The sequence below is a fragment of the Hoplias malabaricus genome, chromosome 5, assembly GCF_029633855.1.
Source record: "Hoplias malabaricus isolate fHopMal1 chromosome 5, fHopMal1.hap1, whole genome shotgun sequence".
Taxonomy (NCBI): Eukaryota; Metazoa; Chordata; class Actinopteri; order Characiformes; family Erythrinidae; genus Hoplias; species Hoplias malabaricus.
This window is the reverse complement of record NC_089804.1, coordinates 7,371,205-7,443,293: the sequence shown is the minus strand read 5'-3', so window position 1 is coordinate 7,443,293 and position 72,089 is coordinate 7,371,205. Positions and strand designations below refer to the sequence as shown.

The 72,089-nt window shown below is 38.9% G+C and overlaps 2 protein-coding genes across 2 annotated transcripts in view; one reads left to right on the top strand and one right to left on the bottom strand.

Moving 5' to 3' along the window:
• Positions 1-14,830: 14,830 nt before the first annotated feature.
• plagl2 (pleiomorphic adenoma gene-like 2) lies at positions 14,831-59,624 on the top strand. Its single transcript, XM_066673136.1, has 4 exons — positions 14,831-14,961; positions 56,199-56,315; positions 56,415-56,888; positions 58,151-59,624. Exons 3-4 carry the CDS (start codon positions 56,566-56,568, stop codon positions 59,622-59,624), a joined length of 1,797 nt encoding a protein of 598 aa, XP_066529233.1. The 5' UTR covers positions 14,831-14,961; positions 56,199-56,315; positions 56,415-56,565.
• A 5,678-nt stretch (positions 59,625-65,302) lies between these two features.
• Positions 65,303-72,089, bottom strand: part of tm9sf4 (transmembrane 9 superfamily protein member 4) — a 16,110-nt gene continuing 9,323 nt past the window's right edge. The window contains exons 13-18 of the mRNA XM_066672202.1: positions 71,925-72,008; positions 71,593-71,768; positions 70,844-70,907; positions 69,953-70,072; positions 68,313-68,402; positions 65,303-67,803 (exon numbers count right to left, since the gene is read on the bottom strand). Coding sequence (XP_066528299.1) covers positions 67,654-67,803; positions 68,313-68,402; positions 69,953-70,072; positions 70,844-70,907; positions 71,593-71,768; positions 71,925-72,008 — 684 coding nt within the window. The 3' untranslated portion in view covers positions 65,303-67,653. The remainder of the gene's footprint in view (positions 67,804-68,312; positions 68,403-69,952; positions 70,073-70,843; positions 70,908-71,592; positions 71,769-71,924; positions 72,009-72,089) is intronic.

The following is a 72,089-nucleotide window of genomic DNA, read 5'->3' as shown; positions in this document are numbered from 1 at the left end:
AAGTTTGGATTATTTCTGCAGAAGTTGCATTCTGTTTTATGTTTGCTTCTAAAAGATAATCTAAAGTCATTGTGTGTTCACCATAAAACCACACCATGTTCGATTTTAGGGCATTAGTTAATTCAAGGAGTTTTGCTGTTTAGAAGTTCAGTGTATGTGCACACGTGCTTCTAAGATATCATTACTGAACAGACCTCGTCTATGAAAAGTCTGCTGATTTGTAATTTCAGCACCACCCACTGACTTCCTCAGATGAAAAATCCATATTCTGTTCTGTAATGGTAAACTGATACAGTGGAGAATATAAACGATGTTGAGAACCTTGGTGTGGATGGTTGGGAGATGGAGACATTTACGACCCAGAATTAGTCATTCAAAATCAGCACCTGATCTCCTTGTTCAAATAAAATTCATATGGCAATGACCAAAAATCTCAAAAATGTTTCCTGTAATGGGGAATAAACATATTTTTGTTTAATAAAATGTTGGATAAACATGTGTCTACAATTGTTTGGCCATGCACTATGTCATTGATTGGTGCTTTTCCATTGCTAAAATATTGAAAGAGAAATCAGAAATCTTCTACTCTCCTATGTAATAAAGATATGGTTTTCCATTAGATATATTTGTGCAATATAAAAAATAATACCAAAACTGTCATGTGAAGCTATTCCTGATATTAATAACTTAAATTCCCCGAAAAAATGTACAGGAATCTAGAATTTTTTTTTTTTTAAACCTCCACATTATGTAAAGATTCTATACACAATGACAAAGTAAAGGTCCTTGGATAGTTTTTGTTTATTTGTTTGTTTGATTTTTGGCATGAATGTACAGTTCATGAAATAATGCTTTAACTGGTGCAGAAAGTTTTACAAATGCCTTCATATTTCCATTCCAAACGTACCCATATTCTTTAATACTGGTTTGGCGTGAAATTGTTCATTCGCAGAGAGTGGTACTGGCTCCAACATATTTCTTTACACTGTTGGCAATGGGAACCAGGGATTGCGATGTTTCCAACACAATTATAACTATTCCCAATCACCACTGAACCCACGTGTTGTCAGAGAATTAATAAAGCAGGGGTAAATCTTAAACAATACATATTATTTAGGGACTATAATATTCTGAATCCTTATCTCAGAATCATCGTAAAAGTGTGTGTTCATAACCATTTTGTGAAATAACGATATGTGAGGCAGCTATAAAGGTTTATTTTCTTCAGGAATGCAATGTGGTTTTTAGTTTTCTTGACAAACAGAGGTAAATTCTTCCAACCCCCATTCAATTGCCATATCTTTCACTGTTTCCTCTCTCACTCTTGTGGTGTTCCATTCTTTCTTCTGTCTATCACCTTCCTTCTATTCCTCCCCTATGCTCTGGCCCATCCCCCACACTGAAAAAAAATGTTCATGCACACACACATGCACACAATCCCCCCACCACCACAAAACCCCCACCTCCCCACACACACACACACACACAAACACACACAGACTTTTTCATTGTTAGAGATGATGGCAGTGATAAGAATGCAAAGCAAGATATAGCTGTCTGTTTGTCTCTCTTTGCCTAAGTTTTGAGACGTAACTCGAGTGAGGAAGTGAATCAGATCTTCAAAGGCAATGAGACAAAGTTTATCACAATTGCCTTTCATTGTCTGCCTGTATGCAACTCACAGTAAACCTTCACACACACAGAGAGAGAGAGGAAGAACAAACTCTGAAAGAACAAATGTTTCCTTTAAATGTTAAACTTCTGCTGTAAACAACACTGAGGTTGCTGTGTCCTGAACATATATTATAAAACCAAAATCAAGGCCAACATTTGTTCTTAAATGAAGGATATGAGATGCTGCAACAGTGCCTGGAGAATTTGATTTTATTCGGCCACAATATTAATAAAGTAGTGATGTTGGATTATCAGTTCCTCGATTACAAACAGCACTCCCACTCATCCCAAAATATGTGCACAGATTAACAGCTGTTTCCACAATGAATACACCTTAAAGACGTCATTGACTAAGTGATATGTTTTCTCTTTAGAATTTATTGATAAGTATTTGTTCCAAAGGGCTTGCAGTGTTATGACGTCAGTTTGCAGGGCATTAACAGTTCCACCCATGTCCTTTATCAGCATCAGCCAGAACCACTGCAGCCACTGATACTGTACACCGCTTTACTGTAGCTGCATAGCTCAATTAACCCTCCTGTTCACTGGCAATGTGAAACTCTCAGGGCCTGGCAGGGCTAGGCTATTTAAAGACAGCTAGGTTCTTTAGATAACGCCTGATGATTTTTGGAAACTAAGAAAGTTATCTGTATCTTAGATGAGTTTATTGAAGTGCAGAATTATATGTAACCTTTTAGTTTTGTAGTCAAAGTTAGATTTTGGGTGGTAAAATTGCCCATAAACACCTTGAAAACCTGAAACACTGAACAGGAAACTCTTCTCTCTGATATCTAACGGCTAAATATGGTCGAATGTAGACCTTCAGGAGCTAAACAGCGAGCCTTATGTATCTCATTAAATACCAGATTTAGGGGGGGGGGGGGGGGGATAGCCAGAAGCAGCTCTGTGACAGGGTATTTATTAAACAGTCACTTTAAAAAATCAAAGTTTTTCATACTTCAAAGAAAATATATGAAATATTTTTTAAATCTAGATGTAATGTTTTTGGTTGATATTGGGGACCAATTGTCTGGTTTAGAGCATAGAACTAATATAAACAAATGTGAAAAACAGATACATTTATCTCATACACAACTGCTTGGCCTGCACTGGACAGAGTGTTACAACACCCAGAGACATAGAAACCCACCTCCACTCAGTGTCGAAGGGTAAAGGATCATGCTCTGTCTATGGTGGAGAAAAAGACACATTAGCACTTTCATCATAGGATCTCATGGAACATTGTTTAGCACGTCAGTCTTAAATGCATTTCTCTGCTCTTCTGTCTGAATCCGTGTGAGCTATTCAAAAAGAGATCAAGTTTCTGCAATCGTTTTTATTTCATTCGTGTTTTATTTTAATGTGTAAGAGGCTACAAACACAAGCCACATTTTCCTTTGTCTCATCCACCCATTTACAGGCTAAATGATCCCGTTGTCCCTTTGACCTAAGAGTGGAACAGGACTACAAGTGTTGACAGAAATAATAAACCTATTTAAACATCACAGTTTTTGACTGAGTTGTGTGTTTGAGTAATGAGTATGTCCCCAATATGGTGGCTTCACTGTACTGCAACAACACCTGCAACCCATGAATTATAATCATACACAGTGTCAGGACTGAGCGGACAGACGGAGATGGACGCACGCGCTAAAACACAGTGACTTTATTTATAACACAGGATAACATAACAGATACAGACAGACTTGGATAACGAGACAGGATACTTAAAGAGACAGACAGACAGAGACACTTGGACAGGATGAGCTGGACAGAGAGACTTTGACAGAAGGACAATACACAGAGAGCTTAACAGAAACCTAGACAGGAGGAGCTAAACAGGGGCCTAGACAAAGAAGCTAAACAGACTAAACTAGAACACAGAACTAAACAGCGTAAACTTGGACACAGACCTAAACAGAGTAAACCTAAATGGAGTAAAGACACAAACAGACAGGAGACAAGAGAGATACAAAGACTGACTTCAAGGGAATGAGTAACAGATGAGACAGACAGACTGGAGATAGCAAAACAAAGGTGGAATGTCCAACAACCACACACAGAGGCAAGGGAACTTAAATGCACACCACAAACAAGGAACACCTGGGACAGATAACTAGAGGGCAGGACTACAAAGGAGGCACAACAAGAGGGTGGAGCTAAGGCGGGACTGGGGCAGAGACAGGAACAACAACAAACAGAAACATGTGCAAGAGCACATTGCCCGGAAAAGAGACAAGACAGGACCAGGGCGTGACACACAGGATAAGATGTAAAATATCCTAGGCCAATCCATTAGAGCTTCACATAGGGCCCACCACACTCTCTTCCTACCTGCAGCCACAAATTGTTTTTTTTTTATTCCTACACTTCAACACTAAGGTTGCTGTGGTCTTTTATGATCCGATCAGCAACCAGCTATCCTTAACAACTACAGCTACTCATCGAGCCCAGCCCATGAGTACCCAAACCAGCCACTGCATCACTAGCTCTTCATATGGGTCATCAGGCAGGCACCTCCTCTCATTGGTGTTTCGCTGAAATAAGCCCACGACACCTCCAGAAGGCTCAACAGTGGACGTCCAACGTCCAAGACAGCTTTAAAGTCCTACCTTACCCTTTACCATCAACAACCGTAAATCCACACTGGCCTCCCTGGTGACTAAGGCTGTGCCTAGCCCCACTGGCACCATTAATGCATGCTCACTGCCACCAGTTCCATGTGAACTTTACATGCTACTTCACCAACAATCACAATAGCATCACTACAGTGCATTTCCCCAAGTAATCTGTGTTCTCCTTATCCACAACCACTGATTAGACCTTTCAGCTGTTTCTGATAACTCCTTCACAGCTGCCCTTAGTTTCTAGTCCCTAATGCCGAACTGCACAAGCAGGGATGTGGCAGACTTGGCTACAAATCCCCTGACACCTATCTCCACCGGTCATACATATGCTTGCCACCCGTGTTCCCTCACCTCTGCTGCTAAGTCTGCGTACTTGTTGGGTCAAAAAATATTTTTGATTAATTTGTTAAGTTTTCTGCACATTTAGGATAAAGTTCTAAATGACTATGCCCTCAAACGTCTGCAGTAAAAAACATACTCATACCATTTGTTACACAGCAGTTTTATTATAAAGTTACGTTGATTGCATGTATTCCATCTTGAGGTTTTTAATTTAGTTTTTCTATCTTAAAATTTTCATGAGAATGTTAAAATACACATGTTAACACATGTAATACACATGTGAATTTGAAGATACAAAATTAACTACTGTGAGCAAAGGCATGCGGCACGGTGGCGCAGCAGGTAGTGTCGCAGTCACACAGCTCCAGGAACCTGGAGGTTGTGGGTTCGATTCCCGCTCCGGGTGACTGTCTGTGAGGAGTTGGTGTGTTCTCCCCGTGTCCGTGTGGGTTTCCTCCGGGTGCTCCGGTTTCCTCCCACAGTCCAAAAACACACGTTGCAGGTGGATTGGCGACTCGAAAGTGTCCGTAGGTCTGAGTGAATGTGTGTGTGTCTGTGTTGCCCTGTGAAGGACTGGCGTCCCCTCCAGGGTGTATTCCTGCCTTGCGCCCGATGATTCCAGGTAGGCTCTGGACCCCCCGCGACCCTAAAATTGGATAAGCGGTTACAGATAATGGATGGATGGATGGAGCAAAGGCATCTAATTTTTGCTCAGTTATGTTAACCTTTAGATCCTGAGTATTACGTATTTAAATCCTATATGTAAAATTAGTAACAGGTTTATTACTGCTTTGTTATTGGTCGCACCACTGAATATTTTTTATGTTGACTCCTCAAAATCTAAAAACAGAAATACGCAGTTCAAACCTCAGAGAAGCCTAGTCTAACACACTAAATATTCAATGCTGATAGATGCTGGGTGTTTCAGTGCAATTTCATTTTGATAAATTTCATGATCTGAGTCTTTTGTACTTCTTCTCTAGTTGTTTAATTCTCAGTTACACTTATATTTACTTAAGAACAAAGAGACAGATCTGTGTGTGTCACTCAAGTTCTTAAAGTGCAAAAATCTTAATGTGGGCCAGCCCCTCATTTACAGTGTCACTTATAATTAGCTTCATTTGCAATAAATATTTAATAAACCTTTACTGTAACCTTTAAAAGTCACAGTGTAATGAAATGCACTGTATGCATTTTTTGCTATATCATGGAATCAGCACATGATTTCCTTAACAGTGTGTCAAATTTTCATGATAAATATGGACTCATATTTCCAGCCCAAATTACTTATATTGGTGTTCTCCCCGTGTCCACGTGGGTTTCCTCTGGGTGCTCCGGTTTCCTCCCACAGTCTAAAAACACACGCTGGTAGGTGGTTTGGCGACTCAAAAGTGTCCATAGGTGTAAGTGTGTGAGTGAATGTGCGCACCCCTCCAGGGTGTATTCCCGTCTTGCACCCAATGATTCCAGGTAGGCTCTGGACCCACCTCAACCCTGAACTGGATAAGCGCTTACAGATAATGAATGAATGAATTAATTAATTACTTATATCGCTTTTCCATAGACTTCTAATGAGTATCAACAACACAACTTTTCCAACCCTGTTAAATGGCTTTGTTGTTTCAGAACCTGTGGAGAATTAGAACATGAGGCACCCAGGAATGAAGTCCAAGGAGCACAAACTCACTTTTTACTCACTTTCACTTTGTTCTCTTTCCATGATTGGAGAGATTCCGTGCCGAGAGACTCAGAGGATGTAGTGGGACAGAGATGATATCCTGGACTTCTTTTATGGTTGCATTTGAATTATTCCACCAATATATGAAAATTGTTTATTCAAATGTAAATCTTGGACAGCAACAGCACTGGGTATGAGCTAATGTTGATTTTTTTTTCCTGCATTTATGTTCATTACATTTTTCTCCTGGGTAAAGATGGAAATGGGGCATTCTAATGCACCTGTTTCACTGAGCAAATAACAAGAGCATACTGTCATAAAGGTAAAGCACTACTTTTACTCACCCTCAAAGGCTATTTATGTATGTCTATCTTGATAATTAGAGTGCATGCATGAGTAAATTACAAACACAAGAGGTGCTTCATATTTACAGAATGTTCAGTCTTGATTGTCACGTTAGTTTGTAGTTTGTGGTGTAAATTTGCATTTGTAAAACTAAGATCCTGTAACTACAGTTATGCAACAGTTCATCAGCGTTGCCTAAAGAAAGAGGGGGATGACCACAACTGACAACTTAAACAAATGCTCCACTTCCCGCTATGGCTTTTCGCTTGGCTTGGCTTTAAATAAAAAAAAAAAAAAGAGCATACTCTTTCTGGGCACTCAGCAAACAACCGTGATGGCTCTTTCAGCGGTCAGACTGTACATCTACGTTCTTTATCGCCAGACCTGCCTCATTTAAACTTCCAATCTTTTTTTTTTTTACCTAAATGTTTTTAATAAAACACTAGCCACCCCCTAAAACCTCCCCACCCGATCTAGAAGCACTAAGAGGGGGAGAGGGACAGAGTGGATTTTGTAAGCTGCAAAAACCTCTCTAGTGAGGAAATCCACTCCAGATGTTTACAAATCAGCCTTTACTATAATTGCTATTATTGTCATTGATGGTGCTTGGCAAGGCTCTGATGACTCCAGCCCAAAGGTGGCAGCTCTGCTGTGAAAAAAACAAAAGATAAGGAGAAGGGCAGACAAAAGGAGTGGAATTAAAATGACATCAGAGACTGTCTAGGACTTGAACTAGAGCTACTGGCTACTAACTCATAAAGAGCTGCAGACCTCACCGGTTCCTCATCACTTAAACGATGTTCCATAAGACTTACTTTAAATGTTTGTGTACGACTTTCTCTTTCTATCTCAGCTGAACATCCTCGTGAGAAATTGGTCCTAGAGTTAATCAAAGCCTAATTAGGACGTGCTTGGTTTGGGAGGAAGAAGCGGTTGTGCATTGAAACTCACCCTCCCCTTGTTCTTCATAATGGCTTCTTTTTTTTTTTACAAGGCCATTTGAGGTGGAGAGTCGGAAAGAGCACTCAGGGGAGGCGGGGGCGGCGGTGGGGATATGCGGTGGACTGCCAATGTGGTGCATGGCATTTCAAACAGCACTTTAAAATCGATCTGCAACTCTTAAATGACAGACCACCTCTCAGCTGTAATCAACCTGAGTGGAGCCCAACCACCAAGTCAAAAAATATATGGTCCTTTATACAAATAAATAAACAATTGGATAATGAAAGAAGACTGAAGAAGGCTGGGAAATGATTCAGCTTTTGTGCATGGGTGTCCAGCCTCTGTTTGGGCTTGGTATAGAATCAGTGGAGAAAGTAACCGATTTGGCTAAATAATGTGGGAAAGCTGATGTCTAACAGAGGCAACAGTGTGTGTGCTTGTGTGTGTGTGTGTGTGTGAGAGAGAGAGAGAGATGAAGTGTGACATATATACACTTCAAATTGCAGTTGCCAAAACAGAACTGCCATAGAAAAAACACATACACTAATTAAAGATTTTCTTAGAAACTTGCACTGGAGTTTAAAAGCATAGGCTACTCCCTTTCATTTATATACTTTTGCTTTAAAATGGCCATTATGTACAGTTTCATTTTGTCATTTCTGAGGAATTTCAATGTAAGTTTAATTCCAAAAGGCCCAGGAAACCCCAAAGAAAAATAAGAAAAAAAAAATGCAACAGTCCTTTTTCTGTAAAATTACTGAACAAATTAAGTGTCATTTCAAGCTTTTGAGCACTCTGTACATCTCTGTAAAGGGAGAATTTACACTTCCACCAAGCGACGTCTAGATTGGGCTACAGTGGGAACAAACTGTGGAACAGTGATGAAGCTCCATCCAATACCACTGGAATGAGGTAGCGTGGAGTTTGTGATTCAGAACTCTTCATCCAACATCAGTACCTGACCTTGGTGATGCACTTGTGGCTGAATGACATCAACTCAGCTTGACCCCAGTTTTACCCCGACCCTCTGGGCCCACTGTGCCCCTCATCAGGATGAAGCTGTTATAGAAGATGAGTGATTGTATGATTGAAGTAATCATTACTGACTTTTAAAATAAATGAATGAATCCAGGATTTCTGCCTGTTCTGTGATCTATTCATGGCTTGAATGATATTATAGTTTTACAAGTTCAACTTTTCTCTCTGCAAAAACAAATCTTTTTAGTTTTAATAGTAGTTGGCATCTAGTTTTCCATTGACAAAACCACTACAAATATGTAAACACTGAAATAGATCAATTTGCGCCCAGTGATTCCAGGTAGGCTCTGGAAGCACTGTAACTCCATTATAAAGGAGTTACAGACGAATAAATGAATGAATCAACAAATGAATGAGTGAATCAATGAATGAAACAGTTGAATAATGTAAGCAAATAGTAATAAAAGACACAGTTGAGTGCTGTAATCATATGCATCACCACTATTTCATTTGCTGCTGTACCACTGTTTTCATGTAGTAAATGCTAAAGAACTAGAAGAAGAAAAGGAATGTAACAAGAAGCTCCTAATGATGTCATGGCTAACAGAAACTGTTTACCTGAATCCATCCATCCATCCATTATCCACCGCTTATCCGGATCCGGGTCGCGGGGGAAGCAGTCGGAGCAAAGAAACCCAGACCTCCCTCTCCCCAGCCACCGACGCCAGCTCCTCCGGGGGTATACCGAGGCGTTCCCAGGCCAGTCGAGACATATAGTCTCTCCAGCGTGTTCTTGGTCTGCCCCGGGGCCTCCTCCCCGTTGGACATGCCCGGAACACCTCTCCAGGAAGGCGTCCAGGAGGCATCCGAACCAGATGCCCGAACCATCTCAACTGGCTCCTCTCGACGTGGAGGAGCAGCGGCTCCACTCCGAGTCTCTCCCGGATGTCCGAGCTCCTAACCCTGTCTCTAAGGGAGAGTCCAGACATCCTGCGGAGAAAACTCATTTCAGCCGCTTGTACCCGCGATCTCGTTCTTTCGGTCACTACCCAAAGCTCGTGACCATAGGTGAGGGTTGGGACGTAGATTGACCGGTAAATCGAGAGCTTTGCTTTTCTGCTCAGCTCTTTCTTCACCACAACGGACCGGTACAGAGCCCGCATTACTGCTGACGCTGCACCGATCCGCCTGTCAATCTCCCGCTCCATCTTTCCCTCACTCATGAACAAGACACCGAAGTATTTAAACTCCTCCACTTGAGGCAGGATCTCACTTCCAACCTGGAGAGAGCACTCCACCCTTTTCCGACTGAGTACCATGGACTCGGACTTGGAGGTACTGATCCTCATCCCTACCGCTTCACACTCGGCTGCAAACTGGTCCAGCAAGAGCTGGAGGTCCCGGCTCGATGAAGCCAACAAGACCACATCATCTGCAAAAAGCAGACATGGGATCCTGAGACCACCAAACCGGACACCCTCCGCCACTTGGCTACGCCGAGAAATTCTGTCCATAAAAATTGTGAACAGAACCGGTGACAACGGGCAGCCCTGACGGAGTCCAACTCCGACTGGAAACCAGTCGGACTTACTGCCAGCCATACGAACCAGACTCCTGCTCTGTTTGTACAGGGACTGGATAGCTCGTAACAAAGAGCCCAGTACCCCATACTCCCTGAGCACCCCCCACAGAATACCCCGAGGGACACGGTCGAATGCCTTCTCCAGATCCACAAAACACATGTAGACTGGTTGAGCAAACTCCCATGCACCCTCCAGGATCCTAGCGAGGGTAAAGAGCTGGTCCTGTGTTTACCTGAATGAGGAATAAAATGGATTGTGTCTTAAAATACTTTCTTTATGTACCTGATAATGTTTAAATAATATTTGACCTTAGTGTCCAAATGGTTTGTAAATATTCTGAAATATTCAGAAGTGGTTCTTAAAAGGATATATGCTATATAATCTATTCCTGAATTATGTTTCTGCATATCGTCACATCTCAAGTTTTCAACCCAAGAAATTTCCCTCTTAAAAATAAGCAATTGCCCAAAAATAAAGGGACTCTAAGAAGAAATGTTCCTTAACATGTAAATGTTCACTTTAAAGGTTTTTTAAATGTATTATTACTTTGTGTCTGTGTGCCTTTTTTTAAACTACACAGAGTGTAAATATTCTATAGCATTTGAAGGTCTCTCTCCTAGCAAAATCCAGTCTGAATAAGCTAATGCAAAAAATGATACACCAGGTTCTTACTTTGTTTCCAAACCAGCTTGAGGAGGTGTTTGTGTGGACATACAGATGTCATATTTAAATAGAGATTATATTCAGTGATACGTAAGGTTTAAATTACCAATGACTTTTTATTAGCTACAGTAACACACCCACCATAAACCGAAAACCGAGTGTTTGGATCATCAGCATATTACTGTGCAAAACTTGGATATTACTGTGCAAAACACACTTAATTTATTTAATTTCCAGTTAGAATGACTATTATTATGTTGCTTTATTACATTAAATAAGGAGATGAGAATATTAAATGGTCCACTTGCATATAAAAGAATGTCAAAGGAAAATAAGTGAGAAGTTTCCAAAAATAATGTTTAAAATAAAGAGACATATATGGACTCCTAATAATCATTCAGTACATTGCAGACTAACCAAACTATCACCATGAGATGAACAGTACATAGACCTTAATAGAACTCAACATAACATATGAATGTGTTATGGATTAATTGGTTTGTGAGATATGAAAACTGCTGAACATTGCTGCTATGGTAAAATGTCCCTGTAGATGTCTTCAAAAACCAAAAATCCATTCTCCTGAAAAGATTGGATGCTGTATAATGGTCTGTAAAGGTGGGCAAACTAAATACTAAATAAACTGAATGATATTTTAATATTGTGGATAGGATGATAATAACCCTTAAAATTATCTTTTAACAATCATAATGTTTTAAAGGAGGAACCATCTCATTCACGTTTTCTATCACTAATACGCCTGATCCACCTGAATAAGTCATGTTGATTTTATTTTTAATTAATTTAAGTGAGGCAAATTTACATTTTTAATATTTACTTGGTTGGTGCAGCCTTGTTGAGTAGAATTAAATTAATCATTCCTTTTGGCTCCTGGTTTCATTCATTTGCATGTTATTTTATTTGAATTTCTCACACTCTCCTAATACTATATTTCACTGATTCTTTTCATATCAGGATATTTTACAAATTTTTTGGTAAATTAAATATATGCCTATTTAACGGTACCTTGCCCTTCACTTGATAAATTCACATTTATTTACATTTTCTTTTGTTTTTTTCATTGGAAAATATCTTTTAAGATACAAAAGTCACATTACATCCAGGTGAGCTGTGAAAATTTTTTCATTAATAAATCTGATAAAATAAGAAATAAATGTTTCCTGTTGTACTCAGAATACTGTATTTATATTAAAATTCCATATGAAACAGAGCAACATATTTTCTGATTTTCCCCATATTTTGAACTTGCTGACACATCTCATAATGGACTTTATTTGCTAATATATCTTCACTCATGCTAAACTCACAGGGAAGTCATTTATTTACAATCATTAAAATAAAAAATATATTTTATATATTTATTTTGCAAATAATATTTTAACTCCAAATGCCACTGTAAAACATGTTGCATTTTGGACGGGTGAACACAGGTTATTACAACGTAATAAAAGCATGGCGTATATTCACTTTTAAATAAATTTATATTTTTATTCCTCCAGGCAGACTGCCAGAGGTTCTTCAGATTGATCAAACCACATGTGGCTGCAGAGCAATGTGTATTTTTGGCAACACGTTTTGAAGCTTATCAGAAAGGAACATCATGTGTTAATTTGATTAAATACTTAAAATATTACGAAAAAGAAAATAGAGGAATTAGGTAGGAGTTAAATGATTTTAGATGTTATTTATCTTTGTATATATTCTATTTAATTAATCTACCTGATCTACACAATAGTTAAATAAATATGTAAGAAACAAAAACACATCTGAACATTATCTATCACTGATTTTTAAACAAACAATGAAGCTATTTAAACTAAAGTAGTGTGACCATTTCCCAAAAGACTAAGCTGGCCTCAATTTTCACTAATTTCAGAACTAGTAACTTACTTGTTGTAATTAGTTTCAGTGGCTTTATCAACAAAAACGTTTCACAATTCTGGAAGAACAGTAAACAGATAATGGAATGGTCAAGTTTCTTTAATGATGATAGTAAACAAGGGAGAGCACACCTATAAAGTAAGGTATTTAAATTGTATAATTTTCTTTGTATGTACCATAAATTTAGCCAGTCATTTATTACTATTTGTGGCACTTTGAGATATGTAAATAGTGAGTGGTAATATATTTTAAAGAAAATGTAAACAAATTTTAAGGAGACTTTAATTATGCCCAATATATAGGCACTTCCTTGTGGTTTTGTGAATGTAATTATCATGTTTTTGCATGAGGTAATTTATTACTGAATACGTATTTGTTGTTTACCGTTTCTTATCACTTCATTTAGGTTTTCAAAAGAAAAGTCGCTCATTAAATACTGCAGTAAACAACGCAAAAAAAAAAAAAAAAAACAAAAGAACGAAAAACAATAAATCTTTGTAAAATATACAGTCTGAGAAAATGAACTGGTAAAGAGCACGTACTCCACTGAAAACCTGACAGTTCCACCGTGCAGACCTCAACATTAAGTATTTCCTCAAATGAAAAACAAAAACGGCTGCATTGTTTAAAGAAGCCGATAATATCAGCTCCGGCGTCTGAGCATTTTTCACGAGTCTCCTGAATGTTTCTATGAAAGTTCTCATATTTCTTCAAAAAAAATAAAATAAAAAAATCCTCCAAACCAACCAACAAACAAGAAACAGAAGTAAAGAAAGGGGTAAACGGTTGTTTCCACCGCCGCAGTGTCATGTGGGCAGCATGGCTCCCTCCAGGGAAGCAACATTGCTTTGAACGTAAAAGCTTTGGAAACGTGTTTTCTCCTGAACATGGAGCTGAAAGCTTTAGTGAAGACCCCCAACCCCCTACTCAACTCTCACTCATTCTCTCTCTCTCTCTCTCTGTCACACAAACACATCAATCCAGCAGCAGGGTGGGGAGGGTTGTGGTGAGGGGGGGTCGGGGTACTGAGGAAATGGGCTCGGATGCCCTGGAAGTAATTCTCCCCCCCAAAAAAAAACACAAGGTAAAATAGTGAGTGAGTAAATGTTTGCGTGTCTGCGCGCGTGCGCGTGCGTGTGTGTGTGTGTGAGAGAGAGTTGTGCAGGATGAACACGTGGGAGCATCCATCCCCTCCTTCAACTCCTAACAGCAGCATCTCCACCTCTAGGACATTCATGAAGTGTGCACAGAACACAGTGCTGTATTTAGGTATCATTTATTTTTTAGAAGACATTTCTTGCCAAAATCCCTTAAAGTCAGCACAGATTAGTGCATTTAAATCATGGGGTCGTTCGATAACTGTTTCAAACCATATTGTAAGCTGATATCACTGTTACATTTGAAAAGTGCTTCCTTTTACTGAATCATCCAGTCTGTTATGATATGAGAGCAGGACCCTATCAAAAATGTATGTATGAAATAATGTTTTTAGGGGGAACTTTAAGACAAACATGAAGTCTTAGTCCTGACAGTGGGAATATTGTAGGTGTCCCGTTCTTTGATAATATACTAATTAATGACTCCAATCTCTTTCATTTACAGTTAAATTACAACAAATAAATGGCTTGTTTACTTCTTTCCATCTAGTGTGCAGACAGCCTGCTAAAATGACTTCAAATGTGTTCTACGTGATTTCAGTATAATAGATCCTTGGTTATTTTACTTATTTGTGAAGTTATAATGATTTTCCCCACGTGGATGTAATATAAATATGTGAACCCGGTGAATTCACAGTTTTCAGTGTGGGGAATGTTTATTTATTTATTTATTTAACTCTCAAAGCGTTTTTATTAAGTATATTTACACAAATAGTACAGAAGCATATATAACTGTCGTTCGCCTAAAAGCACCGATGAAATAGTTATCGTTATTCCTCGTTAACAGTGGGCTATGAACAAAAAACACACTGTAAAAAAGTTGCAGTTTACCAGCGCCTGTGAAAAAGTTTGAGTGCTCCTGACGTCACACTCCCACAATGCTCGCGCCCCATAACTGTGTGTGTGTATGTATGTGTGTGTGCTCGAGGAGAGCGAGCCGTTCAGGCCCCGCAAAAAACACAGGCAGAAATTTACAGAAAAAACAGGGGAAAAAAAAGTGAAGAAAACGCAAGGGTCGTGGGCAGAGAGCGCGCAGAGCGGGGACGGCGGCGTGGGCTCTTCACCCACCGGTAAGTTCTCGCTTCTCCCGCTGATGGAATGTTACCGGAGCTTTTCCTCGCCGAATTGACTAATGCGGCACTGCTGGAAAGTTTTGTTGGTGGTAAGTGAGCCGCTCGCTCGCTCCGTTCTGCAGCTCGTGCTGCACGCTCTGCTGTGTGCACGCCCCGAGCCTGAACTTTATTAAAACCTGTAAAATAACCGTTAGTGATCATTACCGCCAACGAAGTCGTCGGTGATCGACGCGCCGAATGGGTTTTTTTTTTTTTAATCGCGTGCCCCACTGTTATTCAATTCGCTTCGACGTCATGTCTTTCCGCCGAGCGATATTCGGCCGAAACCGTTGCGGATAATTAATCGCGGAACGGACCGAAAGCCTCCTCGATGGAAATGTTGTTGAAAGTGAGTTCGGCGGCTCGGCCGGACGCCTCTCGGTCCGCCGCGGGGTCCGACTGATGTTCGACGCGCCACCGAGCTCGGGCCAAGGATTTCTGTGTATTTTTTCGCTCCGTTTTTCTGAAAAAAGTTGCTCGAGGAGAGGAGCACGAGCTGCCGCGCGGAATGTCTCTCTCTTGGCTCTATTTGTTTGTTTGTTTGGGCTTTTCTCCGTTTGTTCGCCTTCATTCAGGCCGTTAATCTCTCTGTCACTCTATGAATAGTTCAAGGCTTGATAGAGGCTCTAAATATAAGACTGTTTTCGCCGTTTCGCTCGACCCGTGTTGTGTGTGTGTGTGTGTGTGTGTCCTGGAAGACTTTCTTGTACCGCTGCTCTGACTTCTGTCTCTTGTTCTCAGGGTTGTTTGGCGTTTCGTGGGTAGATTTCGAGTCTTCGGTGCTGTTTCTCTTGTTGTGTTGTTTGGAAAAGTGTATTTGCTCTTCTCTGTATGTTAACGTCAGGAATTGAATTGAAAGGGTGGGATGTGTGTGTGTGTGTGTGTGTGTGTGTGGAGGGGGGCTTTACCTCACATGGAGATGACCTCATTTCATATTCACTTGCTTTTGTTTACTTGTACACATGGGCTACTGGCTGTTTTTTGACTTGGATCAACCTCAGTTATTCCCTCAGACAGAACAGTCAGAACACATCTTGAAGAATGATGAATCGCAAAAGTGTTTGTTGGAATTATTTAAAAAAAGACTGTCTCCTCTTAAATCGGTTTATTTTTGGTGTGTGCCGATCATGGCACATAACTAAGTTAAGAAATCTCTCACTGATGCCAGTTTTCTGCTAATGGAATGTTTCATTGCATTTTTGAAGACAGCTGTGTGCTGATATATCTGTTTCTTACTGTTGTAAATAGATATTATTTTGGTGTTATTGAAACTTTATTCCCACTTGCATGACATGACACCTGTAGCTTGGCTTCTGTGGGTTTTGGGAGACTTCATGAACACATGAGGACATGGCACATGTAACTGTTAAATGGGGCATGTTTATTTAGCATGAGGCTGATCTGAGAAAAAGGTGAAGTAGGATTGCTCTTGTGTTGTGTTCTCCTGGTGGCTGTAAGAAAGCTTCGGGTTTGGAAAGCAAGCAGCGTTGAGCTGCAAGCGTTGGAGTGCGAGTTTGTGGCTCTTTCAGAAGCATGCTCCATCAAAGCCCCCACTTCCACTGCCTCGAGCTACATAATAAGGAAATGGAAGTGAGATCGTCACGAGACGCTGCTTTTGTTATTGACATGGCTCTGTCTTTGCAAGTTGAAACGCATATTTTGGTGTGTGTGTGTGTGTCTTTACAATGTGCAACATGGGTGGCAGCCTTTTTTAGCTTGACTCTAAACTTGTTGGAGTTTTGTGGCACTGGTTATAAAAAGTAAAAAAAATGTACAAAAAAATCCCTCATAAAACATATTTCATTGTCCTAGATGCCTGAGAGTATATGGTTTTCACTGAAAAGTATAACTGTCAAGTTCATTTATGGAGTATTCCTTAAGGCTGCTTTATTGTCCGTCACAATGCAGCTGCCTAATCAAATACACAGCACAAAGATTTCCTCTTCCATTTTCCTCATGTTCCAATACATGCTCAGATTTGTGAGATATATATATATATATATATATAAAACAGCTTCAGTCTTTTGGTAAAACCAGTTCATTTGTGGTAATATATCTCATACACTACATTGACAGTGTTGTATGCTATGAGTAAAGCAGTAGAACTTTACCCACTGCTTTTGGTTCCCTAAAGACATTTGTTGTTAATGGTTCTTTTATATGTCTGTTTGGGAAAATTGAGATGTGCAAGTGAAGGACATTTTAAAAGTTTAAAAACATATTTAAAGTATGAATTAAAGTTAGAGCTAAGAGCTCATATCTGAGGGAAAAGGCCTTATTTTTATGAGTAGATGCGGGCTGTTATTCTCTCCAACAAAAACCTCCCAGAACTTTTCATACTACATCTGTCCATGTGCTCTCTGAAAAGACAGCACATTACATGCCTGCTTCAGAGTGTATGTGTGAGAGTGAGCGAGCGAGAGAGGGAGAGAAAATGAGAGAGAGAGAGAGAGAGAGAGAGAGAGAGCATGTGCATCGAGGGGGGTTCACTCTTCTCAAAGCGTCGCACAATCCTGTGGCTCCTCGGTGGGAAGTAGGCTGATTATCATAAGAAAAGAGCATCAGAGGGGTTAATGGATAGAACAGGCTTCAGAGAACGCAAGTGCCGGTTAATAACCGAACACAGAATAGGGAAAAATCTTCATCAGAGTCGTCATGTCCTTAATTTACAGCTGGACAGTGAAAGGACAGAGTAGATGCTGATATTAATCCTTTGTGAGCACAGAAATGGGAAGAGGTTTGTAAAGTTGCCTGAACCTATACAAAATTACACTGTGACATAGAGTAAAGTATTTAACTAACTCAAATAGAGGTACAGATGTATCCACTCAAAAACTTAAAGATACCTCCACCATCTATCAGTAGAGGAACTGAAGTCTCTTGGGCTCTAAAATGGGATCAGTCTAAAGTAGCACAGATAGGTAAAGTAAACATATGAAAACAAATCAGTAACTACACTATAAATGAGTGATGTCTAGATTCCTCACTAAAATTGTGCTCATTGGAGGCTCTTATGTTTAAAATGCTCAAGTAGCAGCAACAGTTAAAGAAGAATATGAATGAAGTAAATGTAATAAGTTCGTAACTAACACCTCACCATGGTAATACCTTCTTAATGATTTGGTTTGGAACGAACACAAATGGCACAAATGGTTTTGATTCTGCTTCAGAAAATAAAGTAGTTTCAATACAGAAGTAAAGAAAGTTTGTAGCTCTCTCTTTTTATGTAAAAAAAACATATAAATGGTCCCATTTTATGTAATGAATTTATTTATTATTTTTTAAAACTTTCAATAAAGCTGTGAAATTACAGCAGGGATTTTAGCATTTACTTTTACTAAAAAAAAGGACATTACAATGTGGAAGAGCATCCCTACTTTTAGGTGAAGAGTTTGGTAGTCTGAAAAAGTCGCAGGCTCTTGTTTTTTTTATCTCTGGTTTCATGTGCTTATGTGTATGTATAATATATATGTGTGTGTGTTTGTGTACGTATTTCTGTACATATTAGAAGAAGGCAGCGTGCAGTGTTTATTTGGCTTAGTCCAGTGTTGCAGAGTTTCATGAACAGTAGCACTGAAATCTGCTGAACCCTGAGGGTGCACTGGTCAGCCAGTCACCCCATAAAATAGAGGGGGAAAGCAGAGGGAGGAGAGAAAGAGAGATAAAATCGGGCCAAGTTCACAAGGCCAATATAACTCTTCTCAGTGCCAGCATTTTCACATTTGTCCACGTTAGAGAAATGAAAATGCTTATTAATGCTTTGGGGCATTAAGGACAGAATGTTGTAATAGGGTCTGCTCAAATATTTTACAGCAGCAGTATGTCATGCACAAAATGACTTTATCAAATACTTAAATCTTTGCACAAGGCTGGATAGAAATTCAGCTGCAAAAAAACAATTTGTGAAATTGTGAAACTGGTGGCATTAAACTTCACTGAACATCCAATCATGAGTTAACAAGATAACAATCATCTTTCATTCTTTCGATTCACTTTTTGAATAACAACAGCAACAACAACAAAAATATTTTAGGCAAAAGTCTAAGTCAGTTTTGGTGGAAAGAAATATTATAATATACAAAACAATAATGTTTTGGGGAGTAATATTCATTTTGCCTGCATTGGTTAAGGTTAATTCTCTTTTGCTTTGAAGATATAAGATAAAGTAATGCTTAAAAAGATTGTTAAAAAAGAAAATGAGAGAATCAAGATGAAAAGAAGCTAAGAAATGAGTTTGTGCTAATGAATTATTATTATTATTGAAGCATTAAGCAAAAGCAAGCAGACTGTGGTAAATATTGTTGATAATATAGGATCCTATAGGATAATTTGTGAGTTTATATCCAGGTTCAAAAACATGCTTATTTTTAAATGCTAAAAGTTAACCAGGTCGTCGCTGTCCAAAGAAAAACATGTATCAGGAAAATTGTTACTTTATAGGAGAAAGATAAAAACCATCTTAACTTCCAATGGAAGTATTTCGAAGCATTTCTATTGGTTCATTCATCATCAATTTTTTACATCGTGTGAAGGACAGCTGCAGTTTTTAAATGAAGTAGTAAACTAAACATCAACAAAAATGGAAATACATGTTTTTCTTTGGGCGGCGAGTATATTCAGCTGAACTATATCATAACTCTCCTGTTCATTTGTAGAACCACAGGAGATTAACACCTCAGAAAAAAAAACAACCCAGCCAAAACTGATATTTTTCTTCCTTGTCTGCCATTAGCATTTGTTATGCCTTTTAACTTTCTTATTAAACTATAAAAAAAAATTCTGAGAGCCACAACGGAAACGATGTGGAGTTTTATGAGGGCAAGTGGACCGTCAACTTCAGAGAGGTGTATAAACACTAATGGCTGCAATGGCAAACCCGAACCTAGTGAACCTTCCTATTGAGAAGAGAGGCATCCTGAAGCAGCACGAGCGGATCTTGGCAGCTCTTCTCTCTGAGCCGCCAGACAAGATTAGAGAAACAGAGCTCGCTCTTAAAGGGGGAATAAGTCATTCTGACCATCAAAAAGAGTAAAAAAATGAAAGTGCTTATTTCTAATGCTCACCACATGCACATCCCTAAGATTTAAAGGTTCTATACGCGTACAGATTATCAAAAAGCTTTTTCAATTGCTGCCATGTTGATCATTAGCCAAATAAATGGTTAATTAATATCAATAATCAATGTAAAATCCTAGTGATTTGAGGCTGGGAACGTGCATAACATAAGCTCTGCTCACTTTTCTCTGATTTGTTGCACTCAGATGCCTAGCTTTGATCAGTGATTTTAGTTTCCACACATATATCAATAGCTATAACAGAGATGTGAATTTTGATGTGAATTTTCAATATGTATTCAAATTGTAACACAGTTTTTCCTAATAACCACCTGTTTACCAAAGAAACAGCTTTCCTAAGTGACATGCGAATTTTTGGAAATTAGACAGCATGCATACGTTTGTGCCCTGAAGTCGTTTAACAAGCAAACTTTTACACACTTAGATCACACGATGCACATGGCATGCATTCTAACTGCACTTGCAGTATGCAGGTTCTGAGGTAGTAGGAAGATGCTACATGCTTTAAAGCACATGCTGCTACTGTTTTTGAGTTGTAGACCAAGCTTTAGAAAATAGACGGGCAGTCACGGCTATTCAGAGGCTTGTTCCTTCCATCATACAGAGCCTACTGAGTAAACTGTGAAAAGCTGAACCCCTCAGCCTCTCTCCTCAGTCTTTCACAACATCTACTCTATCCCTCCATCCCTCCTCTCTGTGCTTCACAGACTTTGCCTAATGACAGTGCAAAGCTTGGATGTAGCTCCATTGTAAAACTGACAACATTGCATCAGGCATCAGTGTAGGGTATTAACAGACCTCAAACTTTTAAAATAATGTGTGTTGAGCTGTGTGTAAAGTGATTTAGGGATAATATTTAATTGCAGGTGTTTTGATCGGTCCTGAAACTGAATTAGTTCATATTAATATATGTAATTAGCAAGGAATTTATTTGACTCTGGTATGGCTTTAATTAACCACTCTTAAAAATGATGGTTCTGCAAGGGTTCAGAACCCTGAACACTTGGAGAACCTTTTGGATGATCACAAATGGGTTCTTCTCATTGATGGAGAATGTGCTATAGATGGTTATACACAGGACATATAAAATATAAATGCTTTTGCTCATTTTTCATGATCTAAGATCTAAGACTTTTTCTATGTACAAAAAACGCATTTTTTCTCTTAAATATTGTTCACAAATTTGTCTAAATCTCTGTTAGTGAGCACTTCTCCATCCACATTACAGGTGTGGCATATCAAGATGCTGATTAGACAGCATGATTATTGCACAGGTGTGCCTTAGGATGGCCACTCTAAAATGTGCAGTTTACTTTTACTGTATTGGGGGAAGATCAGAAAATCAATCAGTATCTGTTGTGACCACCATTTGCCTCACGCAGTGCAATACATCTCCTTCACATAGAGTTGATCAGGTTGTTGATTGTGGCCTGTGGAATGTTGGTCCACTCCTCTTCAATGGCTGTGCGAAGATCATGCTGCAACATGAGGTGATGTTCATGGATGAATGGCACAAAAATTGGCCTCAGGATCTCGTTATATGCATTCAAAATGCCATCAATAAAATGCAGCTGTGTTTGTTGTCCATAACATAAGCCTGCCCATACTTTAACACCACCGCCACGACATGGGTCACTCGATTCACAATGTTGGCATCAGCAAACCGCTCATCCACATGATGCCATACATGCAGTCTGCCATCTGGCCTGTGCAGTAAAAACTGGGATTTATCCGTGAAGAAAACACCTCTCCAACGTGCCATACACAATTTGCCCACTCAAGTCGGTTAAGACAACGACCTGCAGTCAGGTGGAGACCCAGATGAGAATGGCAAGCATGCAGATGAGCTTCCCTGAGACGGTTTCTCACAGTTTGTGCAGAAATTCTTTGGTTATGCAAATCGATTGTTGCAGCAGCTGTCTGAGTGGCTGGTCTCAGACGATCTTGGAGGTGAAGATGCTGGATGTGGAGGTGTGGTTACACGTGGTCTGCTGTTGTGAGGCCGGTTGGATGTACTGCCAAATTCTCTGAAACGCCTTTGGAGACCGCTCAAAACATGCAACATCTGTGTAATAATCATGCTGTCTAACCAGCATCTTGATATGCCACACCTGTGAGGTGGATGGAATATCTTGGCAAAGGAGAAGTGCTCACTAACACAGATTTAAACAAATTAGTGAACAATATTTGCGAGAAAAAAGCCTTTTGTGTACATAGAAAAAGTCTTAGATATTTGAGGTCAGCTCATGAAAAATTGGAGCTAAAACAGAAGTGTTGCATTTAGATTTTTATTCAGTATGTATAGCACCTTTAGTAAAGGGTTCTATATGGAACCAAAAATGGTTCCTCTATTGTTATGATGTCAATCTTGTTACAGTAGAAGAACCCGTGTTAGTGGCAGACAGAACCCTTTTATAAAATGTGCTATATAGAACCACCTATAACACATCTTCCATCAATATAAAGAACCTTTCACGATCATGCAAAAGGTTCTTCAGATGTTCAGGGATCTATATAGAACCATTATCTTAACTAAACACCCTTGTGGAAGCGTCATTTTTAAGTGTGATATTTTATTGTGCATAATACGACATTCTTGTTGAGATGGTTGTCTTTGCCGACATTGGAATGTGTGGATGTACATTAGCATTGCTCACTTGATTCTGTCAATATTGAATGTCAGCTGAATTACATTGTAATTCCTGTGGCAAATATAAGGATTCATGTTCACATTCATTCATTCATTCATTTTCTTTTCCGCTTCTCCATTTCAGGGTTGCGGTGTCATGTTCACATTAATACATTTAATAGTACACAGAAAATTCAGCAGTGTTAAATCAACACCATTAGTGTAAAAATGTAAACTTGTCAAAACTCAAAGTGTTGATTTAGCTCTGGTGAATTTGCTGTGTACGCCTGGACAACAATTCAATATCAATATATATCACAATATAAAGTCATTCAATAACAATGATATGATTTTTAAACACATTTTCAATATTTTAATATACATTAGTCCCATTATCTGTCAATGGCGTTCATTACAGGGCACTGTCATCAGTTCAATATTTTGTAAACTAACTTTAAAATTAATATTGACAAAGCAAAGAGGTATATGTTTGACAATGATGTCATGTTACTTGTTTTTTCTTGACAGTTCTGTGGCTTTTATATTGATCATAACGATAGCGGCATTATATCGTATCGACAGAAATTAAGAAATTTATCGTGATAAAAATTTTGACCATATCGTCCAACCCTAATATTAACACAATTCAGCTGCTAGCCTATATTTGTACTTACAAACAAAGCAACTCACAGCTCCTGAGATACTGACTAAAGACTGAACTCCATATTCTAGAATACAGTGGTCTTGAAACCTTTCTCTTTCTTTCAATGCAGGTAGCGTCTCACATGAGCCGAGTTCTGAATCATTTCAGCATCTGTTTATCATTCCATGTGGAAAAAAAGCTGTAGAACGAGCTGAAATAGGAGAAGAGAGAAACGGGGTAATTTTCAAACAAAACCGCTCAAAATGAGTGGCTGGATAGTTACAGGAAAACAGTCATGTGCTGAGAATGCAAGCGGACCTCTATTGCCACTTTATGAGTCAGTAGATGAGGAGAAAGTGACAGTGGGACAGAGGATGCAGATCCACAGTGGTTACTACAGCCACAGAATAACATGTGAGTCATTGAAATAGAAAAGAAGCAATGATTTCTGTTGACAAATTTTCTTCAAGTTTCTTCAGAAATAATTTGTTTCACAGTAGCCCAGCCTCTCCGCACAGGTCCAAATCACTCCACACAGCAAGAAAAAAAAAAGATGGAAAAAGCTGAAGAAAAGTGTTAAGGTCTAGGTTTCACAAGAACGTTTTAGCCCCTTCTTGCACAGGATGCTTTTAAATAGACCTAATTGAAGGTGTGCCTCCATAAATGGTTTTTGGATACAATTCCCGGCTTATAGGAGTTAACTGAGGAGGAAATTATTTGTAGAAGAGAATGTCTTTTAGTGAGAATACAGTGGATCTCATTCATTCATTGCGTGTGTTCATGGATCATAAATCGTATGTATGAAAGATAAAAAAAAAGTATTTATTGCTGTACATCTGTGCTTTCTTACTTTGGATTTGTCCTTTGCAGAAAGTTCTTGTCAAATTCTGAAGTGTTACAAAAAATTTTTACATGTTAGTGTTTACATAAAGCTGGGTTTGTAATTAATGAGTTTAATTTTATATTTAGGGATTTGTATGTGTGTGTATACGTGTGTGTGTATAAAACATGTTTTTTATGAGTTAAAAAATGTCTTAATTTTACTACCAATGCTACATTTATATGCATTTATTTTCTATAAATGTCAGAGAACATCCTTCATATAACTTCCTCTCAAAACGTCTTTTTTGCATGAAGTTTCATTATTGTTCAGGAAATATTGATGAAGGAATTCAATCGAACACAATCCACTTCAGCAAGGAAGTGTGCAATTTAAGGAAAGTGGAAGAAAAACAGGTGGGAATGGAGAAGAAAACAGAATAGTTGATTGGGAGTCTGAAAGGAGTATGTGTAGTCATTAAGAAGTCATTACTGAGAATAAGAAATATTATATTTTTTTTTCTAAAAAAGTACAACACATGATTTAAAGGCATAGTTCACAATTGTAACTAAAAAACACTTTTTATCTTTATCTTACACCGTTTGTCTCTGTATACTAGGCTTCCTCTCTCTCTCTCTCTCTCTCTGCTCATGGTATCTGGAGTATTTTTAGACAATGGAGAGAACGGCAAACGTTGAAAATCATCCTCACCAAGCTGAGGATATTGCTCAGTACATGCTCAATAAGTGGGTAATAATGACTTACGTTTGATGTTTTGGATCACTTAAGGTGGAAATGTCTCCAAACTCAGGAGACAGCTAGCTGCATTACTGAAAGAGCTACAAAACACTCATGTTACAAATAAAACTTACAGACAAGTTACATTTCATCCACCTAAACATCTGTTGTTTTCCCCCTCAAACACACTGTTCCACCTTTTAAAAAATGCAGAGCCTAGAAGACTTTCCCCACGATCATAGACATTCCCTTTAACATAATGAAAGGGTTAAACCAACACATTCACACAGAATATCACTACTTACTATAATAATGGTATCTGTTTTTTATTTTAATAGAAGAGTTAGACTGTAGGAGTAAGTTTATCAGAGAGAATAATTGGGTAATTGCTTATTATGTCTGTTAATCAAAAAGCCTTAAAACATTTTAACAGATATATTTATGAAAGGAAGTACTCTGAGTCATCAGGCGGTTTTAGTTGGGATGAATCAGGCATCAGGCAGCTTGTATTTAGGGGATTACCATGTTGTGCTTAGGAAGTGAATAAGAGAGTAACAGATTGAGAGAATGTATAAAGTGGAAAGATATGAGGATTGTCTCGTATTGTTAAACCGCTTTCAGAGTGAATACTGAGTTGTCATACACACACACACAAAGTGAGGCCTGTGCACATTTTAAAAAGCTGTTAAAGAGTTGTTAATGGTGCTGTGGTGTTCTTAATGATGTTTTTATTTCGTTTGGCTCTTAATCCCAACGATTCATTGGCCTTCATAGATGTAAACACTGAACTGATGAAAACGCTTTCTTCTATTTTTACGGCTTATCGACCACGTGATGGAAATCTCTGGATCTTTTCCTAATTTGAGATTTCCAGCCAACCATTTAAAGTTACCCCCATGGTGTTTAAAGGGCTGTGATTTAGGGACACAGGTGTTTTTCTTGGGCTTTGTGTTATGTTGCATCGGTTGGAATGTTTCTAGTTTTGTGAGAGATTCATTTTCCGTGCTAATTAGAACAAGAGAGAATGAAATGACTCCAGTTTTACAATGAAAGCTGTCCAAAATGTTTGTTATCTCAGTAATGAGAACTTTACATGAGAAGTTAATGGAAAAATATTTTAATTTCCTTTTTTTGATCATATTTATTGGTCAGTCCTACAAAGTAAAAAGCAGCTTGTGTTTCAGAGATGTAGAAAATAAAAATGAGAAAATTATGTTTTTATTATATAATTTGGAGTCTCATTGTAGCTCATAGAAACAAGCAAATGCTTTCTGACAATAGTGTGGATGATCAAATTAATATCAAGCTATTTTAAGCCGAAGGAAATATCTTGTTGTCTGAAAAAAAACCCCACACATTTTCACACAGTGTAAAAGCAGCTGATATGTCCCAATAAAATATAGGGGGAAAATCAGTTTTTTCTTAGGATATTTAGCCTTGGTTTGATATTTAATAAAAATATTGTGGCAAAGTCTTGTTTTGAAGGAGTTAAAATATATGAATGTAAAATACCGTTGACCTGTTTCAGAATGTAAAGTATATGTAAATGAACCCAGCTGCTTAACACTGTAATTTAATGTGTAGTTAAGTAATTGCACTTAGAATAGAACAACAAAAAGAAACGCATAACTGTTGACCTCTAATGGTTTAGAGGCACCCTGAGATACTGAAACATCCTGAGATACTTCCACATTTGCCATTACCCAAATCCAAAGTAGACTTTTTAGATTTTTTTTTATAATTACATGTAATTAAATGTAAGGAGCAGTATAATCTAAGCCTTGTGTGTCACAATGATACTTGGTTCCAGAAGACACGAAATGTAGGTTTGAGTGCAATGGAAACACTGCTTAGTTTTACTACAGCCTATATAACCATGTAGCAAAGACGTTTCAAAGGAACAAAACATTAAAAAAAAGAAAGAGAATTTTAATATTCCCTTTCCTCTGTATGTCAGTTCAACTCAGTGAAAGAGATCCATTGTGCGCCATTGTATTTATGGCAAATGCTTGATCTCTCAGGCATTACCAGCTCTGTGATTGTGTTACGACCAAATAGTTTTGCACTAGGGAGCCATTAACCAAATTCAGATGAACTGAAACCCCGTTTACAAACACGCCTAAATATTTGAATTCTTATGACTGGTTAACATCCCCCAAGAAAGGGTCTGGGTGTACAGCAGACGTATTGCATTCTTCCAAATTTGTTATGTTTTAATTAAGAAAAGAGGTTAAATACATAGATAGAAAACGGAAGAAACACAGTTCTTCTGCCAGTTTAATATTAAAATGTAATTAACTCAAATTTTTAAAGTCAATATTTTATATAGTCACGGAGTTTATTATCTTGAAGAGCCCAGTTTGAAACTATAGACATGCATTAAACAACATGCTGCCTTCTCTTGTGATCCTAATGTTTCAAATATGAATAATTATAACATTTTTATCCAGTATAAAATTAATTAATTCATTCATTGTCTATAAGCACTTATCCAGTTCAGGGTCATGGTGGGTCCGGAGCCTACCTGGAATCACTGGGCGCAAGGTGGGAACACACCCTGGAGTGGGCTCAATATAAAATACATTTTTAAAAATGCAATAGTCCAAAAAAAATAAAGCTAGTGATATTTTTAGCAGTTTTTAATGTGGTTTAGTAAAAATCCTATTAATATATTTATTTTATATATTAATATATTTAGTGAAAAAACGTAATCACATATATGTTTAAAGTTTAAGTGTACTTACTTAATACATAATACCCCAAATTTAATCATGAAAACTGTGTTTATATATATATATATGAGAACCCACCTTAAGCTTGTTAACATGGCTACAGGTCAATACGGTCAATTTACGTTTGATACTCGTGCCATGTGTCCTGTATCTCTTTCTGTTGTCTGTGTCTCATCTTACTCTCCTCACTTTCCCTTCTGTCTTTCTCTCTCTCTCTACCCCCCCCCATCTCTCTCTCTCTCTCTCTCTCTCTTTACCCACTCTGTTGCATTTTCCCTTTACCCACTCTTTACCCACTCTGTTGCATTTATCTCACCCTCTGTCACGCTCTCTCTCACTCATTGCCCCTTCCTTCTCTCTAACCCTCACTCTAACCCCCCCCCCCCTCCCAACCACCCACCCACCCAAATCTCCCCTGCATCCATACACTTTCTCAGATTAACCACAGCTCACCCAAGTGGCAGCAGTGAGGAATCGTAGAACAGAAGGCATATATGCCCCCCCCCCCTCGATCACCCCGCACCCAAAGAGAGAAAAGAAGGGACAAATAATGAAGGGAGCAGAGGGAAGGGGAGAGAATAAGAAGAGAGAAAAGGACAAGCCCCTGTGTTAACAAATGGGCTCTCTTTCTTTCTTCTTCTCCCTCTCCCTTTCTCTCTCTCTTTGTCCCTTTCTTTTTCTTCACAAAGTCCGGAACAGCAACAACAGGAGAGGGGTGGGGGGATTGGTGGTGGTGATGGAACGGAGGGCAGGGGAAAGGAGGGGAGTGGGGGACAGAAAGAGAAGGGGAGAGAGAGGGAGATAGATAGAGAGAGAGAGAGAGAGAGAGAGAGAGAGAGAGAGAGAGAGAGAGAGAGAGAGAGAGAAATGAAAGTGGAGAGAGGACTGTGGCTCTCTTTCTGTGTGCCCTCCAGTGCCAGTGTGAAGTTTTCAGTTTGATTGAAGGGCCCTTTTCTCTGCTGTGTGGTGTGAAAGCTGTCCTAATTGAATGATAAAGTGGCCCGAGATGGAGTCCACTGAATAGGCAACAATGCCCAGCCTGTGTGTGGTAGAGGGCTTTTTTTTGGTTCTTGTCCAGGCTTTTCTGTCTCTCTCTCTCTCTCTCTCTCCCTCTCTCTCTCTCTCTCTCTCTCTCTCTCCCTTCACTGCAAGAGGGGAGGCCCATTATCAAACTCTCTGCTGGATTTTGGTCACGTGACACCCCCACCCCACAAAAAAAAAATAAAAAAATCTGGACAGACCAATCAGAAGCCCCCTAGTGCCAGTTCTCACCAACCATGTGGTTGAATGGCCTCATTTAGCAAGTGGCTGACTCTCAGCACATGTCTCTCTCTCTCACTCTCTCTCTCTCTCTCTCTCCACTTTCTCTTTCTCTCTCTCTCTCTGTTTCCCTCTCTCTTTTGCTCTGGTGACAGAGAAAAATCCCTGTGCATGCACTTTCAACACGCCCACATACAACACAGTGCAGTGGGGGACTGTAGATGGATTATGATGTGTAAAAGAGGATGGCTCTATCTGTTGCATGTTTGTGAAGTCCTCTCGAAGTGTTGAATGATTTATTAAAAGTTTAGTGCTTTCCCTATTCTACAGCATGGTAAATAATTCTGAACTTCTGTACATCTGATTGTCTTAACATTATTATTCTGGCTGTAATTTGTGCTTAAGCAAAACCACTCCTTGTGTGAAATACCACATCGCCGTAAAGAAATCAGAACTTAAATTGTCCCATAAAATTTGTGATTGGTGCACCACTACATTAAAATAATGGGACGTAATTATGCTTTTTCCAGAATGACTTGCAGTTCTGATTGTGTTACACAGTAATGCAAAGTGTGTAAGGTGTAGTGTAAGGCTTTTTTTAGCACAGTGTGATGCGATTACCCAAGCAGGAAAGCAAACCCTAGTTTTATGTGTAGAAAGCAGCTGCATTTACTGACTTTACTACACCACTGTAAAGAGATTAATTTGGAATAGATCCAAACCTGTTTGAATGCAATATGGATTTCACCATCACTGATATTGCAGTAGTGACCAGTGTTCAAGTCAAAATAGCTGAAATCTAAATTCTGACACCTCTGTCAAATATTCATCTTCATTTTCCAGTACTCTGTCCAGTGCTAATATGAATATTCAGTGTTTAATTTTGAGAATACTGATAAGCAACACTGATGTACAACAAGTATTTTCATAATCTGTGCTAATGCTAATGCTAAATTGTCTCCAGTATATACACATAAATTGGCTTGAATTTCATGATGCGGTTAAGGTTGGTCATTATAAGGGTAATATGGTGATAATGTATGGTGAAAATGTTGCATGTATTGGATAATATTTTTTTTAAATATTAAAATCATAATTGAAAAACTTTATGTTCCATATCTACATTATACAGACAACATTATTGGTACACACCTAGTCATTGAATTCCGGTATTTAATTCAATTACATTACCATAGGTGTTTACACTCAGGCACCTAACCCTGCAATCTGCCTTTAGAAATATTTGCAAAAGAAGCGGTCGTACTAAAGAGCTCACTGAATTCCGGCAAGGTACTGTAATAGGATGTCACATGTGCAACAGGTCTGTTTGGGATATTTCTCCCCTTATATTCCACAATAAACTTTGAGTGTTAGTATTGAAAAGTGGATGTCTTTAGGAACCACAGCAACTCAGCCATGAAGTGGTAGACTTCTGTAAAACTACAGAGCTGGGTTGCTGAGATGCACAGGCCATAAAAGTCGCCAACGTTCTGCTGACTCAATAACTGCAGAGTTGGAAGTCTCCTCTGGCTTTAACATCATCAAAAAAACTATGTACTCTGAGCTTAATGTCATTAATTTTCATGGCTACATAGCTGCATGTAAGCCTTACATCATCAAGCACAATTACAATCATTGGATGGAGTGTTGTAAAGTGACATACCACACTTCGTTATCAGGCAGTCTAATGTATGAGTCTTTTGAAGGATGTCAGGAGAACCTTGCCTGCCTTACTACATTGTGAAAGCTGTAAAGCTAAGTGGGTTGGGGTATAATGCTATGTTGTTTTCAGGAACCTGGGCTCATTAGTTCCAGTGAGGGGAAATGTTATCGCTTCAGCATACCAAGACATTTTGCCTAGTTGCATGCCTCCAAATTTGTGGGAACATTTTGAGGAAGGTCCTTTTCTGTTCCAGCATGACTGTGCCCCAGTGCACAAAGCAAGGTCCATAAAGGCATGGTTGGGTTGCTTTGGAGTGTAAGAATCTTTCTGGCCCGCAGCGCGTCCTGACTTGAACCCCGTAGAACAACTTTGGGATGAACTAGAACAGAGATTCTGAGCCAGGGTCTCATGCTCTACATCAGTGTCTAACCCCTCAAATATTCTACTAGAGGAACAGGTAAAACAGACACACTCCAAAATCTTGTAGGAAGCAGAGTGTAAGTCATTATACCTGTAAATTGCATTGGGACCAACTTCATATGAATTTGAATTTGATGTCATACAATCCCCATATGTATAACGTGTAGGTGTACCAATACATCCATCCACTGTATAGAGTAAACTGCAATAAGGGGCATTTCTGTAATACACCAACAGATATACACCCTCCCTTCCATTCGCTCACATTAAGACAGGAATGCCCTGTTTTATGTGGTTTACAATAACACCCACAGCACAAATATTCTCTCTCTCTCTCTCTCTCTCTTTGATTAAAATTGGCTTGGATTGATCTGCATGCTGCACCACGTTGATTAAAACATTTTTAGCTGCTCTGTGGGTTACTCACAATTTGTGAGTTTTATGACTGCACTATTTTGTCAGTTTGTTTTGACTCTGCACATAAGGCAAGAAAAAAAAAACAATCTGTGATTTTTTTTGTCTTTTTCTTTTCTAAAGTTACTAAAGTGAACATGGGAGACCTGGTCAGGTCTTGTCAAGGAGAGGAGTAATAAAATTTCAGGTCTATATTGAGTGCAGTTGTCCAGAAACTCAGAATCATTCGGTGATTAGTTAAAGCACTCTTTTGAAATTGCAAGAGCTGTGAATTGTGAAATTTAAGAAGACGAAAAAACACATTTATTGTATCTTTGTATGTATCTTTACACTTATATAGCGCCTTTCTAGACACCCAAGGACGCTTTACAATCCACACTGCTCAGAACGCTCAATCCACACACACTGGTGAGAAGCGGCAGCCAAACGCGCACAGCGTACTCTCGACCAGGAACGACCGTCCACCTGGAGGACTGCATCGGGCACTAGGGTTTAACCCAGGATAGAGCGCCAATCCATATCTGGGCTCACACATACAGACATTCATTCACACACCAGGACAGTTATTAGAGAAGCCAATTCACCTACCCTCCATGTTTTTGGACTGTGGGAGGAAACCGAAAACCCCGGAGGGAACCCACGCAGACACGGGGAGAACATGGAAACTCCATGGATCCCCTTAGGGAAATCACTTCTCTGCATTTGACCCTTCCATGGCAGTAAACAGACACAACAGGAGCAGGGGGCTGCCAACCAGCTCAGCGCCTGGGGAGCAGTTTGGGGGTTAAGTTAGGTGCCTTGCTCAAGGGCACTTCAGCCATAAATGAATGTTCTCTTGCCGGTCCAGGGGAATGGAACTGGCAACCCTCTGGCTTCAAGCTTGTTTCTCTAAGCTCAAGACCACGGCTGCCCTGTATAATGTCTATATTCTATTTTGTCATTATCTGTAGTATTAAGTAGATAGTTTATTATCAGTGAGTCAGTGAACTGTATTTAGATAAGTTTAATATAATTAACCAAAGCCACAGAACCACAGGCTTCTGTATGTAAAATCCTCTCTCTGTTCTGGCTGGAGTGCCTCACCATTTAAAGTCTCATGGCTCCTCACACCTGTCACACCTGTCTGTAAGGAGCCTGTAGGGAGGAGCCTGTCCATGGAGTTGGCCTATTACAGCTGCTCAGCCCCTGACTGCCACAATTAATGTGTAATTATATGTTTGTATGGTTCACAATTTAACTGAAAAATCATATCATATTTAATCTTATTGCCAGCCAAAATTAAAGGAAGTAATTAACTAGTCTGGCCCCAAAAAATGCAGCACATTCAAGTATTCTACACAGGGTGTCCATTGTGGAACACTTCATAGTTCTACAGTTTGAGTTTATTGTTCCTCCTGTTGCATTGCATAAAAAAATCCAGGAGCACTGGATATATGGATCTCGATATGCCTAAAATAAACGGCGATATACAATACAATATTATGAAAACCATAACAAAATATAAAGTATTAGTGTTCATTTTTAACACCAAAAAGAACATGATGTTTTATCTAACTGTAATTACCAACTGTATGTCTATGAAATAGTGATGTCCAAATCAAGTCTTTAAATATTGAGTATCTGCTGATACCGAGTCCCGATCTGATACTTAGATAGTCCTAGATAGTACTGTTACAGTGCACACTTCAAGTAAACTCAGCCCTGTGTATCTGCTTGACACTGCCTACATCCAAGTTGCTGCTTAATTTTTTATAACAAAGTAAACAAATAGTGTCTTCACAAAGAGTTCATATAAATAATTTTATATCATTTTTAATATTAAGATTTTTATGTATAAAGAATTACTTCGACTCTAAAAGTCAGTCAGTTTTATTGTCATCACAGGGAAAAATTAAATATATTTTCTTTGAGACACGTTGCAAAAATAACGGATCTGTTTCTCTCAACGGCGCCACAAAACCAGCCAACCCCTTTAGGCGGGACTGTGACGCCATTGGCTGCAGCACTAAATGATGGACGGCTGAGTCTGGCTGCTGATTGGCTTAATAAAATTGATGACCAATGAGAAACGCATTCTCTGGGAGCCGTGGCGTATCTGCCCCTCCCTCTGGCTGAGAGAGAGCAACGTGTCTCAAACAAATAATTGTTTTAACAGCGCTCGGTTTTGAAATTAATGCTTCGCCACTGGCTTCATTTTTGACCATTGTTGACTTACTGACAGTTATAAGAGAGGTAGACCTGAGTGCGCACGATAAATGTGCTGAGAACTGCTCCAGCGGCATACACGAACAATCGCAGGACAGCGTGATTGTGTGTGCGAGAGAAAAACAGCTTAACGGGACATTTGTGTTTTAAACGTACTCAGATGGAAATCTGCATATCCTCGGCATACACGATATAACAAATATTTTCAAAATTGTGTAAAAAATACTATGGAATATATGGATATTTGCGATATATCCCTCAGCTCTAGCTTGAGCTTAAGTCATGTTCATGCGCCTGTGTTAGAAGCTCGCGCTTACGTCACAATATCGCGATACGGCAAATGTCTTATCGAATTAAAAAACATACCGGTATTATCCTGAAAGATATTATATCACCCACCCCAGGCAACAGCCAGACTACAGTCTGTAATTGTAGGACCACTAAATTCATATATTTTGTACCCAAAGGTGATAAATGGACAAACGAGAGAAGACTGAGTGTGTGTGTTATTTCTTTTGGCCAGGCAGTGAATAACAAGATCCAGAGACTTGTTGAAGGAAGGGAAATCGGAAATGGACTCAATTAAAATAGTTTCCAAACCTGGAGTTGTGTTAAAAGTAATGGAGAAATGGGAAACCGAAGTGCTTTAATACATTAGTAACGTTAGAGCTTTAGCTTTTCTGGAGCACAATAAATTTATCATCAAATATCATCTGAAATATTCGTCAAACCATTTTTAATTCCCAGTGAGGCTTTTGTGTCTTAGAATGGGAGAGCACGAATGTTCGAGTGAATGCAGTGTTCTCTTCCAAGTGTGTTGAGCCACGCAGTGATGTTGTGATGGGGGCAGTTTGAAAAGAAGCAGTGACATATCTCAGCAGACTGTAGTGGTAGCCTCCACTCTCACAGCCTGGCAGCACTGTATGATTGGGAGTGTCCCAGAAAGTAGTAGCAGTGATGAACCTGGGGAAAAAAGCCTGGTTGAAAAAAAATCTGTTCATTCATGAGACATTTTAAGCAGTCATCATTATATTCCGATAAAATCCTAGTGCCATTGTGTATCTTCAATAAAAACGTCAAAGGAATAACTGTCACTGATGGTGTGCGTGACACAGTTAAATGTTGTTATTGGCAAAAGTCTGATTTCAACATGTGAAATTTGGCTTCCTTTATATGTTCATTTTTCTCAACTATATCAGCTAGATGGCAGTGCTCAGCCCAGTCAGGATTTAATGAATGGTGTGTGTGTGTGTGTGTGTGTGTGAGAGAGAGAGAGAGTAAAGAATATGTTTTTATAGGTGTTTAGTCCATTTATGCAAGATTGTCAGTGTGTGTGTGTGTGTGGGGCGGGGTGGGTGTGTCGTAAAGTGAATGAAGTTTGTCTGGCAGGATTTTTCTCATACTGAAGCAGGCAATCTGTTAACTATTTCACCCTTCATCTGAAATCTAAACCCTTTCAGTGGGCACTGTGCACAGCTTCAGACATCTGCCCTCATGTACCACACACACACACACATACACACACTCATTTTAAAACATATTCTCACTCTGTTTAGGGACAGACATTACCAGTATTCCACTGACCCTGGCCACAATATCTACCCCTGCTCTGATGCTTTCTCTCTACCTTTTATCTCTTTCTCACACTCGTCTCTCACATTCCCTTCAAACACACACACACACACACTTCTCTCTTTTAAACACACTCTTTCACACTTTCTTTAATACTCCATTGTAGTCTCACTGTGCATATCTACAGTCACACCATTCATGTGTTTGTCTTGGCTCTACATCTGTCTATTGCACGCACACACACACACACACACACTGTTGATTAGAGAGTGTGAGTGTGAGTCTAAGGGCTGAGAGACCACCCTGAGTTGTTCAGGGCATTGAGCAGGCCGAGTGTGTTTTTATCTCTGGGGACTGAGAGAATGGAGGAGGAGAGAGCTGTGCTCCAAAGCGTTAATGAATAACTACACTGCTGCAGGGGCTTTCTCCTCACAGTCCTCAGGGAACCACACACACACACACACATACGCACACACACAAATTCATGCATCCACACATGCTCAGCCACGCATACATTGCTTTGTGCACCCTCATTACTTTGTTTTGGGTATATACACGAATGTGTGTGTGTGTGTGTGTTTTCATGCTTTTTAAGGACAAAATCTGGATACCTTACAAACTAAACTTGGGTGTGTATATTTGATTCAAAAACTTATATTAAAGGCATTTTTTTCTTTAAAATGATGAGTATTGGTCAGTTATGAAACATAATGAAAAACACCAATTTAAATCTTGTTTTCTATAAAGTATGAAAAATGCAGTTAGAAGCATGTACTGGGTGGTCACTGTCTGGTCATCCACAAGGTGAGCTTTGGAAGTGGTGTGTTTGTGTGTTTATAAGTTTTTCTCTGTAATCTTACTGTATCCTTCAGTATTTTTCAGTGCAACACTCCTGCTTCTCTTTATACTGGGTGAAATTTTACATTGGACAGACCACAAGAGATGCTCCAAAATGAGACAGAATAAAATGTATTTCCATTTACTAGCATTAGGTTTTTAAAAAGTTTTTTATTTATTTATTTTTGCCATTCTCCTGTTTTATATGAGACATTAGTGTAAAGACACATCCTGGCATATTATTAGATATAGAGAAAACATATAACAGGTTGGCGCAGTGGGTGCACAGCAGTCATGCAGCTCCAGGGACCTGGAAGTTGTGGGTTCAAGTCCCGCTCTGGGTGACTGTCTGTGAGGAGTTTGGTGTGTTCTCCCATGTCCATGTGGGTTTCCTCCGGGTGCTCCGGTTTACTCCCACAGTCCAAAAAACACATGTTGGTATGTGGATTGGTGACTCAAGTGTCCATAGGTGTGTGTGTGTTGCCCTGTGAAGGACTGGCGCCCCCTCCAGGGTGTATTCCTGCCTTGCGCCCAATGATTCCAGGTAGGCTCCGGACCCCCCGCGACCCTGAACTGGATAAGGGTTACAGATAATGAATGAATGAATAAATATAACAGGTAACATATAATACTAATTTAAAATATGAATATTCTGATGTTCTTTTGTCTTTAGTGTTAAAATTCAATTCAATTTAAAAGGAAAACCCTACTAATTATTAATTGTTAATAGACTAATTTTCTGTTTCTGACAGCAAACTCACCTTCTTTAAATCAAAGAATTAAACCAAAATTCACACATACTTCTGGATACAATATTGTCACTACAATACAAGAACAAACTGATGAAAATGCTTTCTGCAGCACTTTTTTCTTTAAGGAATTCAACACTATTTTCAAACTGCTTAGGTTTTTTTTTTTTTTTTTTTTGAAGAATGGATGGATGACAATTGTCATTTTTAATACTACGCAACATTAACCATATAATGACAAAAAAGAGTGGGAGACTTTTATTTCATGCAAATATGCTTTAAAACATGGTATTTGTACACTTAATATAAAACCAAGTGTGTGTTTGTGTATGCCCCTTGTTTGCATGTGTGAGCTGGGAAGGGTGGGATGCGGAGCAGTAGTGTGTAGCTGATCTCTATCTGACATTAGAGATGCATGCGGTAGCAAGGCTATTCCTTTTGGGAGAGGCACCATAACACTACACCACCAGGAGTCAGGGGCTAGCCCTCACTGGACACCGGACCATAGCGGTGCTCTCCTCTGTCCAGTAACTCAATATCTGCTCAAATAGCTCTAATACAAAGACCCATTTATGGCAGTTCATGGCCGACGCAGCCTGGAGACCATACTGGACTTATTTACTCTTTGTTGACCATGTCTGTGCTCTTTACTGGTGTACTTACTCAGGCACATGGGACACACACACGGAGTCAGCTTCTCTATCCACACACACAACTACACACACATAAAAGCACACAAACACAAACACCTGAACAAGCACGCACACATGCTCACACACCCACTGCATATGTGCAGACTCATACAAACCCTGTCCTTGTGCCTCTGTTTGATTTAATTATTGTTATTTAGCAAATTATTCCTATTAATCATGACATCTAAAATTTCACTTTCAGTTACATTTGATTGATTTGTTATGATACATTTATTTTTGATCACATTGTGTGTCTGTGATAATCTTAAAAAACAACTCAAACAACCAAAAACAATGCTAATTCAAATAGAGGTTATTTTGTGTTTTACTGAGTTAGTAAACTCAATCTTCAAAATAAAAGTTCCACTCATTTTAGAATACTATAAAATCTCTTTTTCAGGTCAATTTTTTACAACTGTGATTTACATTGCTATTATGTTCTATGAATTATAGTCTAAGAGTTGTAGTGATGATGTCACGTGGCTTTGGTTGCTTCTGATTGGTCAAACACATCTGTGGGTAGTTCATGAGCTGCCTTTTATTGGTTTAAATTTCCCAACTCAAAACTTAGGGTACCATAGGTAAAGATACTATTAAAAATGACAGCTGTTAGGATTTGCAAACAGAACATATGTACATTACTATAGTCTGTTAAAACACTCTGAAACCTGTAAACACCCCTCCTCCAGACACACCAAAACATCACAGCATGCCATTCGCTGGAGCAGATCTTTGAATGGTACAATATCTCCGACTGTATGAGGAGAGTGACTGAGCTGCAGAACAAACAGAAGCGAAACAGCAGCGTTTTCCCTGCTTCTTTATGCAGGAATGCTATTTTTACAAGTTGTGTTCTTGTTCCCCTCCCTTTCTCTCTTTCTCTCCACCCCTCCTTCCATACACTTCCTTCAGGAACATGGATGAAGATAGGGGGAGGAGGAATGGGGCGGTCACTGTCTGACAGTTTACACCTAAAAAACTGACAGGAAACCAACCGCTGATGGACAGCCAGGGCCTAGAGAGCATGAGATGGTGAAAAATGTCATAGGTTTTCCTGTAAACAAAAGGCCAGACTCCACAATGTGTGTTGTTTTAGTACAGCGCTGACCAGGCTGAACTTGGAGATTGTTTGTTGCTGACCGCGTGCAAATGAGAGAGAGAGAGAGTGAGAGATCATGAGAAAAAGAATAGCTTTTTGTTTTGAATAGATATATAAAAAAAATCTAAGAAACTACATTTTGATGGAGTACTTCTTAAAAAGCCTGTAGGTCATTTCACCAAAGTTCACACAATATGGAACGTGACCTTCACAGCATGTTGAAGAAAATAATCCTACCTGCTGAAGGGCGACAGACTCCTGCTAATCCACACTTCTTCTAAAATGAAGGAAATTTTGAAATAGTTTGAGAATTTGATGGCCACGTAAACATTAGTAAGGTGAAGTAATCATGTTTTATAATAAGTTCTGGACCACAGCTTGTGCCAAAACTCCACTGCTTCTCCACAGCCACGAAGCCTAGCATGGTGACCTTGGCTTGTGTGCGGCCATTTCGAAACACTGCGTTTCGTTTCATTCTTTTCTGAAGAGATTTTACAAGCTGTGTGCACAATTGAACACTGAGTCTAGAGTGAGTTCTCAGTAAAGAAGCTAAAAGTATTGCTTCTAAAGGATGTTGGTGTATTTGTAAGCAGTATAATGTTTCCTGTTGTCTGCACTATTGACTCTGTATGCAACACTGTATACTAATAATACTGGCTTATAAAAATACTACAATGTTCTCTGGTAAAAGACCGTAGGTCATTTCCTCAAGATGTGTGTGTGTGTGTGTGTAAAGGTCCTGGACTGTATCAGTGTGTTAAGTGAGAAAACTTGCAGCTTTAAAGAACAACGGAGGGGATGAATGAGCAAAGGTGATGAAAAGGAGGTTTATAAATAGAAGAGGGAGAGGAGAAAAAGCGAGAGAGAGCGAGAGAGCTGGCAGATTGCCGCTTGGCATGGTGCCCACAGCTCCAGCGCGTCGTAGCCAGGACTCCCTGCCAGAAAAGGGGTTTCCCCAACTCACCTCTACAAACACACTCATACTCACATGCAGCGTGACACAAAAATAAACATGCGGTTTCAAAATCACACCCAACCAAACACACTCGTGTATTTGCACGCATACATATAGTTTTTCTGAAGGGGAAATGCATATTTTCTCCTACAGAGAACTAATGTAAATTAGGCATTTTATTTTTGTACATCTCGGCACAATGTTTTTTTTTTTTTTTTTTAACAGAAATTCTTTCTACAACCGCGGTAACATAATCCATATTTGAACGTATGTAAACACAGGTGTCCTCATATAGAGTTTCTTCACTCTTACAAATATGTGTGTGAAATGTAACAAGTAAACAAATATGTCCTGAAATCTTTGGTGCTGCACAGATGCATAGTCGAGTTTCTCAAGCTTCTGAACATAACATCTTCTTTACAGTTGTGTTTTTAGTCGTAAATCCCAGAAGGGGAATGCCCAGGGAAATCAATAGAGCATCTGGCAACACACACACACACACACACAGTCTTTCCTGTTGTGTGGAGTGAGTAATGGTGCTTTTAGTGAGTACTACTGAGAGACCCCCACCTTTGCTCAACTAAACCAAGCTTGTTTTCCTCTGCTATTGTTTTGCCACAAATTGTTGTAGGGAGGGAACCTCCTCTAATTGACCTTTGTGTGTGGAGCCTGTTAATTTTCTAATTAGTCTCTTTTCCCCCTCCCCTCCGTCTTTCTTTTTCGCTGCAGTAAAGCCGAGGCCGTGTGTCAGCCAGATGTCTGTCTTGCTGCCCTAAAATTGTACAAAATGTTGGGCAAACCCAGTCACATGGTGTATTTTGTTGATGTTCTAAGTGAAAATGATGCCACATTTACAACAAAGGACACACTTCTGGGTATATTCAAGTGCCGCAAATTACTGTTTAAATGCTTAATTTAAAATATTGGGGAAATAAATAACAAAATTTAGCTACTGGGTACCTTGGTCAGTATAGAGGATAACCTGCTGATGTCTGCATAGCAGACTGGGGTGTAATACCCAACTCGGGCAACTACACCGCTCTAGGAAAGATTCCTAACACTTTATTTGCCCACAACTTAAATATAATTACTTTTACATTTGCCCTGAATCACCAGAGCATCTGCCAAATACTCCAGATGTTATTGCACATTTTATAGTCCAAATTATATTTAATGATAAATTATTTTTTCCAATAGGCAATCTCAGGAAATGAATTAAAACTGTGCCCTTAATTTTTCCAGACATGGCCATATTCAAATGTTTTCCTTAAAAATCATGTTAATTCATTTTGACTGAAAAAAAATATTGATAATAATAATAATAATAATTAGATGGGAACCACAATATACAGGACTCTAGACTGTAAAACACATAATGCATATCATTTTCTTGAAATATTTACAACAATTCCACATAAATAACACCAACACAATTATTTCTAAAAGAAAAGAGGAAAAAATGTCTCCAGTGCAAAGTAAAAAAAAAAAAGAAAATTAGAAGTGAAAAAAGGAAAGAAAAACAATTCTAGAAAGTTGTTCAGGTCCCTGTGGCGACAGTCAATTTGTAAGTGACCGAGGCTTTGAAAAGAATGATCTGGTGAATGCTTGTACACTCTTTACCCTGCAGGATGACATTGTAAAAGTTCCAGTTAATATTTTCAAGGTCCACTTGTAAGTTACACATTACTTGTCACGAGTGTTCATACTATAACCTTACTGCCTGACCGGTTTAGAGATGAAAGTGTTTAAATTAGTCTCAGCTGTTCAAGTCATGTGATTTCTGACTTTGAAATTGAACTTGGTCCCAATTTGACTGATTTTGGGATCCACATGTGTGCTGTGTTATAAAAAAAATAAAGCCCCGACATAAATTGAATTATGAATTTTTAAGGAGACAATTTTAATTTTAAATTAATTTCAGTTTAACCTGTTTCTAAAAATGCAGTTTCTTTAAGTCAGGGACAGTCCGTTTATTTCTGTCAGTATATGACTCAAAACTAGGCATGCATTTTATAACCAAGGAATAACTCAAATCTCCTCAAATGTAGAAGATATTAATTAATGTGAGTTATAAGAAGGAAAAGTTAATGAGCAGCAAATAAGAGTTTCCAAACTGAATTCCAAAAATATCTTAAAGATTTTTATGAGTTGTGGACCAAGCCTGAAGTAGGTCCAGCAAAGAAGGGAAACTCAGATGGACTTGGGCTTGAGTTCTGGGCGGCCCCTTGAATCAAACTGAATCATTGTTGGGAAGAGAGTAGTTGGGGTGGTGGTGAGGTGCGAATTTAGAATTTGGGAGTGGTTTTATATGGTGTAGAATGATAGATAGGGTCCTCCCCCCAAACATTAGTTAATGCATAACTCCATTTATAGAGTTAGGACTCAACAAACAAAAAATCTGGTAGACCACCACTGTCACCATTAGATAAATAGTACATTAGTCTTTCATTTTAAAGTGAAAAAAGAATATCAAGCTCTGTTCTTGCTTCAGATCAGATCTGATAGGTTCTGTTCATGTTTCCATTGAGAGAAGTCTGTCTGGTTCCATTCCAAAAAGAAATACTGTAACATAAATAAAACATTAAAGTGTGTTTCTTTTTGTTGCTTTTCTGTAGTATTGCTAGCCTTTGCTGCCTGAGCGCATCAAGACAATTTGGAGGGCAACCACCTTGTCAGCTGTGCACATTGTGGTCCTTCTTTCGACCACTGTTGGTAGGATCTAAACACTGCATACAGGGGAAGACCGACAAGACCTGCCTTCACTGACCCACTTCTCAAGCCACCACAACTTGATCTTGTAAGGGTCGCTCAGACCCTTATGTCCTATCTCTCCGCTTGAAGAACTGACTGTTCACTTGCTGCCTAATATATCCCACACCTGGCAGGTGCCTTTATGATGAGAAAAATTAATGTTATTCATTTATAATTGATTTTATTTGGGTGTGTTTTCTGCTTTGTGCGTTTCTTGAAATTGATAAATAAGTTGGACTCAGTGGCCATTTGGACTGGGACTCAAATAGTTGAAAACGTTGAAAACATATTTGCACAGTACTTCATATAATAGAAATCATTTGTATTTCTCTAATAGTGGACGTGTTGATCATAATATAGCACCTCCCTAATATGGGAAACATTGTGTATTACAGGGATCTATAAATTGTATTTGAAAACAACTCTATTAATGCAGGCCCTGATTAAAAAAATCTTAAATGTTTGTGTGTGCATTTGTAGAATTTTAGGGAAACAATTTTAGCCAGTAATTCCTGTATTTGTCTTCTTAGATATATTACAGGGCGGCACGGTGGCGCAGCAGGTAGTGTTGCAGTCACACAGCTCCAGGGGCCTGGAGGTTGTGGGTTTGATTCCAGCTCCGGGTGACTGTCTGTGAGGAGTTGGTGTGTTCTCCCCGTGTCCGCGTGGGTTTCCTCCGGGTGCTCCGGTTTCCTCCCACAGTCCAAAAACACACGTTGCAGGTGGATTGGCGACTCGAAAGTGTCCGAATGTGTGTGTGTCTGTGTTGCCCTGTGAAGGACTGGCGTCCCCTCCAGGGTGTATTCCCGCCTTGCGCCCGATGATTCCAGGTAGGCTCTGGACCCCCTGCGACCCTAAATTGGATAAGCGGTTACAGATAATGGATAGATGGATGGATATATTACATTCATTTATTCATTATCTGAAACCGCTTATCCAATTCAGGGTTGCGGTGGGTCCGGAGCCTACCCGGAATCACTGGGCGCAAGTCGGGAACACACACTGGAGGGGGCGCCAGTCCTTCAAAGGGCGACAAACACTCACATATTCACACTTTTGAGTTGTCAATCCACCAACATGTGTTTTTTGGACTGTGGGAGGAAAACAGTGCACCCAGAAGAAACCCACGCGGACACAGGGAGAACACACCAAACTCCTCACAGACTAGGAGCAGGACTCAAGCCCACAGCCTCCAGGTCCCTGGAGCTGTAACTGTGACACTACCTGCTGTGTCACCATGCCGCCCAGATACATTACATTTTAATATATTTAAAGAATAAATATAAACATTATAGGAAATGTAGAAACTTAAGGCTTTACTTCAGTTTGGTTGGATGATGTTTCTAGATGATTCTACCGCATCATTTTCAATTTACAAAAGGGTAAAAACCTCGTTAAAGGTATGTTACAGTATTGGGCGGCACGGTGGCGCAGCAGGTAGTGTCGCAGTCACACAGCTCCAGGGGCCTGGAGGTTGTGGGTTCGATTCCCGCTCTGGGTGACTGTCTGTGAGGAGTTGGTGTGTTCTCCCCGTGTCCGCGTGGGTTTCCTCCGGGTGCTCCGGTTTCCTCCCACAGTCCAAAAACACGTTGCAGGTGGATTGGCGACTCGAAAGTGTCCGTGAATGTGTATGTGTCTGTGTTGCCCTGTGAAGGACTGGCGTCCCCTCCAGGGTATATTCCTGCCTTGCGCCCGATGATTCCAGGTAGGCTCTGGACCCCCCGCGACCCTAAATTGGATAAGCGGTTACAGATAATGGATGTTCCAGTATTGGTAAAATTTTCACAGTGTTAAGAGCAACTGATGTGCATTATGTTGCAGACAACTGGAACTCTTGCTGGAAATATATTAAACATGAAGAACAAAGAAGTCACTTGATGTGTAGATGTTTCATTAAACGCATCCGACTGTGATTTTCCTCCAGTTTGCCAGTAGGCGGAGTGCTGGAGCATGATGTGTGTACTTTAATCTAGGCTGTTTATTTTCCCAACAAGCCCTCAGATGTGCCCGCATTAACCACGGGAAGACGAGATGAACAGAGAGCAAGAGAGAAAGGGAAAGGAATGCTTGTAAAGACGGCACTGATTTTCTGTGTGTTTTGATTGGCCTGATGATTCTGGGGGTTGCTTTTGGCGTCTCGAGGTCCTCACACGCTTCATTATTTAATCATAACCAAACAGGCCCTTGCCATCTTGAGACGGAGTGCTTTTCCATGCCATATGCTTGGGTGTGGCTATGATTTAGAGTTGCATTAATAACTGCTGATCATCATTGGTGTGAGTGAGTGATAGTGATCAGTAAGAAAGCAACAAACCATGATTTCCTGTGTAGTAAAACACACTGACGGAACCTATAACTTACAAGAGTCACAGGACATGCTTTTTGCATCAGATCTGTGTGCGTGTGTTTTCCATATGCAGCATACTGAAATCACACAAGCCACTTTCATCATTTCACACTGCATAATAACAAACTCATAATTACCCCTCCAAGGTTTCCAAGGCTTTATCACTTTGAAACACAAAGTCCCATTTTTTTTTTCACTTAAACCTGAGAAAATAACAACTTTAATCTTTTAACTTTCAGAGAGACACTGCACACTTGCTTCAGGGAAAAAAATAAATAAATTCTGCATGCATTTCAGTATGTCCTTCCACTGTGAGATGACTAACCACACCGGGTCTGAAAAGTTGTGTGGCTGTCAAGAAGCAGAATATAGAATTATAAAAACTAAAAGTAATGTCAAATCAGTTATTAATTCTGACAGTAAGTTGTAGTATTTGGCTGACGTAAAGCAAACACTACACATTTCACCATTAAATTTTCATCCAGTGACAGGTTTCCTACTCTTTTATAAAGTCAATGGGTAAACCCAGAACAAAGTAACACTACAGTGTTATATATACAGCATTTTCAAAATTATTATTTCACAAAGTGTAAAGCAGTCTCCCTTTTCAGGAGGACTGTGGATCAAAATACTGAGTTTATTTAGATTTTTTACATAAATGTAGTCATAGATAAAGCTCAGTGAGAACATGTGATACAGATAAACGCCTTGTTCTGAAGTTTGTAGATGTCTGTTCATTCAGTGGTTTTTTTCAGAAATCAGGGATATTTATTGGGAGTTTCTCCCTCTTTGTTGCAGTAGCAGCCTCTTCTCGTCTGGGAAGTCTGTACACTTGGAAAGAGTGGTGAGGGGAGATCAGGCACTGATGTTGGTTGGTTAGGTCTGGATCACAAACACCCCATATATAACTGATGGTGGTCCAGAATCATGGCCCACTGCTTCACAGGCCAGTGTTGTGGGGTTTTATACCCTCTAGTCAGCACCTGGAATTGGGCATGGCTAAGAATTGCTCATGCATGGTGTCTCTGCAGTGTCTTTTCCACTATTGAATTGTATTGAATTGAACATTACTAAAGGACTGTATGAATTATGGAACACATATGGATATGTATTTTTAGGACCCACCACAATTCTGAGCAGGGTGAAGTAGTTACAGAAGACGAATTTAAATATATGCTTAAACAATAATAATGAACAATACCCACCTATATCTTCCTGTAAGTTTCATCTTGTGAAGAACACCCGCCACACACTGTTTTCTGTGTTTTGTTTTCTTTCTTTTTTTTTGTGTATGAGGTAATAATATAAAATATAAGCTGGTCCCTAGCGGGTCTTAAAATTTAGCCAAAATATAAAAGCCATGAGTTTAAAACATGGATCAGTATATCTTGTAGCTGTATATTTTCTGTATGACTTTCTGTTGCAATTTTGGTCCACTGTTCTTTACAATGTTGCTTCAGTTCATTGAGCTTTGTTGGCATTCATTCATCCCCAGATCTTTAATGGTCCTGCCACAGCATTTCACCTGGGTACAGGTCTGGTCTTTGACTGAGCCATTGCAATTCATTGGTTCTGTCCTTTTTCAGCCATTCTGTTGTAAATTTTCTGGTGTGCTTGGAATCATTGTCCTGTCGTACAACCCAATTTCAAGCAAGTTTTAGCCGTCAGATAAATGCCCCCATGTTTAACTCTGGAATACTTTGGTATACAGACGGATTGATCAAAGACCAAATTAGCAGCTACGCAGTGGAGCACATAACCTGGGTTTGTTTGGCGTTTACTTTGGAGTTCCTGAATTCTCCTAAAAAGTAACCTAACTCTGGGTTAGCTGCTGCTGCTGCTCAAGTAAACACAACGTCTAGTCAATTAGTTTCATATTTAATGTTAAACAAGATTGCACTCTAACCTGAATTGCTGCCCCATTCCACCTTACATAGTGCAGCAGGTTACATTTTGACACCCTGTGCTGTAATTGATGTATAATTGAGTGCTTTTTCCCCCACATTAAACTGAGGTTCTGAGACTCGTTCCACCTTAAACAAAGCTTGACAACGGTTTTCTGCTCCTTCTGCTGTTCCACCTTAAATGGTTTAGATTCAAACACACTTTTTGTTGTGTTCTAGAAGCTTTGTTTATCTGAAGATAAAACGTAATCCAACAATCACTGTTTCAATTTCACATGATGCATTTACATCTTTACATAAGACAGAATTTTCATTTATGTTTCTTTAACACTTAATTTTTCTTTAACACTTATTTAAAGGATAAATTATTTTATTTAAAATTAATTAAAATATTAACAGTTAGATATGACAATTGATAATGTCTTCATTTCAGTGTTTGCCACAGAGACTGGAATTGCAACGTTAAACACTAAAAACCACTTCTTGTAAAGTATCTAAGATGCTACAGGTTAGGGCTGCAACTAATGATTATTTTGTTAATCGATTAATCTGTCGATTATTTTTTCGATTAATCGATTATTAATCAGATAAAATGGAAGACAAGCCAAATTTGGTTTCCTGTCTGTTACTAGCATATTCAGGATACAATCAGTGAAAACAGCTGCTTGCTGTGGTGTGGAGATCTTCTTCAAAACATAGTCAGCAATGCTGGGCTGTTTTTATCTGAGGTGAGAGAGAAAGTGTAGATATGGACATACACCTTTTTTTAAGTTAATAACTACTGATCTAAAATGCAGGCAAATTGAAATTACATAAATGGATATTGGGTGATGATGCCATGTGCTGAGAATAAAAGGGAAATTTCATCTAACACATGATCAGATATCGTTAAGATATTTAAGATTTTAGAGAACTAATGTTGTAATTGTATAAGGAACACACAACCTACCATTATTAAAAATTAGCGTTTACATGAAGAATTAACCCAACCATTACATTAATTTTATATTTATCAATATTTAACACAGTGTATGTAATGTAATATACACTTCTAATGTAATATACACTTGGCTGTGATACTCAAACACTAACACGCAATGCCAGTCAGAAAAGACCTTGAAAAGGGCTTTAAATGTATTATTTTAAAACATTTTTGAATTGATATTTTTTTTAACTCTGAATGTAACTGCCGCCACATTTAAGGTGGAACGGAAAACTCGCTAAATACAAGAGTGATATAAAATAACTAAAAATGAGACATCTTGTTGAACTACTCTAGCAGACTCTAGTGACACTGAGTGAGAGAAAAACTAACATCGCTAAAATTAAAACGTCGCTTGACTAAAACTACAGTTTGTTTTGGAACTGCTGGTCGAGCTGACACATTTAAGGTGGAAGAGAAAACTCGGGGGGAAGCTAAGGCTTGTTCGCTAAACGCGAGTGTAATATCAAGAAAACAAATGTTGTTTAACTACTCTAGCAGGCTCTAGTAACATTGAGTGAGAGAAAAAGTAGAATTAACTTACTATACTTCATCTCTTTCTCACATAGCTCCAACAGGATTCATTTTCAGATGCTCATGCAGTGATGTTGTGCTGCCGTGCCATGCGAGATCAGCTGTGCACATTTTGCACCTAACGCTGTTCCTTGAAGGCGTTAATGTAAAGTGTTCCAATACTTTTCATGACTTGGGTCGTACATTTTTCTCTCTGCTTGTGCTAACATTATCCTCTGCTGTGACCGCCTCCGCCATTTTCAAACCCTTCTTCCAGAGTTCGTCACGTGTAGCAACTGTACCTATGTGTATAATAACTTAGACCCAACTAATCGATTATTACATTAGTTGCCAACTATTTTAACAATCGATTTTAATCGATTAGTTGTTGCAGCCCTACTACAGGTGTTCTGGAACTGAAGGAGATTGGTGTGGAGTTGTGATGTTATTCACACACATTCTGCAGAAAACCCAGCCTCAAGTTTACCACATACTTTCTGCTTAAATACATGGATTTAAAAGTTAAAATGACCATTTCTAATTTCTCTATAAATCATCCATATGCACAAAAGAGTAGCAAGTGGGGACATTAATGTAAGAGCAGACTTGACGAAAGGAAAATATATTTCATTTATTTAATTTTGCCTTTAATTTTTTGGCTTGGCAAAAATAGATTTTTTTTCTTCTTCATGTTGTGTATCTACTATTATATTTTATTTATATTTATTATTAAAATAAATATTTTAATATTTATTAAAAACATTTATTATTTAATGTTATTACGTTCATTTTTAAATGTATTATAAATGTATTTATTACTAAAAGGATTGAAATGCTGCAATAAATTATTCTATAAATATTCTGTCTTTATATATATTTTCAAATAAACCAAATAATCTATTTAAATTGTAACTGACAGAGGAGCTGATTATTCCTTGTTATATAATTGTTGCAGCCCTAATGAGTGCTCAGGTCATGTGGAAATAAACAAGCAAACATTATCAACCATCCACCATGTGTATGAGGTCTTTGATATGATGTTGACAAGCTGTCTTTGGTTTATGTTGATACACTGTGTTTGGTTTTCACCAAATGTGGCACTGTGCATTATGGCATTATACTTTGGTCTCATCTGTTTTCTCTTGGCCATCCTTCCAGACAAGCCATACTTGTTAAGTATTTTTCTAAATGTTTTGTAACGAATAAGATCATTTAGCATGCTAACTGGGCTCTTTAATATCTGAGAAGTAGCTCTTGGTCCTTGGTCTGATATTGGGGTGAATTTGCTGGAAAGACCACTTGTGGGAAGGGTAACAACTGTTTTTAATGTTTTCCACTTGTGAATAATCTTTCTCACTTTAGAACAATGGACTTCACGCTGTTTGGAAACGGCCTTATGACGCTTGCCACATTGATGTGCAGTAACAGTTGCTTCTCCAAAGTCATTAGTTTTGTCTTTCCTTTGTCCTTGTCATTGTGTCAACACACACCTGAATGTTCCAGACCAGCAAACTGTCAAACATTCTGCTTTTATAGAGGTGCGGTGATGAGTAAATTAGGGGAATGTGATCAGAAGAACCTGGCTGCGACTTTACACTCAATTCCTGTGTTGGTCTAGTTTTTGTTAAGACAATAATGACATTGTGTAATTTGTCACATGCTGTTTTTCATCTAAGTTTGTATTTATATAACTTTACATTTAAGACCTTCTAAGGGTCAAATATATTTTATACATGACTCTAATTTTACAAGGACGGGATAAACAAAAAGCAGGAGCTAATTTGTTCCAAAGGAAAAAAAAAAACAGCCATGTGCGCTCGCTAAGCAGCCAAAGACAGCTCACTAATCAGTCATCCGACTGCGCACATCCTAAACAATACGACAAACAAGGACATTTTGAGCCGACTCGTCCCACTCGTAACGGTCAACCACAGTGTGCTAAGTTTGGCTCTTTCTCTTTGTTTAGGCTCAACCAGTGTGTGTGTGTGTGTGTGTGTGTGTGTGTGTGAATTAGGGTTAAAGGCAGCGTGGCCACATCCCGTGTTGGTAGCCAGGCCTAACTGCCAGGGATGTGTGGATTTGGCAAAACAAGCTAGCTCTCTCTCTCTCTCTCTCTCTCTCTCTCTCTCTCTCTCTCTCTCTCTCTCTCTGTGTGTGTGTGTGCAGGGAGGGGGATGCCACTACTCACTGAGCACCAAACAGACATGAACAGGGGAACTGAAACCTGTCCATTACTGCCAGCAACATGAGAACATACTAGAACACTGAAGAGATTGCAAGAGGTTCTCAGTAGTTGGCAGGGATCATATAAAGCTTGTTTGTTTTTAGCTTTTTATGTACTCCTCTCCTAATGACACAGAGTTTGTAAAAGTCTCCATAGAAAAGCATTAAAATGAGACACTCATTACTTATTGCAGCAAAAGGGAGAAAACATTCCCTGATTCAGGAAAAATGGTGAATGAGTAGCTTTCTACAAAACCTTGAGAATGTACTATTTCTTTCATATTTTCTATTTGTGTAATTGGGTTTATTGATTAATCATGACAGGCCACACACACACACACACACTCACACGGGGGGTGGGGGGAGAGAGAGAGAGACCCTAACCCTAGCGTTAATATTTGCCATCACCTGTTGCACCTGTCTACCTCTTTCTATGTCTGTCAGTCATGGGCTGGACTTCTAACATCCCCTCTATAGAGTTTTTGACTTAATATCACTGACCCTTGACTGCTGCCATCCCCCTCACCCCCACCACACACACACACACACCACCGAAAGTATTCTTTCTCTTGTTACTTTCTCTTTTTTAATCTCTACTTTAGTTTTGTTCACCTTTTACTACAGTCTCATTATTGCACTTTCACCTCTCTCTCTCTCTCTCTCTCTCTCTCTCTCTCTCTCTCAAGGCTGTTGTCACCTTAGCTGAGTATGACGAACTCAGTGGCTATTTTTGGACTGCTCAACGTTTCTCTCTTTTTTTTTTTTTTTTTTCTTGTTCTTTCTTTTTTCCGGAACACATTGTGAGTGGTGTGGTCTGCTCTTCCTGAGTCCTCTTCAGTCAGAGACCCCTCAGTCCTGAGGTGTGATATTCACTCAGAAACAGTCACATGATAATGTTGCTGCATTTTTTACAACTCTTAATAAACAAGTGAGGATGAATACATCACATGTACGAGTGTATCTGAAAAGTTTGAACACAGCTGGCCAAATGTTTTCACTTCTAAATCTTTAAGATCAAACCATTTTTGTTTGATTTTATTTAGAAAAACCTTTGGCACAAAAAAGCAACATTATGGCATTATAAGGCATAGACCTAGCTGCACACAAGCACTTACACAACATATGATAACATTTTACATGTGTTCTTATTATGATTTAAGTCTCTAAATAGTGTATTATAATGTATAATGCATATTGAAACCTGATTTTATGAAATGGAAAATTGTGTAATTTATGAAGTGGCAAGCAATTTATTAGAACAAATTTTAAGTAGCTATAAAACAAATATAAAATATTTATAAATACTTTATTTATCTTCTATTAAGATTCATAGAATGTGTTTGCATTATTTTCTTGCATATTAAGTTTATTAAATAAATAAATTAAAAAAACAACAAAGACAAACTTTTGCAATTTGATCAAGAGACGACTTAGCAGGTGAAATCCTCTTAAATCTAGTTATATATCTAATGTAAATGGGATTCTTGGAAGTATATACGATTATTGAAACTATTGCTAAAAATGTGTGGCTTGCTTTAAGCCGTTTTGTTGAGTATTTGGAGAATCATTTGACTTTTTTCAAAAATTAATGTGGGAAAAATGTTCAGTCATGTTCTTTAGATTAAATCCCTAAAGAAATAAGATGAATAACCTTAGGTTGTCCTTACACCATCTTCTAATGAGAAAGATCAGATATATTGTCTGGATTTAAGCTGTTTTTGTGTAATAATGCAGCTCAATGCCTATAAAAAGAATTGCACTGGGATTTTCAGTCTTTCTTTTCATTGGTGTCTCATGCTGATGTGCACAAGCCCCCTCTACAGTGTCAGTTCAAACTATTTCTGTCCACAAGTCCCTCCTACCTGTGGAAGGTGCAACATAAATGTACTCACTGACCTTAGAGGGAGACTCTGATTGGAAGACACTTGAGTCCTCATTTGCATACACAAAATTTCTGCCCTCTGATTGGTAGGTTAGTGAGTCAAGTAGCTCTAGGAGGGCGTCTGCTTCAGCCTTACTGTGTTCAGCACTGATCCATAACACAGCAGATTATTCTAGCTATAGTGAAAGAGGTTTTAGTTTTATTTTCAATGTGTGGATTTTCAGGCACCAAACAATAAATTTAAAAAATTGTCCAGTATTGTAAAGTATTTGCAATTATTTTTTAAATTCACTATAATCCAGTGCGTTTAGGACAAATGAGGAAGGCATGCATTTAAAGCTCTACCTTTTTTTATTTAAAATTTGAAGCTTCAAATCTGAGGGTTTAAAAATTAACCAGACCATAAAACCCAGTTTACATTTTACCTGGTTTACTCCAAGCCAACTGGTTAACTCAGGGACAATAAAGCAGTTCATTCTTGAGTTTATGTCTCATGTGAGCTGTAGTTTATGGGAGGAATAAAATAAAAAATAATGAACAATTACTTTTATTATTCTCATTTGCTGCTGTTTGCTGATTTACTACTCCTTTAAGTACTAAAATATACATTTTATTCCTGCAATTTGGTGTCTTTCTCAGTGGTGTCACTGTACAACATGTGGTAGCGGTATAGAATTTAAAGTATTTTTTTAAGAATGGTGTCAGAATATTTTTTTTTTTAAGTTTACAGAGTTTCTCTTGAGACCAGCTCTCAACTACGGGTGCCTCTCTGTTTTTCTTGGTACAGAGAGGGTTAAACGTGAACACAGGAGACTGACCTCTGACCTTCGGGCCAAAGGAATGTGAAAACCCTTTAATCTCAAAACAAAACGTCAGATGCACTTGTGGAGCCTATATGCACTTCCAGATCCACACTCTGGGTCAGACTTGTCTCCATAGAGACTCCCCAACACTTTCACACAAACTACAGTGCTGAAATGTATTCTTATGAGTAAAAATTAAATGTACAAACAAAAAATAGATGTCAGGAAAGGTAGATTTTTCCTCTCTGGGCAAGAAAAATAAAAAAAAAGGAAATATCAAAGTTGTATTAAGTTAGGTTAAAGGAAAATACAGAACACACACAAGGGGGGTGGCATAATGGTTATAGAATTAGAATATCTCAACAGACTGGGGCAAAAAGTACTGTTTACTGAGTTTACTTATTATGCTACTTATTAAGTCGAATAACTAATATAGTAAGACCATCCCCTCTCTGAAGATGATTGCATGCAATTTTAAACGTGAAAATAGGGATTAATGCCCAGTGTGAGAAACACAGTCCATGTGTTCTACAATTTAATGAAATAAATTTTACAAAATGTTTGTAGAACTCTACGCAAAAGAATGGAAAACAGGTCAGATAAATGTAAACATCAGGGTTCTGCTTTAAACTGTGCTAAGTAGTGAACTATTTGCTTTGTGGCTGTTTAAAATGCTAATGTGCTGAGAGTGTAATAAAACGCTGTGTCTGTTTGAAGCTGTATTAGATGTTTATTATGGGGAGCCTGCACTCTGAGGTTTATCACAGAACTGCACCATCTGTTGCAGGGCAAATTAAATAAGCCGCCATTATACTGACACACAGTGGCCTGGATGTATCAGAGATTCTGTACTCAATATGGCCACCCCCCACATGAAGAACACACTCTGATTAACATATATTACAAAGAAATGCAACATGAACTGCGTTCAAAAATTTCACATAATTTTATTATTTTATTTATTTAGGTAATTATTGTTTGGCATTTTGGTGCTAAAAAGTATTGCTTTGTAACAAATTAAAAATAATTAACAATTGTTTTACAGTATTTGCTGTTTGACAGTGGGATATGTGTAATCTAGATTGGTTTAGCTGGGGGTCTTTGTGGGTGAAGTGTTACAATGTACATGTACCTTTTTGTGTGAGAAAGAGAGGTGGTAGAAGTTAGTAAACATCTATCTGCCTATCTGCAGCATGACGGATGGGATATGTGTTGGTGTGTGTGTGTGTGTGTGTGTATGATGATGAGCCATAACAATGGGGTAGAGCCCCCTGGTGGGGCTGAAAGAGATGAGTGTCACCCCTCTGTACCTCCCCTCCGCAGAGTTCTGCACCACAGCTGTCAGGTCCTTAATTCCATACAGATATAATCACACACAGACACATGCATACAGACACACACACACACACACATACATACACACACACACACACACACAGGATTTCTACTGCTATTTGAGTGCTGCTTCATATAATATGCTAAGTTTTCTATTAGGATTAGGCAGTAAACATGAATATTCGGACTAAAAATAACCGCTTAAACGTTACAGTTTATGAGATTTTAAGATCAGAATATCAGATGCTAAGGGCACAGTTCTGATATATAGGCTTCCAGTACGGCCTGGAAAGCTGATCAAAACTAAAGTTTTCCTGGTTGCTCCATGGTGGCAAAAACATAACACCAGAAATCTTATGTTTAAAATGGATGTACATAGGCTTCATCTTGGGTCTGCATTTGTGAGTTTCTGAATAGTAAATTAGAATTTTTCATAGGTTCTGTAACACCATATGCTCTCATTTTTAAGAAATTTGAGATGCAAGAACGTTGGTTTGATTCCCACAACCGGCAGGAACATTGGGGATGGTGGGAGTGAAGGAACAGCACTGTCTACCTCCCTCAATCCATGGTTGAGGTGCATTTGAGCAAGGCACCGGACTCACAGCTGCCCCATGGGCACTGGGGGATGGCTGGCCATCACTCTGGGTGTATGTTCACAACCTCTAGTGCACTAGTGTGTGTGTGTGTGTTCACTGCCAAAGAGGGGGTAAATTCGGAAGACATATTTCATTGTATGTTGTACAGTGACAAATAATTGCACATTTCACATTTCATTTCATTTTAGATCTCCACCTGAGGGCAGTGTAGAACCTATTTTTGGTGAAAAGTTACAAACTAGCCTTGTTGCACTTGCAGCCTCAAACCCTTTGCTTGCATATGATCTCTCTCCCAAGTATCATACCACACTTTTTTGAAGACTATTATCCAGAATCCACTGTGTTCTTGTGATGTTTCACACATAACCCAATTATAAAGGTGTCCAAAATATCTCAATCCCAAACTGTTTGGTGATGTAAGTTAGTCACAGACACATTTGGGATGTGTAAAACAGTTTGTGTTTGTTTACGTTGTGCTAAGCGGGCTTAAAAAATACTGCTACATGGAGTAGGGCTGTGCCAAATCGTATCGTTCGCAATGATATCATCGTAATTTTTAAAACAATATAAAAAATCAATATCGTGATAATCGTGATATTCTGACTTGTTTACATAGTGATTCGGCACAGCAACTATTCTGTGTTTTGTTTTGTTATTTACTGTGACGTTTTAAGGTTAATTTTTGTATAATTGTTTACCTTTGCTGTTTATATGCACACAATTTTCTGCACTTTGTTTGTGTGGTAGATTTCTATGCTACATTATTGTTTTCTACAAAATCAGAATCTTGTTAAGTTAGTTTATGCAAATTTTTTTTTAATGTTTGTTACATTTGTAGTAAACTAAAACAGTTTAATAAATATATCCATGTAATACTATTGATATATATTAAATATATTTTATTTGCTGTAATTAATATTAGTATAACATTGATTTTGTTTCATTAGTGTGTTCGCCAAGAATATCGTTATTGGCAAAAAAAATCTGAAATATCATGATATTATTTTAAGGCCATATCGCCCACCCCTAACATGGAGCTTAAACAGTCTGACTGCTGTAGCTGAAGGCTGTTTATGTTCCTGTGTTGTCTTTAAGATTACAGAAGCCCTGATCCTGTTTTATAACACTGGCATACATGTACACACAGGCATGACAGAACATGTGTGTACACAGTCACACAATATTGAATTTTTCAAGGCCTCACTTGTTGCACTGAAACATTAACAGTGACTGAATAATTGCTGTGTAATAATAGTAAAACTTATTCATGTGTACATTAAAGGTCAAGATACTCTGTCCTTGTTTTGCCCATGGATTATAAATTAACGCTAACATTTCCATGTTGTGTTTTAGAGCAAACAAAATGAGCAGCACTAGCACCTACTCTGCCCCACCCACAGCTGTTGGGACTGGGTGAGAGAGACAGAGAAGCCCTATTTCTTTGGAAAGAAGTTGTAAATGAATAAAAGTGTAAGTAATGCACTTTCATTTTTTATCATTTAGACATTCTTTCTTCAGTGAACACGGTTTAAGCAAAGCTTCACATGTCTCTAACGTTGTCCATTGCAGATTCAAGAAGTGACAATCTAGAGTGTCTGAACTGCACACCACAACACACACGTGCCCCGTTACACCTCAACCCCAGGCAGAATCCAAGCAGGGCCTGAACGGCAGGGCAGCCACGGCCGAGTTTCAATGGCAACGGCACCCTAGGGCTGCCATGGCAGCAGCTGCCACCGATGCCCGCCTTCACATTACCGCACTGACACCGGAGGACGAGGATCGACGAGCCGCCGCCGGCAAACTGTTTGGAGGTCCAGCTCAAGTGAGGACGGAGAGAGAGAGAGAGCACGAGATAGAGAGGGCGAGGGAGACGGAGAAGCAGGAGAGAGTGAGCAGGAACGAGTGTTTGGTTTGTGGCACCCTCTTCAGTTCGCAGGACAAGTTGCGGCTCCACGCCTTCTGTCACACGGGAGAGAAACCTTTCCACTGTTCCCAGCCCCACTGCCCCAAGGCCTTCAGCTCCAAATATAAGCTCTATAGGTAAGGTCACTGCTTAAACCCTGCCAGTATCTGCCTGTATCTTTACAAGCAACAGCAAAGTGTAGGTCAAAAAATGTAGAGGCATCAGGGATAGATGTATAAAATCCTGGAAAAGATTTGTAGTGGGTAAAACCACAGCTCTTCATCTGGGGTTTAAGTCAATGGCTGGCAAACACACAATGCTATACAAATAGGGGCCCGTTCAGACAGAGTGATTTTTAACATAACCTTCACACCATGTCAGATGCAGGAAGAAATTGAAGCAGGAGCATTTCTAATAACTGCTGTAAACCCTAAGTTTACCCAATTCTACAGAAAAGTCAACAACACGGGGAGTTCCATTACCTTATTCAGGATCTAAAGCTGTTCCAAAGGTATTTTCGTAGGTCAGTGGAGGAGCTTGAGGCTCTGATTTTGCGTGTTGTTGCTCTCATTAAAACGATTTATATAATTTTTTAACCTCTAAACTTTTATAGTCAGAATGGTGCTTATACTACGAGCTTTTGTGTTCTGCTACAAACAAGACACAGTGTTCTGCCACCACCTTGATGCTCATTTTTGAGGTCTGCAACCATGACAACTGAGCTCTGATTGGTCAGCCTGAATATAACGCATAAATAGAACAGGTTCTAATTGAAAAATAGATGCAGTGTCGCAGTCCATCAGATTCAGACTCTATGTGAAAGACACCATTAATATATCTTCGCTGTCCAGTAGGGCTGTGCCGTACCGTATCGTTCGCAATGATATCATCATAATTTTTAAAATGGTTTTTAAAAGAGTCAATATCACAAAATCGTGATATTCTAACGTTTACCTAATGACATACGTTCTTTACATGAGTCGTTTAGGCACAGTGAGGTACTACTGTCCAGTGAAAAGCATGCATCTCCAAACATGGTAACTTTACAGAAGGAAAAACCTTTTCGCATGACACGATTCCAGTGTTACTAAATTCTGAGGTGCCCCCGATGAGACAAACAAATGCTATAAATGTAAAAGTAACCCGCAGCATGATTTTATATCAACTGAGTCTATATCATAAAGCTGTAAACATTCAAAGGCAGGAGAAAGACGCCTGGGGATGTAGTACCATACTCTAAATCTAAACATAACTCCAGGCAATTAAGCACTGCACATGCACAAGACCACTACTTTAGTATGATATTTAGTGTTTGCAAAAATGGTACCTAATAGCCCAAGGTTAGAATTGGTCAATTTTTTTAAACTTCCTAAAATCTTATTTCTACTTCCCACTGCAGGCATATGGCCACACACTCCCCGCAGAAGACCCATCAGTGCTCATTCTGTGAAAAGATGTTCCATCGCAAAGATCATTTGAAAAACCATCTACAGACCCATGACCCCAACAAAGAAGCCTTCAAGTGTGAAGAATGTGGCAAGCACTATAACACAAAGCTAGGCTACAAGCGCCACATAGCCATGCACTCTGCCACAGCAGGTGACCTGACCTGCAAGGTGTGTCTGCAGAGCTACGAGAGCACCCCTGCCCTTTTGGAACACCTCAAGAGCCACTCGGGCAAATCCTCGGGTGGCACAAAGGAGAAGAAACACCCGTGCGACCACTGTGACCGGCGCTTCTACACCCGCAAGGACGTTCGGCGGCACATGGTGGTCCACACGGGCCGCAAAGATTTTTTGTGCCAGTACTGTGCCCAGCGCTTCGGAAGGAAGGACCACCTCACCCGACACGTTAAAAAGAGCCACTCCCAGGAGCTGCTGAAGATCAAGACAGAACCACCAGATATGCTGGGTTTGCTCAGTTCTGGTTCTCCACCTTGTGCCGTGAAGGAAGAGCTAAGTCCTATGATGTGTAGCATGGGCCCCAACAAAGACCCCATGATGGCAAAGTCCTTCCGCAGCGGCACGCCTTTCCCCATGGGCATGTACAACCCTCACCACCTCCCGGCCATGTCCAATCCAGGAATGGGCCACCATCACTCCCTGGTTCCCGGACCGTTGTCTGCTGCTATGGGTATGGGTTGCCCCATGGAGCCTCCTTCAACCCTCCACCACCACCATTCTCATCATCACCATCATCACCATCCACACCATCACCACCCTTCCCCACCCCCACCACCCCAACACCAGCAACAGCCCCCTCTGCAACCCCAGCCCCCACAGCAACAGCACCCCCAACCGCCGCCCAAGTACCAGCTCGGATCTACCTCATACTTGCTGGAGAAGCCCCTGAAGGTGGAGATGGAGAGTTTCCTGATGGATTTACAGAGTGGCTTACCAGTTCCTCCGCCACCAGCGGACCCCCATACAGCTGCCTCACCGAACAAAGACGGTCTGGACCCTGCAGCCGGTCTTACAGATGACCTGTGCGGGGATCCTCTCCTGTCTAAGAGCCCTGCAGTCATTGCTGAATCCCTGTGTGCTGCTAACATGGACTTCTCTCACCTGCTGGGCTTCTTTCCGCTCAACTTGCCTCCTTACAGTGCCCCCATGAGTTCCGGAGGCCTGGTGATGGGCTACTCCACCTCCTCCACTGCCTCCTCTTCTTCCTCGTCATCGTTGGCTTCGGCGCCTTCGCACGCCGCCGAGCCTCACGCTGCCACAGCCGCAGTGCCTCTTACCTCTTTGCAACCTCAACCTCAGGAGCAGCCAGGCTCCGGCGGGGGTCTTGGACCCCTGCACCCACTTCCGCCAGTGTTCAGCTCCAGCCTCAGCACGACCACCCTGCCTCGCTTCCACCAAGCCTTTCAATGAGGCTCCCCACCCCACCCTGGCCTCGATCACCAGAGGCAGCTCAGGGCAGAGGAGCTTCAGGGCTCCCCCTAGGGGTGGGGCAATAAAAAAAGTAGACAAAAACACGAACACATAGAAGCCTTAATTTAAGCGCACAAAAGCTTTTGAATGAGCCTGGAGGAAATCCTTAATTTCTGAAAAGGAAGAAAAGCATAGGAAATGAGAATACCTTGGAGCTTTTATTTAGGCTTTCTGTCATGTACTTTGGTAAACCTCTCCCCTTCTTCCTATTTCTCACCATTTTCTAGTTAGGAGGCAGCATCAGCAGGCCTGAAGGCGTGGTACTGCATACTTTAAAAAGTAATAAGTAGGAAAAAAAAGGCAAAAAATTTGTAGAAAAGTAAAATGTCTTCTAAGACTAGAAAGAATAGTTTGAAGTGAGTAAGATTTTTTTTTTGCTCTTCCAAATGTGAGACCTAACTCGCTATATTGTCTTTATTCTATTAAGCATAAAAAAAAAAGTCAGGTAACATTCATTTGCCCTTAAACTAAAACCGTCTTTGCAGCCAGGAGTGGGAAAGAAAATTAGTGAAGGAATGAAGATTAATCTTTTATTTTATTTCTCAGCAGACACAGCCAAACAGGGTTTACATACATTTATATCCTACAAATATCAGTTCCTATAATGTCAAAGGCACAGTTATTTACACAATTTAAGTTGTGACACACTTAAGCATCAGCAGTTTGCCCATTTAATAGACTGATCCTATGTAAGTTTGTCCTGAAATGCATGGATAGTCCAGGTGTAAGTGGAAAGTAAAAGAAAAGAAAAACAGAAAGTCAGAAAAGAGGCAAATTAACTGCACACGCCTGCTTTTAAACACTGTGACCATTATCCAACCCCAAGGATAGTGAAAAACAAAAAAAATATAAAAACATCACAGGTTTACAGTATGACTCAAAAGAAGCACTTTGTTTACACCTGAAGGCACTTGAACTCTTCAGGTTTATGATGGTGACCCCCTGGCCCTCCCCTCTATCCCAGTAGGTGCTTCCCTCTAGCCAAGCTTCTTAAAGAAAATGGATTTTAAAAACAAGTACATGCCAACCACTCTTCAGTACTTCAGTTATACGAGCCCCCTACAGGATAGATTCCTCCTTCCTTCCAGCACTAATTTTAATATCTCCATGGCAACACTTTCTTACCTCCAGTTCCTGCCCACCTCATTCTAATATATTTTATTACATTCAAATATAATATTTTAGGCAGGAGTACTTGTATTTTTTTTTCTTTCTATTTTTTTGAACATTGAGAAATACATGGTAATAATCACCCTGACATATGTGAATAGAAAATGAGAAATGACAAGATAGAAAAAAAGGAAAAAAAAGAGTATTTTTGCAGTGTACGAAATACCACATCAGAAATATATATTATAATTGCTTTTATTTTAGTAAAGTGTAATTTTAGATAGATATATTAAAAATTGCTGATTTTTTTTTTAAAAAAGAAAATGTCTGCCAGGTTTACATATATGTGTAAACTTGATTTAAAAAATGGATGAAGTAATTGCTTTTCCCTATAGCTTTCCCTGTTCTTATTTGTTTTATACATTTTCTCGTACGTGAGTCAAAAGGACAGCATCTTGGCCCATGTACTATAGGCTATTAGTAGAATAATCAAAAACAAACGTACCCTATTTTAATCTTTAGTTTGTTGTGTAGAGGCCCAGAATGTGACCCAAGTTGATTTGATATTCTTTCACCTGTAGTATTGGAATAGACCTGACTGATGTACTTGGCCATGGTATTACTGTTTGCAAACAAAAAACTTGGTTCCCGATAACATCACGTTAATGAAATATGGTAAAATCCCAAGCACTGTGTTACAAGAGGTAACATGGTTATTTGTGCAAGCAGAATAAAAACAATGGCAAAGACACCATTTTAGAAAGAAAATTCTATACAACCAGGATCCCACCTCTGTAATGGTGCTTAGTTGCCACATTGGTTCCATATAAACAAAATGTCTGCACCAAATTACAATCCAACCACACAAAAAGATCTGCAGTACATGGCTTAAGGTTTGTACACAGCTGCCCACTCGATGTTGGAACATCTCTATGAGGGTTTGATGGCATTCAGCCACAAAAACAAGAAAAAAAAACCCCCCAAAAACAATTAATGGTGATTATTTCTGGATCACAAATCTCACTGCAGCTCATCACAGAGGCATTGGACAGTGGAGAGGATTTATACCCCTGGCTTATGCTTGGTTTTGGGCATGGTGTCTACAAACACTTGGACGTGTATTTTTTCAGATTCAGTGTCCCAAACCCTTCAGGTTCATTTTCTTATGTAATGTCTTTGTCAGATTTTTTGGTCCACGTACATTTATGTGCTATTCACATAAATAGAATTTAAAAAGTAGTAAAATATTAGCCTTAAACGAGCCAAACTGGAGAAATAGAAGGAAAAAAACTGATCACTCAAAAGAGAGACCACCACAATGAAATTTATTATTATTTTTTTTAATAAATAAAGGAAAGTTACTATGCTGCTTTAGTGCTATGGTTGGCAACAGTCATAGGTCACTTTCTAGAAATACTTCTGCAAAGACGTTTCAGCTGAAAACATGCACAGTAGTTACACATGAACTGTTTGTCCATTTCTGTCTAGTTCTCCTTTCACAGCTGCTTCTTCCATTCAGATGAACTTGTTTTCTTTCCTTCTTTCTTTTTTTAATTTTTTTTTTAATGAAAGGGTCTGAAAAGAGACAAACAATATCCAGAACAAATAAGTCACCAGCCTGGTCTTTGACATTCAAAGTATGGGACAATTGATTGGGATATTGCCTGGTCGTTTGTTGTCATATAATATTATTTTCTGTTTGTTGAAACAGGACCTCAAAACAACACAACGCATCACCTCATTTATTTTTAATTTTGACTTTATTTTCATACCAAAAACCTGGGGAGAAGAAACATCTTTTTGCACAATTGCTAATTAAAATGCTCTTGATAAAACAGCCTTTACATATACTGTAAAAACAGATTTCCGTTGGCTAGGTTTTGGACTGAAGACAAGAAAGGAGCTAAATATGTTGCTTCTGAAGTGTTCGAAGTCAAATTAGGATTGAGCTGGGATTCAAATGTAAAGATACACACATATAAAAATATAAATATACTTTATTTTTAGTGTTTGTTCCCCTTTCTCATCCTAATTTACTTGTCAAAAGAAGAAAAGAAACATTTCACGAGGCACTTTGAAATTCAAGCATTTCTTCCTTTAAAAAAAAAAAAAAAAAAAAATTCAAACATATCTACCTTACTTGGAGTAAACTGCGTAAGTATTTCAGCTTTGTTTCCAGGCAAAGCCATTTTTCACAGGGGAAAAATCTCAAGGTTAATTTCTCTCTTCACTGAAACGTGAGGAAACATTTTAAAAACAACAAAAGCTATTGGCAACTTCTGAGTTTGTCCTCCCTGGGTTTTCTGAGCTGATCTGAATTCTAGCACTTTTAAACCTTTTGAAAAGAGTATTTTTTTTTCTTTTAAAATTTCAGCCTTACATGTTTGTATGTTGTTGTTGTTCTTTTTTTTATTTTGTATATGATCTTGTACATGTGCCATTAGTTTGATGTGTAGAATTGATTAATCTATATGTATTTTTCCCTCCTCTTCCAAAAGAGTAACAGTATTTTTTTCAGTAGGTTTTTCACTAATTTTTTTTTTCAGCTTCGCCCTCTGCCCCAGCTCTTTCGCTTCAACTTTGTTTTTTCATAATTAGAAGAATAGAATATATTAGAGTAAAATATGTCCAAGCATAGCTTATCTAAAGAAACCTTTGTGGAAAACGTTGGTCCAACAAAATCTGAAGCTGGAGAAGAAATACAAACAGACTGGAAGCCTTCAATCTTTGGCAAACAAAATGAGAAAGCGGTGGCACAAAAGGAAGATTTTGTTCTTAAACTTGACAGGTTCGATCAATTTAGTGGAAAGAGCCCACCTTTCTCCCCAGACCTTTTTCTAAATAAGTTTTGGTTTAAAATAAAATGTTCTACAACAACTGCCAGGACAAGAGAAGCGGAGAATCTGGTGTGTTTGCAGAGATGGATGATGGGTAGTTGAGTTTTTCAGGCCGTCAGGGTTTAGTTGTGGCAACTGAACTCGTATCTCATTTCACGTTCAGGACATTGTTCTGTGGACTGAGAGGAGACTTCAAAAGGTGAAGGCTTTTTCAGCCAGATATCAGTCTTGCTCCGATGCCCTTGTAAAGGAGAGCCTCCCACCCATTGAGAACCTTCAGTTGACATCAAAGTGAACTCCTTCAAAATCTGGAGGGCTCCCCTTCAAGTCACCTGTGTCTAAGGTCGAGTGGAAGGAGGAGGAAAAATGCACTGAAGGGAAATTTAGGGTTTGATCTCAAATTCAACACTGTCTCCAATATCTGCCCTCCAACTTCATCCAGCTGAATTGCAGTTGTGCAAAGCTACCTACTAGGGATGCACTTATCTTTTATTTATCCCACTATGAGTAGGCGCCTAACTAAACTATTAAGGGAAATTATTCAACAAAATTGGTTCAAGGTTAAAACAAAAATAATATATATTTTTTTAAAAAGCCCACAACAGTCTGAATTTTTAAGAATGAAAAAGTCAAATAAAAGGCTTTCCCTCACTTGCAGTCCCTCTGAAAAGACATCTGCTCGTAGTATCGTTTATTTTAGTTTAACGTAAGTCTTGCATTCCAAGCTCTTTATGTACTCTTTGTTTAGCAACATAGTCCTCTTTATTTTTAGTACTTGCTTATTACTGCCACCTCTGGCAAAAAAGGTGAAAACAAAATATGGAATATTTTTCATTCAGCCTTACACTATTTTATATAGCATGGAATTTATCATCTACAGGGAGTGTTGTTTAAAAAAAGTGACGGAAATGGTCCCCTTTTTCTTACAAGACTTGCCTACAATCAGTTGCTGCAATGTAAAGTGACAGATGTGTATATTGGTTGATCCAAAGAGATGACATTACAACAAACCTATTTACTTATTGTACAGTACATTGTACCTTTTGACTTGTAATGTATGATGTTAAAATCATTAAAAAAAATACAAACCCACGGTTTTATATCTGCATCCCCCACTCTGCTCTTTGTCTCCCCACCAGGGTGATTTCCTGCTGGCTGTGGTGGGAGATGGGTGCTAGAATAAGCAGCCCTAGGATATGGCTGAAAACTGCCATTCGCATACCATACAGCCAAGGCAGGAAACCACACCACTGCACAAACGAAACCATGAAGAAGGGGAAAAAAAAATAAAGGCAAGTTTCCAAGTGATAAAAAAGCAGCGCTTGGTTTCAAGCAGACCTAATTATACCGCCATACCTCAAACCTATACTTACAGGTCCCGAGGAGCTGTTTTAGTCCAGCTTTTCTCCCAAATGCACTAACTGGAATACACGTTTAAAAATAAATAAATAAATAAAAATTGAATTTGGAGGAATCTGAGGTTTTACAGTCTTTTCTCTGTACACCAGCAACAGCTTCAAGCTCCAACCTCAACCATCGCTGGGGGAAAAAAAGAATTACTGAAGGAAAACAGCCAACAACCAAAGGCATAGAGTTCTCAAAGTTATCCTGCACATCCTCAAAACATAAGCAAGGAACGGCCTTGAGACTCACAGCATTTCAAATCTCATCTTTGTCGGCACTTTTATTCATATCATACATTGTAGAACTTGACATTCTTTTAAGGAAGGAGGGTCATAAAGATTTGTTAAAAAATAAAAAACATGCGTTTGACTAAAAACAAGGACATGATCGGTACATACAGAGCTCCACAAAAAAAGCCAGAATGCAACGATACTACGCGGTGTATTTACATCCATTGTAGACGCACGCATTAACACACACCCACACACACTCAATAGACGAGATATTACGCCTTTAGAAAATATATATGTATTGTTTATAGTCCTTGCATTCAGTCCCAGATAAATCACCTCCAAGAAGCCTTGGTTAATGGCAGAACAGACAGAAGATGTGTGCAAATATACTGCCTAGAACAGATGTGGTATATATGAAATGAGCATTCCAATGTTTTTCCTCATCTGCTGCATCTGTAACAAATACTATTTCTTCATGGCTATTAGAATGAAACCCAGTGTTAAACTGTGGTAACTGCACTGTGTTTGGCTACTACTTTTACCACATTATCATTATCCAACAATGGTGGAGATCACCAAAGCCACGGGGTCAGTTTATCAGGATTCTACAGAACGGTCCAAAGAGACCCACCAATTCTTAACTCAAACGCCCTGTTCACACTTGGCATTAACATCCAATAACTGTGGACTGATCATGGATTTTACGATCTTCAGCCAGTCAAAAAGCAGGACATTTAAACTTGACATTTTCAAGCTACTGATCCCATACGATAACCAAGTCTTTCCTCCTCTGAGCAAATTTTGAGAGAGGTTTTGAAAAATGCAGGAAGATGAGGGCAAAGCTACATCAGACCATTCATATTTACAAGCTACACAGAATTCATTCCGATCACAATGTGTATACGGATTACATCCAGACTCAGGGCACGCTCTATCATCAGATGGATAGCATCAGAACTAATGTCAGAGTGGATGGAGTGGTTGTTCCATGTTAACTTTAGATCTCCTAGAGGAGAGTGAAATGAGAAGTTTAATCACAAATTACAAAGAAACCAATAAGCAAACAATTCATTTACAACGATGCAGTTTCACCAATCTTAAAGACACCAATCACACAATAATATTTTTAAAACCGCTACCACTTAATTCCTAACAGTTTTCCTGCTTGAGCAGATACTTAATCTTCCCCGGGACCACCATGGCTTATGCCCTGTTTGTGTCATTCACTGCTGTAATGAACAAGGACCATTAGACTATTGAAAGCTCTAGAACCATTAACAGTGATTCTCCAGAAGTTTAGTTTTCCTTCAAGAAAGAGCAACATAGATGATCAGTTCCAAATCTGAACGGAAAGAGTACAAATCTAGAGGGGGAAAAAAAAAAAAGCTATTGAGAGGCTAACTTTTAACCCAGCAATACCTTGTGTCTTCAATAGCCTGGTCAACATGCACTGCACAATGGCCATCAAAATAAATCAGGTAATGGAATGTGTTAGGACAGTGCTGGACACCATTCAGGCTTTTACAGCTTACCTGAGATGCACCTTATTTAACGTTCCATGTTCTGTTTTTATAGGAAAACAACTTGTTTTGACCCTTAATAACAAATAAACAGAGATTTTGGCCCAGGTATGTCAACCCATGATGGTTCAGGGAAAACACCAAAAGATAAATCTGCATTTTGTTTTAATGTCCTTCTTTTGTCATGTCTCAACGTTATTATTTCGTAACAAATCAGCAAATAATCCGTGACCACAGACTGACCTCCCTTTCTTCAGCATGCTGCATACACGCACGCACTTCTTTACAACAAATACTAGTCTGAACCACATACATGGGGGAAAAAATTATTCAAATTAAATATACAATATTAAAAATATAACAAAGGTAATTTGTAAAACGATGTATTTAACTATTCTGTTCTGCCTCTGATGCCTTACTGCTTATCCAAAAAAAACAAACAAACAAAAAAAAAAAAACTCCTCCCACCCCCACACAGACACGCTTTTGTCCCACATGGTGTGTGTGCAACACAAAACCAAGATTTCTATTAAAATGAAAACAATGAAAAATTCTAGAGTCCATAAGGATGCAATCTCTCTGTGTTTCAGTGGAGGAGAGACTGAGTCGGGGGTGGGGAAGGACAGAAAACAAACACAGTTGTGCATGAAGCACCTGCCTATTTTCTCCTCCAGTCAATAGGGGGCGCAGTTGCACATCACCCACCTCATGCTACAGTCATACACTCACATTCTCCCTGTCTCTCTCTCTCACTCACACACACACACACACACATTCACATCAGTGCTTGCTCGACAAACCAGAAGATTAAAAAAAAAAAGAATAGAAAAAAAAAAATAAAATGTTGCAGCAGGAGGCCAGCAGCTCAGTCGATCTTCACAGCGGCATATATTTTGCGTATGAACATGTAAGCTGCGTAGAAACCAATCGTCCCAGTCAGAAGCCAGAAGGATAAAACCATCAGAGTTGTGTAGCCAAAATACAGCAAGGAGGGAATGAACTCCACAATGTCCAGCTGCGAAAAGAAGAACAAACAACAACGAAAATGTTAATGAAACAACTTTAAAAATATATATAAATAAATAAATCTGACATTTTCCCTTAATTTTCTTTAAATTATGAAAAAAGACACATTAGCTTTAATGTGTTCTAGTTTTATACATCTGGTATTAGTCTATACTCGACATATCTACAATGGGGGAATCCACACTATAGAGAAGAAACTGCTACATTAAGTTCAACATTCAGTTAAATTTGACACATCAACTCACAATTAGCACTTTATTGAATATAGTGACTGCCACAAATGTTTTATGTTTTCCAAAATTCACTTTATTTAAAATGCTACTGTTCTGGTTCTCAGATGAAAAATCTTTGAAACAAACAACATATTCACATTTCTTTAGTCAAGCAACTGAACACACACATGAAAAACAAAGATAACGATAAAGAAATTAAGCAGAGAATATTTATTTTAAAAATGAACTCTTAAAACATTGGTTATTTGGAACAAGAAATTCTTACCTTATTGACAAAGTAAAAAATGGCATAGACGAGTACGTAAAAGGCAGAGCCTCCAGACACTAGGAAAGTCCTCCACCACCAACGGTAGTCCTACAGAGAGAAGAATTACAATATCTCACCTGTGTTGCTTTAAATAAGATTTTTTTAAATAAGTAATAATATGCTTCAGATTAAAAGAATGTCACAGAGCACATAATGAAAAACAGATTTTAACGCATAACTAAATAAAAGAAGTGATCATAACATATTTTCAAAATGACAGAAATGTATGTTTCCTAATAGATTACACATATCCCGTGGTGATTCAAAGCATGAAAACATGCTAAACTGGATAAAAGGATTACATGTAATTCATAGCAGTGGGGAAAAAAATAAATAAAAGTTGAGAGAAAGTATTTAAATTTCAACCCCTATCATTTTTTTTTTTATTTCTGTTTCATTTACTGAAATGAAACAGCATACTGACTGTTTATGTATCTAAAAAAATGTTAAAAAGGTATTGTTCATGTATTTAATTAAAAAAATCTGAGGACATTTCCTCACTAACTGCTACCTCTCTGATCAATTTGCATGCTGGAAATCTCTAAGGTGTTTACACAAATCCCTTACTCTGTAAATGGGAAAACAAACAAATTGGCTCACTCCAGTGTGGCTCTCTGTGTGGTGCTGGCTGAGCTACCTATCTAGAGTCATTTGGACAGGAATGAGAAACTTTGCTCAAGGACTTTTTGCTCTAGGTATTACGTAAGGTGGTATTGATCCCAAATTCGGGAGAGCACTAATTGTATGAAAGTAAACACAGACTTAAAGTGCTACAAAACTAAACCGTTCAAGTTACAAATGAACAAAGAATGAATACTATTCATGAACAAAACAATGAATAAAAACTTACAGACAAGTCCATCATCAACCATGTACAAACAAACATAGCATTTCACCTTAAAATACACAGAGCTTCTGAACGTTTACAAACAAGAGAACAGCGTTTCCCCACAATCGACAACACTGATGTTAACAATAACTTTACCTATTGTTTAACTGATGCTTATTGTAATATTCATTAAGATACATGAAAAAAGATGGTTAAAAAATGCTTGCTCTTTTCTCACTGCTATGTTTATCAAAATAAGTTGAGGAACAGCTGCTGAAACCAGTCACGCTGAACAGTGCAGTGTAGAGAGGGCAAGAATGATGCTGTGGTGCTTGATCCTTGTACTTTGACCAAAGCATATCACAGACATTTCATCATGACCCCAGGGAACCGGTGGTAAATGGGCACACCATGTCATGTTTAATTTGCTACAAATACAGTTTTACTTACATTTATGCCAATACTATTGTAACTGAAGCCGTTTTCACTCAGATATTCTAATATTCAGCACAAACTAATCTTTTTTTATTTTTTAAGAATTCAGGCACATTTTCACTGAACCCTATTTAACAGAAACCCTTCTGTTTTGCTGTTGTTAATGGCACAGTAGTAGCCCAGTGAGTGTGAAATGAAACTCCAGTCCATGTTTAATGTAAAGGTGCTCTTAATTAGTCTTGTTCGTTTTGACATACATCTTGAACTCTTGCATAACCTAGAACCTAAGGCCAAAAACCCAGTGATTGTGAAAGCAAGGCCCCCAAACACATACCTCTGCGCAGAGCTGAAAGTAGACCATGACAATGCTGATCTGTGAGCAGGACACCACCAGGATTATGAAGACAAGGAAGAGGAAGCCAAAAAGATAGTAGAACTGGTTCTCCCAGATGGCCTGAGGGAAAAACATCTCAGTAAATCAGAAAGACAGAAACAGTGTCTTTTCCAGCATATAAGCAGAGCAGAATCCACAAACCAATCTATGTGACTCTTTCTACCACAATTAGGACATTTACTGCAATTATACTGTATATATTATTGAGGTTACAATGCAGCCAACTGACTTTAGAAACCTGCTCACCCAGCATCGCTTCTGAAATCAAGATTATTAGCAGGGTGGCTGTTCCTGTTTTGCTGCAGTTAAAGAATATTTTTTTTGAGAAACCTTTACACTAGATGTTACAACATTTCTGTGAGGAATTTATTGTATTTGCCCTCAAGGTCATTACTGAGGTTTATGATCACAGTACCACTTCATCTTTTCCCGAAAGATACTGAATATTCAATCCCTCATGAGTAGTCTGATCTACTGCTTCACTGTCCATCGCTGTGGGGTTTTATACCCCATTCACCTATGATTTGCTCTGGGCATGTTGGCCAGTGAGTGTGTGCACATGAGTGTGTGCAGCAATGAGCAACCCATAAAGTAGCTAAATTAACTTCTTAGAAGTGTAATCAGATATAAATGTAGTATAAATAGACAGCTAGGCTTGAAAATGGTTTCCAACAGAGATTACTGAAAAAAGCAGAAGCGGCTATTAATTTTAAACATTAATAGTTTTGAATATTAACATTGGAATAGAAATATTTGCTTTTAGATATTTTTTTCAAATAATTTATATCAAATTGTAACTAGTGAATGTGACACAGGAGAGGTTCAACTTACACTGAAGATGAAGAACAGCTCAATAAACATGGCACCAAATGGGAGAATGCCAGCCATTAAGATCCTACACAGGTAGAACAGATAACACGGTCAGTGTGAATACGCACGGGCTAGTGCTGCTGACCCTCACATCATTTAGAGGAGAAATCAGTAATGTTTACCATTACAATATAGCAAACAGTGATCATTCATGAATGTGATCATTTATTTTCACAGTGCAACTCTTCAGAAAAATAATCTAATTACTTTGGATTTCATAACTGAACCAATTTGTGCTCCAGAAAGTGGCTCCCCTACACAGGGGCAGCTAGGTTATGTTGAAAAAAAGGTTTGGAACAGAATCAGATACACCAGGCCACTAAAGGGGAGTTTGTTTGTTTCGTAAAGCCAAGAACGAACATTACAGAAAGTAACTGATTTCTCCTTTAAATAACTCATTGTTTTATTCTAATTTTGGTTCTGATCTCTAATTATTTATAACTGTGCAAAATTTTTGTGAAAATGAATGTAAAACGTACTACACAAATAAATATGTATTACCACCAGCAGCATATGGATTGTACTGATGAGTACGACATTCATTTTTACGTTCTTTCCTCCAGTTAGAAAAAATATATAATATTTTTTGTTAATTGAAATTCCCTTGAAACCACAGGGCGGTTGCTGAAATTTATCTGGAGATGTGTTGAATGTGATAAAAAATGTACAATCTCTAGAGCTTTCTGTTTAGTTAGGAGACTCAAACTCACCCAACAAACTTGTTCATGTACCAGCGCTGCTCAGGCACCTGGCGGGGGATCTGATTAGTGCGAACTGGGTTGTCGTATGGCTGTTTCCTGAAGCCAAAATAGTATCCTAGATACACCAGAGGCATGGAGATCCCAAACCACATGCACAATAAAGCCAGCATAGTGGTGAAGGGCACCTGAGGGAAGACATGGGGAAAAAAAAAAAAATTACTTCATCAAATTCAAAACAACGGTTTATGGTGGATTATCTGCAAACTTTAAAATTCCATTGTTCACTCAGTGTAAATATGAAATGGAGGATAAGAGTAATAAGGTACTGCACAGATACTCACAGCTCCAGAGGAGTGCTCTCCCCAGATAAAACAGTTCAATACAAAACAGATTCCAAACACCACCGCAGGGTAGAGAGTGGCAGTCTATAAAAAGAAACACACAAAATCTGGCATAAATGGGCTAGTTTCTCAAATGCTGTAGCAAAGGTCTCTTCACAACATCAA

What these genes read in the sequence shown, in the direction of transcription:
- plagl2 (XM_066673136.1), top strand. Translation starts at nt 56,566, where the DNA reads ATGGCAGCAGCTGCCACCGATGCCCGCCTTCACATTACCGCACTGACA. An exon ending in TCCAAATATAAGCTCTATAG is followed by an intron (nt 56,889 to 58,150) that starts GTAAGGTCACTG and finishes TTCCCACTGCAG; the next exon opens with GCATATGGCCACACACTCCC.